General features: G+C 36.5%; 5 protein-coding genes and 1 non-coding gene across 9 annotated transcripts; 2 read left to right on the forward strand and 4 right to left on the reverse strand.

The window, feature by feature from the left end:
* Positions 1–5149: 5149 nt before the first annotated feature.
* Positions 5150–8259, forward strand: LOC107818484 (uncharacterized). The gene is made up of 8 exons (XM_016644513.2): positions 5150–5532; positions 5622–5711; positions 6679–6738; positions 6835–6874; positions 7027–7120; positions 7406–7465; positions 7547–7638; positions 7726–8259. The coding sequence occupies exons 1-8, from the start codon at positions 5417–5419 to the stop codon at positions 7810–7812; spliced, it is 639 nt and encodes a 212-aa protein (XP_016499999.1). The 5' UTR covers positions 5150–5416; the 3' UTR covers positions 7813–8259.
* A 319-nt stretch (positions 8260–8578) lies between these two features.
* Positions 8579–11416, reverse strand: LOC107818483 (uncharacterized). The gene is made up of 2 exons (XR_012701421.1): positions 11161–11416; positions 8579–9056 (listed from the first exon to the last, which is right to left on the reverse strand). It is a non-coding gene; the product is annotated as an uncharacterized LOC107818483 (transcript).
* A 2014-nt stretch (positions 11417–13430) lies between these two features.
* On the reverse strand, positions 13431–22643 carry LOC107818482 (uncharacterized). Of its 2 annotated transcripts, XM_016644508.2 has the most exons (11): positions 22363–22640; positions 20102–20234; positions 18993–19130; positions 18552–18680; positions 18094–18225; positions 17639–17770; positions 16338–16475; positions 15905–16045; positions 15564–15671; positions 14941–15050; positions 13431–13836 (listed from the first exon to the last, which is right to left on the reverse strand). In XM_016644508.2, exons 1-11 carry the CDS (start codon positions 22531–22533, stop codon positions 13765–13767), a joined length of 1404 nt encoding a protein of 467 aa, XP_016499994.2. In that variant the 5' UTR covers positions 22534–22640; the 3' UTR covers positions 13431–13764. The 2 variants fall into 2 exon arrangements, with proteins under 2 accessions (XP_016499994.2, XP_075090981.1); XM_075234880.1 differs by lacking the exon at positions 13431–13836 and having other exon boundaries at positions 15564–15687; positions 22363–22643.
* Positions 22644–24689: 2046 nt separating this feature from the next.
* On the reverse strand, positions 24690–32662 carry LOC107818481 (DNA-directed RNA polymerase II subunit RPB2). Of its 2 annotated transcripts, none has more exons than XM_075234881.1 (19): positions 32183–32662; positions 30506–30727; positions 30117–30407; positions 29816–30013; positions 29577–29641; positions 29404–29490; positions 29164–29284; positions 29030–29074; positions 28806–28943; positions 28648–28720; positions 28308–28384; positions 28038–28145; positions 27795–27911; positions 27244–27399; positions 27029–27133; positions 26820–26945; positions 26659–26736; positions 25370–26572; positions 24690–25218 (listed from the first exon to the last, which is right to left on the reverse strand). In XM_075234881.1, the coding sequence occupies exons 1-19, from the start codon at positions 32426–32428 to the stop codon at positions 25099–25101; spliced, it is 3576 nt and encodes a 1191-aa protein (XP_075090982.1). In that variant the 5' UTR covers positions 32429–32662; the 3' UTR covers positions 24690–25098. The 2 variants fall into 2 exon arrangements, with proteins under 2 accessions (XP_075090982.1, XP_075090983.1); XM_075234882.1 differs by having other exon boundaries at positions 30824–32629.
* Positions 32663–53838: 21176 nt separating this feature from the next.
* LOC107818480 (CASP-like protein 1C2) lies at positions 53839–55262 on the forward strand. Of its 2 annotated transcripts, XM_016644505.2 has the most exons (4): positions 53839–53973; positions 54211–54348; positions 54610–54712; positions 54811–55262. In XM_016644505.2, exons 1-4 carry the CDS (start codon positions 53942–53944, stop codon positions 55039–55041), a joined length of 504 nt encoding a protein of 167 aa, XP_016499991.1. In that variant the 5' UTR covers positions 53839–53941; the 3' UTR covers positions 55042–55262. The 2 variants fall into 2 exon arrangements, with proteins under 2 accessions (XP_016499991.1, XP_075090984.1); XM_075234883.1 differs by lacking the exon at positions 53839–53973 and having other exon boundaries at positions 54044–54348.
* A 645-nt stretch (positions 55263–55907) lies between these two features.
* Positions 55908–60093, reverse strand: LOC107818479 (putative 2-carboxy-D-arabinitol-1-phosphatase). Its single transcript, XM_016644504.2, has 7 exons — positions 59764–60093; positions 58792–58943; positions 57310–57429; positions 57130–57229; positions 56821–56960; positions 56661–56740; positions 55908–56264 (listed from the first exon to the last, which is right to left on the reverse strand). The coding sequence occupies exons 1-7, from the start codon at positions 59918–59920 to the stop codon at positions 56138–56140; spliced, it is 876 nt and encodes a 291-aa protein (XP_016499990.1). The 5' UTR covers positions 59921–60093; the 3' UTR covers positions 55908–56137.
* Positions 60094–71424: the final 11331 nt, after the last annotated feature.

The raw sequence follows: 71424 nt of genomic DNA on the forward strand, positions 1-71424 counted from the left end.
CTTAATGTATATCATGAATTGTACACGACCAGACATAGCTTGTGCTATAAGTAAACTGAGTCGATATACGAGCAATCCAGGCCAATCTCATTGGATGGCAATGAAACGAGTTTTGGGATATTTAGAACATACCCAGAACTTTGAATTGCACTACAGTAATTTCCCTGCGGTGATTGAGGGATACTGTGATGCAAATTGGATCACCGGTTCACCTGATTCTAAGTCCATGAGTGGATATGTATTCACTATTGGTGGAGGAGCGGTATCTTGGAAGTCGTCCAAACAAACATGTATTGCCCGCTCTACAATGGAGGCTGAATTCATAGCCTTAGATAAAGCCGGTGAAGAAGCTGAATGGCTCCGGAATTTCTTGGAAGACATTCCATTTTGGCCCAAACCGTTGGCACCAATATGCATACATTGTGATAGTCAAGCGGCAATTGGAAGGGCTGGGAGCGTCATGTATAACGGTAAATCTCGTCATATACGACGAAGACATAAAACCGTTAGGCAATTACTCTCTAGAGGAATTATCACAATTGACTATGTAAAGTCAAGTGATAATGTGTCGGATCCACTTACAAAAGGCCTAACTAGAGAGGTAGTTGAGAAATCATCAAGGGGAATGGGGCTATGGCCGAGAACAAGTCATTGTGGCGGTAACTCTACCTAGAAGACTGGAGATCCCAAGATCTAGGTTCAAAGAGATCAAACAAAGTCATTAATGACGGTTCAACATTGTCAAATAAAATTTTAGTCCATTCTCGTGATGAGACAATGTTCAGTACCAAGGATAAAGCATTAAGGCTTTTTAATGATTTCTAAATTTGATACGGGGTATATCAAATAGTGTATCTACAGGATGACACGTTTAGGAATCACCTATTTAAGTGTGAAGTGTGAGCCGCTTCAAGGAGAACTTTGTAAGGCCAGTTCTCTACGCACTTATGAAACCAGGCGGTGTTCATGGCTGAAACGAACACAACAATGAGAACCAAAGACGGTTAAGGGTTGATTGTGTGACTTATGGTTGTCTAGGTATACACCAAAGATCGACGGTTCAAAGATATCAAATCTACCGATTGACCGAGTATATCCGACATAAGTTTACTATGAAAAGTTCAAAGGGAAACCTACTTATCCAGATGCAATTAATCCTTGCTTGTAAATCACACAGTTTTTTCATGCATACTCCGTGATATAGCCATTCTCCATTCATGTGGGGGATTGTTGAGGTTTTATTTTTAAGATGTAATATTCTTAAAATGAGGGTGAATGGGAAATGGAGGAAAAATAAAATTTTGAGTAAAATTTTAAGTTTCCCCCTCTTAACAATGAGACATTGTCCCATATTGGAAGTGGAAGACATTTTTGGTGGGTATATATATAATTGCTCTTCTTGTAGCTCTTAAAGAGTTAAGAAGAAAGCAAGCCTCGCGCCGTCGTCGTCGTCGCTCGCTCGGCTCGGCTTCGGCTACGGCTACGGCTTCGGCTTCGGCTTCGGCTTCGGATTTGGATTTGGATTTGGATTTGGTCAAATGATCGATTGATTGATTAATTTTTTGGACCAAATTTATTTGTTAATAGTAAATATTAACGTAAGATTATCCGTATTTGTAAATGGATATTTTCCAATCCGTGTATTGATAATTTGGCAGCCGGATAATGGTCTTCCCACCATGAAGTGCTTGCTCCACAAATATGAAGTGCTTGCTCCACAAATATGTAATGCTTGCTCCACCATGAAGGGTGGACGTTTGGTCTTGCACTCCTTCTTGGCTGCTATATATATGAGCAGCAAATGTTGAAGAAAGATACTAAACTCAACATACAATTCGCTCAACAAATTGGCTATACATTGCACTCCTTCCTCTCAGAACTTCCATACGTTTTTCTGAGTATATACTCCTTCGTTCTGCATTGTTTTTTAACTTCAAACAAAGCAACTGTAAGTGTGATTTGCTACCGAACTTTGTGTTCGCCGAAACACTGGGGTTTGAAGTACCGCTACACCAGTGTGTTATTCGTTCTATCCTGGGAGGAAATAATCCATTACCTTGGGTACTAGGAGGGGATTAAATTCCTTAAGGAAACACTGTGAATTCAGTGGGCTCGAATTTATTATTATTGTTTCATTACGTTAACTTATATTTTGCAGAATTAATTTTTCAAGGCAAGGCTCGTAGTCAAAGGGTATAGACAACGAGAAGGTCTAGACTACTTTGATACATACTCTCCAGTTACAAGAATTACGTCCATACGGATGTTAGTAGCATTAGCTGCAGTGTATGGTCTTGAAATTCATCAAATGGATGTTAAGACGGCCTTCTTAAATGGAGAGTTGGAGGAAGAAATTTACATAGAACAACCTGAAGGGTTTGTGGTTCCAGGTAAAGAAAAGAAGGTATGTAGACTTGTTAAGTCTCTTTACGGACTAAAACAAGCACCCAAACAATGGCATGCGAAATTTGACCAAACAATGTTGTCAAATGGTTTTAAGATAAATGAATGTGATAAATGCGTGTACATTAAAAATGTTCCAAATCACATAGTCATTGTTTGCCTATATGTGGATGATATGTTGATAATGAGTAATGACATTGCCAACATAAATGCTACTAAGCGTATGCTCAATAGCAAGTTTGATATGAAAGACTTGGGAGTTGCTGATTTAATTCTGGGAATTAAGATCAATAAGACTCCTCAAGGTCTGGCATTGTCACAATCTCATTATATTAAGACAGTACTTGAAAAATTCAAGCACTTGGGCTTTAAAGTTGCAAAGACTCCAATTGACATGAATCTTGCATTAGCAAAGAACAAAGGCCAAAGCATATCACAATTGGACTATGCTCGTGTATTGGGATGCTTAATGTATATCATGAATTGTACACGACCAGACATAGCTTGTGCTATAAGTAAACTGAGTCGATATACGAGCAATCCAGGCCAATCTCATTGGATGGCAATGAAACGAGTTTTGGGATATTTAGAACATACCCAGAACTTTGAATTGCACTACAGTAATTTCCCTGCGGTGATTGAGGGATACTGTGATGCAAATTGGATCACCGGTTCACCTGATTCTAAGTCCATGAGTGGATATGTATTCACTATTGGTGGAGGAGCGGTATCTTGGAAGTCGTCCAAACAAACATGTATTGCCCGCTCTACAATGGAGGCTGAATTCATAGCCTTAGATAAAGCCGGTGAAGAAGCTGAATGGCTCCGGAATTTCTTGGAAGACATTCCATTTTGGCCCAAACCGTTGGCACCAATATGCATACATTGTGATAGTCAAGCGGCAATTGGAAGGGCTGGGAGCGTCATGTATAACGGTAAATCTCGTCATATACGACGAAGACATAAAACCGTTAGGCAATTACTCTCTAGAGGAATTATCACAATTGACTATGTAAAGTCAAGTGATAATGTGTCGGATCCACTTACAAAAGGCCTAACTAGAGAGGTAGTTGAGAAATCATCAAGGGGAATGGGGCTATGGCCGAGAACAAGTCATTGTGGCGGTAACTCTACCTAGAAGACTGGAGATCCCAAGATCTAGGTTCAAAGAGATCAAACAAAGTCATTAATGACGGTTCAACATTGTCAAATAAAATTTTAGTCCATTCTCGTGATGAGACAATGTTCAGTACCAAGGATAAAGCATTAAGGCTTTTTAATGATTTCTAAATTTGATACGGGGTATATCAAATAGTGTATCTACAGGATGACACGTTTAGGAATCACCTATTTAAGTGTGAAGTGTGAGCCGCTTCAAGGAGAACTTTGTAAGGCCAGTTCTCTACGCACTTATGAAACCAGGCGGTGTTCATGGCTGAAACGAACACAACAATGAGAACCAAAGACGGTTAAGGGTTGATTGTGTGACTTATGGTTGTCTAGGTATACACCAAAGATCGACGGTTCAAAGATATCAAATCTACCGATTGACCGAGTATATCCGACATAAGTTTACTACGGAAAGTTCAAAGGGAAACCTACTTATCCAGATGCAATTAATCCTTGCTTGTAAATCACACAGTTTTTTCATGCATACTTCCGTGATATAGCCATTCTCCATTCATGTGGGGGATTGTTGAGGTTTTATTTTTAAGATGTAATATTCTTAAAATGAGGGTGAATGGGAAATGGAGGAAAAATAAAATTTTGAGTAAAATTTTAAGTTTCCCCTCTTAACAATGAGACATTGTCCCATATTGGAAGTGGAAGACATTTTTGGTGGGTATATATATAATTGCTCTTCTTGTAGCTCTTAAAGAGTTAAGAAGAAAGCAAGCCTCGCGCCGTCGTCGTCGTCGCTCGCTCGGCTCGGCTTCGGCTACGGCTACGGCTTCGGCTTCGGCTTCGGCTTCGGATTTGGATTTGGATTTGGATTTGGATTTGGTCAAATGATCGATTGATTGATTAATTTTTTGGACCAAATTTATTTATTAATAGTAAATATTAACGTAAGATTATCCGTATTTGTAAACGGATATTTTCCAATCCGTGTATTGATAATTTGGCAGCCGGATAATGGTCTTCCCACCATGAAGTGCTTGCTCCACAAATATGAAGTGCTTGCTCCACAAATATGTAATGCTTGCTCCACCATGAAGGGTGGACGTTTGGTCTTGCACTCCTTCTTGGCTGCTATATATATGAGCAGCAAATGTTGAAGAAAGATACTAAACTCAACATACAATTCGCTCAACAAATTGGCTATACATTGCACTCCTTCCTCTCAGAACTTCCATACGTTTTTCTGAGTATATACTCCTTCGTTCTGCATTGTTTTTTAACTTCAAACAAAGCAACTGTAAGTGTGATTTGCTACCGAACTTTGTGTTCGCCGAAACACTGGGGTTTGAAGTACCGCTACACCAGTGTGTTATTCGTTCTATCCTGGGAGGAAATAATCCATTACCTTGGGTACTAGGAGGGGATTAAATTCCTTAAGGAAACACTGTGAATTCAGTGGGCTCGAATTTATTATTATTGTTTCATTACGTTAACTTATATTTTGCAGAATTAATATTTACAAATACAGGAATATTGACGGGAATAACAATCTTAAGGAATTTAATATTTATTTCTGTACTTGTGTTATTCTTATTCATCCCAATTTATATGGTGGGTCAGTAAATCTTGAAAATGAAAAACATATAAAGCATTTAGTACATCTTTCCTGCTTTCGCAAATGGTAATTTCAAATTGGTACAAACAAGCATATCTTACGTGAGGCATTATTTTAGCAAAAAGAGTAACTCGATGAGTTTTACCAAAATAGCGCCAACAGAACTATAAATATCTGTTAGAACCCATTTTGAATTCTCAAACCTCACTCTCTCTCACTCATACACAAAGCACACACACACATTCTCACAATTCAACTTTCCAGAGCGATAAGGAAATGTCAGCGTCAAAATCGAGCGCAAGGAAGAGAGTTTCGGAGACGGAAATTCCGAAATCGGAGAGCAAAAGGCGAGTCGGCGCCGTGGAAGACGAATTCGATGCTGAGATCTCAGAGTACGCATTCATTTTCATTCATCACTGTTAATTTTCTGAACTGTTTTCTGGAATTTGATGAAATAGTATACACGTGTGAAATTTGACAGTGATATTAAAGGAATTATGACGGCGTTAAAGCAGATAAGAGAGAAAGCACAACAGGACGGTCTGAAGAAGAAAGAAGAAACTATCTCTAGGTGCATTTTCTGCATTCCTGTTCTCGTCGATCATGATTTTGCCGTGTATACGTATATACGACGCTTTATAAATTTGTGTACGCGCGGTTTGATCATTACAGTGCTGAATCTCAAACCTCGAATCAAGCTCTGTTTTCTCCGTTCCCATGTATTTGTTGAAGTAAAAATATTCGCAGACGCAATATCACGTGTTCGTTTCATGTAGTATTTTATTAGACTTCGCCTGTGCATTGCTTATTTCTAATATATTTAAGTGTCATCAATTTCGTCAGCTAGGAGGAACTAGATATTTATTAGTACTAATTTCTTATGAGCCGAATTGGCATTTTTTTTTATTTTAGTACTGTCTGTTTTAATCAGGATATTGCTTTTGATATAATTAATGCAATCTGAGCTAAATGTTGCCTTTGTGCACACTACTTCTAGCAGAAATTTGGTTTTTGAAAATCATCTTCGGCAATGTATGTGGGGAGTTGATTTTTGTGGAGATTTCTGATTATGCCAATGATTTGCATATTTTTTACATGAGTGATGAGTTTTGTGCAATAACAAGTTTGTAGCATTGTTCAACTGTTGCTTAATTTCATAATCCAAAAGTGATTCTAGTTTGACTGCCAGCTTGGTAAGGCACTCAAGCAGCTAATACTTAAGTTCTGACACTTATATCAGTACTCAGTAGCTGTTTTGACCAATCTGATGTATTTTGTAACATTGACTAAGAAATGGATAAAAGAGTTTTACTGATTGTTCTTGAGTGAAATTGAAACTAATTGGGACACTATAAGCAATTGGGCATCAAGTAACTGCACGAAAATGTTTGCCAAATGTAAGCCTTATGAGTTTCCTTGTATTAAGGGCATTGTCCTCATTTGTTCCTGCGATATCAAGTCCAGCACTTAGTATTTGGTGTGTGTCACTTTAATTATAGAAATGACAACTAACATTACTGCTCTTGATCTGTGGTTAGCGTGACTTCAGAAGTCAAGTCAAAGATTGATGAGCTGAAACTAAAACTTGAGAAAGACAGGTTAGAAATATCTTTTGCAAAATACATGCTAAATGTAAGATTTAATTGTTGGAAGTGGTAGCTTGTTGTTGATCCTCCAAATTGTTTGATCATCAGGCAAAGTTTTGCCAAGGCACTGTCCAAGAGCTCCAAAGAGGTCAGCCTCAATTAGATGAGTTAGCCGTGATAGGACATTTGAATAGAACTTTGCTAGTACTACTGTTTTTTAACATATCTTGCTTCTTTGCTGTGTGAGAACTTAATGAAGATGAAATACTGCTTTTTTTAACATATCTTGCTTCTTTGCAGTGTGAGAACTTACTGAAGACTGAGACTGCTAAGTTTCAATCAATTTATGAGAAGTTCAACAAGGAGAAAGCTACACATCTGCAGTCTCTCAAAGGTACTTTTTCTAGTTTGAGTTTTCCCCAACAAAGAGGCCTTTTTGTAGTCTGTACAGCATCTGAACGTTGTGTTTCTAGTTTAACCACCTCTTATTCATTTTATGATATCATTAAAGCAAATTTTGCAATCTTTTACTGGGTAAAATTGAACACTGTTTCAGAATTTCAACTAGATTAGGACGTTTATACTTGGAATATGTTTGATATGTTTTGAAGAGTCACTCTTACAAACCCTGTTTGAAGAAGTATTGTAAAGGCTAACCATCTTGATGGTATCTCGACAGATACTATATCCAAATATGAGGAAGAAAAAGAAAGACTATTCATGCGATATGAGCAGCTAAGTGAGTTACAGAAACTATCTGTATTATATTCTCATTGATTAATAAGGATTCCTGTGACAGATTTTTATGACATTAATTCAGGAAAGAAAGAGAAGAGCATGATATCTGAACTTGAGCAAGACTCTAAGAAACGAATTACTGAACTAGAGGAGTCGCTGAAGAAAAAGAAGCAGGTTAACTTCTTTGATGCACCACTTCTCTGTCAGACTCACATGTATCCTCAAAACAGTCACTAATGTGTACATTTTGATGCTTTACAGGATGATAAAGCATTCAGCTTTCTGAGAAAAACTTTAGGTTCATTTCTGGATAATGCCTCAGATGAGGACTTCCCACCTGATGATTGAAAGTCGCGCAGATGCATCTGCAGCTGACATTGCTTCTATCTCCTGAGTCCTGATGATTGAGAGTCCCACATACGGTCCATGGAATACCACCACTAGCAATTAATTGGAACATCTTATAGTTGATATTAAAAAGACCAGAAGCTCTTCTATAGTCAAGCTTATATGGTTAAACTGTTCCATTGATCAATAGTTTTTCTTAGTAGTTGCATTGGATAACTATCATTTGCTGCACATTCAATATTGCTGTTTAATCCTAGCAGGACAGACTAATGTTGAGTCCAAAGCCCGGATTGAGATGTATTAAATGGTATAGGTGTTCTAATTCTTCCGCTGCTCAACCAAGTCATGTTTTTATTTCTTTTTTTCGTCACTTGATCTTGTAATAGGCAATGATTGTCGTTTTACGTTTTCCAAATGTTTGTGTTGCACATATCCACTAGTACCCTTAAGAGAAATCTTTCAGCTATGGTTAACACAATAATCCCACATGTAAGTAAATAATACTGTATAAAACCACCTGATTCACTTCTATAAGAAAAATCATTGTACAATGTTAGAACTTGTGGGTAGTTTTTTGCAACTGATGTATCAAGACCTCAATTGGAATTATATTGACATAGTTTGGGAACTTAAAGTCAGTCTCTCTTTTCTGATCAGTAACTTGTTGAGGTTTCAGACTTCTTCCAGTCCCATATACACTGGTCCACATTCACTGCGTTATGGGTATGAAATTACCACACAATAATACCAAGTGGACATGGTTCCATAACAGAAGATCAAGGGGGTCGATCCAATAGATTGAAAGTTCAATGGTTCTAACACAACATAAAGTGTGAGAATTTTGTTCTTATTTGTAAAATGATTACATTAGTATAACAGAGTTTGACTTCCCTATATTTGCAGTTCAGAAACTGAATTAGCCTCCACTAATAGGTGGTATAATGGCCAATTCATCTCCATCTTTGACCGTGGTGGACTCAGGTGTGTATTCCTCATTCCGGGCCAGAAGCATGCACCCACGAATCTCTTCCAAGCGGGGGAAGTGAGAAATGACCTTCTTCAAGCAATCACCGGCAGTACTACCATAAGAAACTTCCAATGGCATTTCAGTCATGCCGGTCAGATCTCTAGCACGGGCGAAAAACAGAAACTTTATCTGAAGAGATCTACTCTCATCTCCATTCTGCAAAGTTTCCACATCTTTACTGTCAATTTGTTTATCAATCATGTCCATTGCAAATAACCTGTCCAACATATTCAACAGCAGGGGTAACATCTATCAGTTATGCTCCACTTCCAAAGTCGTGATCTTTGAGAAATCAAAATTGACAACAGAAATAACATATAGCTTTTCTCAGGACAGGAGCAACGGAACTAGAAATTAAGCTTCTTTTATGAATAATAAAAACTACTAAGCCATCTAGAAGATGGGAATAGAAGAATTCTCAGTTATAAATAAATACATAAATAAATAAACAGAATAGCCATCTTCTTGTGATCGTTTACATGAAGCTACCCTTACCCCCAGAAGTCAATATTATTTACTCTTAGAATGCTACCCTAGTTTGACATGATCTCCTTGACACAATGGTGTTCCTATTATACACCTTGCGTTTTAGCAAAGAACTAAATATATAAGTTTAAATAAAATCTTTATGACATGATATCCCTGAGAATTTTAAAACATGAGACAAGAGAAACAAAGGGAACTCAAATATACAAGTGTGTTCGATAATATGCACCCAATGTTGTGGCGTAGCGGTCGATGAAGTAGGTGAAAACAATGAGATACCAGGGCTAAAATCCTTATAGAGACAAAAAACACTAAGTGATTTCTTTTTTATAAGGAAAGTTAAAGTGATTTCTTCGTATCTTCCTAAACCTTGATGGGTTGATACTTGTACTAGTGGTAGGTAGCAAGTACATGGTCGAATCGTCGAGGCGCGCACAAATTGGCCCAGACAACACCAAAAAAAAACTAGAGCGCACATATAAAATTCCTTTTGACAATATGCATCAGTGACATTCAAGTAAATGGCAATTTCAATTTCCAAGTTCAGCAAATATAGGATTAGATGGAAACCACCAACTCAAAATTTTCTAGAGCAGAAGATGAGAAAAATCATTTGCATTGAGATACTAAAAGCAATTTTTACAGCAGATCCAGCAATCTTCAGAGTTTAATCACACAACACCTTTTAGACAATTGCACGGTTGGTTGTCAAACTTTGTGTAGCTATTAATAATGATTCATGCGCAAGAAGAAGACAGTTATAGGTTCAGATTGGATACGGATGTCAAAGAACTGAAGGCACAGAAATATGTCTTGCAAGATGAACAAAACATGAAACCATGATTCACATCGAAATTTATAGAGAAGGTTTTTTCCTGAGGAAAATAGGGAAGTCTAGGCTGTTCTTTCCATGACATCCTACTATAAGCTCTATTCACCAATAGAGTTGATCAATACATTAAGAATAGTCAACATTAAAACAAAGCAACAAAAGACCGAAACAATGATATGCAGTGAGATGGAAAATAAAATAAGTAGAAGGATCAAAAGAGAAGTGCATTAGGTTATTGCTTCTCCAAACCTGAAGTTTTAGAGTAAATGAAATATAATTATATGACACCCTTCCCCCATCCCCTTCTCCTCATGCTCACTTCGTTTATATTGCTGTGGTAGATTTTGTTTCATAATGTAATAAAAGACTACCCAGGTCCTGGAAGAGTATGAATTGGTTCTTGTTGTGCAAAAGCAAAACACATGAAAAGCTCCCGCTATGCGCGGTGTCCGGTTAAGGGCTGGACTACATTGGGTCTCATGTAGGCGGCCACCAGAAGAAAAAAAGACAGCAAAGACAAATAAGTACAAGTTGCAGAGCATACTAAGCTTTTTCTATGGTTTCAACATGTAACAGCAAGGGTCAACACACAGGAATAAATACAGAAGGTGGTTATAATTTAGAAGAAACAAGAGAGAGTTTTGTTTGTAACAGATATAAGATGTATTGAGAAATGGAACCCAAGTAGAAAGTGATACTGATGCTGTATTCCAGAAAAAGATGAGCCCAAAACCATTTCTTGCAATTTGCTTTTGCACTTTATATTTGGAAACTAGATAAAGCCCTAAGCTAAAACATTTGAGAAACAAACAGATAATAATACAGAATTTAAAGTAAAAAAGAATCAAAGTTTAAAGTTCAGAAACATCTACACTGATATCAAAATAGCTTTCTCAACAACGTAGGACTAATTCATTATCAAATTGAAACTCAAATTTTGTTGAAAACTGAAGAATCAAATATGTGTGAGCTCAAATTGGATAAGCAAAGATCTTAACTTTACCTTCTCTAAAGATGGGTGACAACCCTCTCTGTGCCGCTGGCTGGAATTGGATAGAAGAGGATGCCAAAATGGTTTATAAATTCAAGCAATCTGTTCTTATCATTAAAAAAAGATGATTGATTTGTATATATAACAAACAAATGATTGCCCGACTTTGGGGTTTTCTGTTTTTAAAATAGTTTATTTGACTGGAGGGGAAAACCCGAAAACACTAATTTTATCCTTTAGTTTGATTTGGTTTGACATTAAATTTAAAAAAAATGATTTTAAACAAAAGAAATTAAATTATCCAATCAAGTCTATAAAATATTCATATATACTAGACTACTAGTCACTTGGTAAGCAATGTATCTCGTATTCATGAGAATTTTTTTTTTATATAAAAAATGATATAAATAAATATGTCCCAATTATAAAATAGCAATTTAAAAAAACTGCAAGTTTCTGAAAATAATAAATATTGATGTCCGTTTGCTCGAGTATTTATTTCAAGTTTTGCCAACTCAATATAATAAGGTGCAAGAGTTTACTGAGTTATTTTTTCCTATGTTCTACTTACAAGAGCTTCTTGCTTTAGTAAGCTTCTATGTTATAGTATTCATGCTTAGAAATTTTCAATAAAAAAGAACCCATTAGATAATCAGTTGGTTAGCATATTTCTATTTATTATCTATTCAAATAAAGCCTTCCCAGTTTTAAAAATGAAGCACCAAAGAAGAAGAACCCGCTAATATTAGGCCTATCACCTGCAACTCTATTACTATTGAGTTTACCTTTTTCTGAAAAAAGAAAGAAGCTATTACAACACCAGACTGAATTTAGGATCCGAAAGATTTTAATTTCACGGTTGGATTGCACCTGAAAATTGAATTTATGTTACGCATTTTGATTAATCGTCTTCTCTTTAAATATCCCGGGAATCTAGTTTTAGGTTGTTCCTCTAGTGGAAAATACAAGTTGTGGCCTTACTTAAAGGTTGAAATAGGAGCGGCAAACGGACGGGTCGGGTCGGATATAGTTCGGGTCGAAACGGGTAATGATTTTACCTCTTATAGCAAAAGTATACACTCTATTTATTATAAATCAAAATTATTTTAAAATATTATTTTCTATAGCTACCTTTTATATTTTATAGCAAAATAAGTATCTATGGTATATACTACTATTGAGGCATGAAATACGCTATTTATATTTTTTCTCTCTTAAATAGCTGGACATACCTATTTTTAAGGTGGTTGTCGTTAATGTATTCATGAATACATGGCGCGAATACATGTGAATACATACGCATACACCTGGACTGCCTGATTTTAGGCGCTTTTTACTGTTGTATTCATGAATACAGCAGCGCGAATACATGTGAATACATGCGCGTACAGCTGGACTGCCCTGATTTTAGGCGCTTTTTGCTGCTGTATTCATGAATACATGGCGTGAATACATGCGCGTACAGCTGGACTGTCCTGATTTTAGGCTTTTTTACTATTGTATTCATGAATACAGCAGCGCGAATATATGTGATACGTGTGAATACATGCGTGTACAGCTGGACTGCCCTGATTTTAGGCGCTTTTTGCTGCTGTATTCATGAATACATGGCGCGAATACATGTGAATACATGCGCGTACAGCTGGACTGCCCTGATATTAGGCGCTTTTTGTTGTTGTATTCATGAATACAGCAGCGCAAATACACTACCGTAACAACTGAATAGTAACTATAGGAAGTAATTATGTATATGGTAGCTATAGGAAGTTAATAGCCACTAAACAATAGTGGTTTCTGAAAATTCCTCATGAAAAAATGGATATATTATCCGACCCGACCCATATTTAATACGAATAAAAAACGGGTTAACCGACGAATAATATGGGTAACCATATTATCCATGACTTCTTGAATATGGATCACTTTTGGGAGAATTCCTAATCTCCCAAACTTGAGAAACCCCCAATTTGAGGTTTTACAAATGTAAAAGTTAAACCCATTGATAATATGGTTCTTATCCATATTTGACCCGTTTTTAAAAAGTTCATTATCCAACCCATTTTTTAGTGGATAATATGGGTGCTTAACTGTTTTTTTTTAACCATTTTGACACTAGGTTGAAATAACATTTGTTGACTCATTTCTATGGGACGCTTGCTCTGTTGCCACTCCCTCTAGCTTTTCTGTATGTAATTCTTGGTTTATAGAGCTAAAATAGTGTATAAAGGAAAGGTAGATAAGAATGGACTAAAGAAACACTTGAATAATAAATTGCACAATGGTTAACCAAGTCTCTGAATAGTTATCATTACTATGTTCATAAATTTCATCTGATAACACAAGAAACTCGATGAGGCTAAACTAAACTTCCAATCCTGTCTCACTAACGTTGAGAAATTTGACTCTATTCAAAGTTAGAGTATTTAAATAGAAAAGGTGTGACACAAATTTTTGATACGGAAAAAGGAGTGATACAGATTTTACAAAGCCAAGGAAAATGCCAATGAAGCAAGCAGTACCCCTGATGTCAGCTAAATAGCCCTCTAGCCAAGCAGTTCATATAAACAATTACACCTACATGGTGTACTCCCCAAAAACCAGATCGAGATGAGCAAGTTAATGAACTTGGTAAGCAGGATGTCTTCTTCGAGCCTGTTGCACTGAGAGAGGAGGTCGTCTGTTGTGTGCCTGGACATGCAGGAGAAAGAGTTCAGAGGTCTCAAAAGTTAAAAGTTCGGGATGATACAGGAGGGCAGTTCAGGACACATTCAATTACCAAAATTACACAAAAATATACATATAAATCAGTTAAGATTTCTGCTACATATGAATCTGAAACTGTATGGGGCGGAGTGTTGGCCAGTCAAGAACTCCCATGTACAGAAGATGAAGGTGGATGAAATGAGGATGTTGACATGGATAAGCAGGCATACCAGGTTGGATAGAATTAAAAACGAAGTTATCCGGGACAAGGTTGGTGTGGCCCCTGTGAAGGATAAGATGCGGGAGGCAAGACTTAGATGGTTCGGACATGTAAAGAGGAGAGGCTCTGATGCTCCGGTGAGGAGGTGTGAGAGGCTGGCATTGGAGGACCAACGGAAAGGTAGAAGTATTGGGATGAGGTGATTAGGCAAGATATGGCGTTACTCCAGCTGACTAAGGTTATGACGATAGGAAGGTGTGGAGGTTGAGAATAAAGGTAGAGGGTTAGGTAGCCGAGTGTTGTCCTTGTTTGTCACAGTAGCTTTGTTACATCTCTTAGTGTCCTTCGGGTACTTTTTTTATCCCTAGATTGCTGATATTACTTATTGCTGCCGTGTTTCGATTTTCTGTTTGCATTACTTAGTGTTAGTTTTCTATTTTCGCTTTGGTTGTCATATTGGTTTGCTTGTTATTGCCCCGTCCCTTTTTCCTCCCTGAGCCGAGGGTCTTCCGAAAACAGCCTCTCTGCCTTTTTAAAGGCAGGGGTAAGGTCTGCGTACACTCTACCCTCCCCAGACCCCACTTGTGGGACTACACTGGGTTTGTTGTTGTTGTTGTTGTTGTTATGAATCTGAAACTATTAGTGCTGTCTGGCAACAAGTTGAAGGCCCATAATTCGTCGGACATCTCGCATATATTCCTTGGCCTAAACATTTGGCATGCCACCAAGTAACATAGGATTAGATTGGCATATCCTAGACTCCAGGCTTGCAGGAACAAATTTTTGAAAGGGAAAAGAAAGATAGCAAAAAATGGTATATGCTAATTGACATGATTGCACAAGCATCTCTGAAGAAATGAAGTCCATACCCCAATTTTTGTCATGTGACGACAAGAGGAACATCTAACAGATGGCGCCCCATAAGGGTACATGAGCAGCACTGCACAACCCCCACATTTAACTTGTCCAACCTCATGAGCTGCAGCAGTAACAATCAGAACCATATGAGTAAGTTGACAAGTTCCATCAAAATGAGTCGAACAGTTCTAATTTCAACCATTGAATTATTCAACAGTTGTACAGATCAATGAGAACAAGAAACTGATGAACTTGTCTATGTCCTGTTTTCCCTTTATTCAATTATGAGAGGTTTGGTATGCCATTTGAAAGTAGATACAAAAGATTTACATTAACAAAGGGAAAAATCAGAAGTAAGTGCACCACAAGGTTGTATAAAGTGCTGATTTCTGATTAAAAAGCATGGAGAAAACTAACTGCTCATACTCTCAATTTTGAAACAGCTTTGTATGTGATCTTTTCAACAATGTTGGCACATGTCATGATTCAACAGAACTTATATAGGGGGCAACCTACCAATGATAACTTGAAACAACTATCAACAACTTCACTAGAATACATCTGATTTCATGACCAAAAGGGTAAAATGAAATCAAGGACTGTTGGATCAAAGTGTAAAGGAGGAAGCAAAAACCTTCCAGGACAAAATTGACGGTCTGGCAGCACGAACACTTCACTAATTTAGCCCCTTGTGGATAAGTAAGTAACTGTCGGCAAGAACCACAAACCATCTGACCCATTTCTGCACCAAACCGTACCTCCAAAATGTGAATATATTACTGATTATTTTACACTGGACACTTCTGAAACAAGAATCTAGTAATAGTAACAATGGACGTTGCTTCTCAATTAACAATAAGAAGAAAGATAATGTATGATCGCGAAGACAGCTACATTATAATCATCGAACTCATATACAAAACTGACTAAAGTTGAGGAACTGAAAGCCTGTTACTCTCCGTGAAAAGGACTCACCGGCAGAAAATGTTGTTGCATGTGATGAGGATTGAGGCGCTGTAGGTTTAATCCGTGGTAAATGTGATGTAGGTTGCTTTTCAATTGGGGGCCTTACCTCCTCATTCTTTGTGCCTTCTTGTTTGCTACCCATCTCCATTTCTGATAGTTGAACAGTTTAGTCATTATCTGCCCCAAAATGCCCACGGAAAAGGTAAAAGAAATACCAAGTGAACTAGTAGATCAAGACCCACATGCTGCAATATAATAAAGTCAATCTTATCTTTAAACACTTCGAAAATTATATACAAGCCATTCAAGAAATGTGAAAGGAGTTGAAATAACTGAAGGCAGATTGGACACAATTCTTTGGCATGACACAGAGGCTCACTGCTCTACTGTAACCCGTTATATATAGTTATATGCTATTTTAAGGAATTGCAGCAGAGTTTACCAGAAGAAGCAACTGATGATGATGACTGAGGTGGTGGTGTAGGTGGTGATGAATGTCCAGTCATAGGAATGGATTCTGATCCCAGTGGATGCCCTTCTTTTTCAACTGCAGAGTGCTGTTTACTCCCCATCTCAACGTCTGCAAAAGCTAATGTTAGCTAGTTTTTAAAACTTAAAAGGATATTGAATAAATAGAATTTATCCACTGCCAAATAAGCACCAAACCCAGGTATACGGCTCTTATATTGATTTGTCATATCAGCAGCTGCTAGCCACTTAGCTATCTACATGCCCAACTTTTATATATATTATACAGCATTAGGTGATTGAGTCAAAATGCTAACTCAAAGATTAAAGTTATCAAAAAGGCAGAAATGGTCGAAGATTAGCTCTCCAAGGAACCAAATGTGTAGTGCTAACCTGGAGTTTGAGTAGACAAGCTTTTTAAGGTATGAACCCTAGCACACTTATCTTAAAAAATTGTAATTAATGAGAACCTCTCATGTTTTATGCTTACAAATTTGGCTTTACCAAGAAATAATACCTTAAATGTCAAACCTCCAACGGCTAGGATTTTTGCCACATATTAACCCCTAATTTGTCTTAATAGACAATAATTGAGTATTGGAATGAAAACTAGGCCCAAATAGAACAGAATGAATATAGAGGACTCATATAGCTGACCCCACTAGTTGGGATTGAGGCGTAGTTTTGATTGTCCCTTGATTATTTTCCTATCTTGAATAAAATTCATCACTTTTACCATACTTTGGAACAATGCAGAGGATTACAAGAGGGGAAAGACACTCTCTAACGCAGAAACATAGTAGTGGAAGGTTTACAGTAGGATCAGCTTATAAAGATCTGAATTAGGTAGGATCTCAACTCAGCCTATGGCCCTGGAAGCATATCTGGAAAGTCAAAATACCATATAAAGTGGCATGCTTTACTTGGTTGGTGGCTAGAGAAGCATTACTCACTCAAGAAAACCTCATGTAAAGAGGGTTACCAATCTGTTCTAGATGTTATTTGTATGGACAAGATGCAGAGACAATTAGCCATATGTTTTCCACATTGTAGAGTGACAAGACAGCTGTGGGAGTTGTTCATCAACCTCAGGGGTATCGGATGGACAATGCCAGGAAGAACCTATGAACTTTTGTCTAGCTAGAACACGGGGGGGGGGGGGGGGATTGCATGTACACATATGGCATGCAATTGGACGTACGATATTTTAGCACATAATACTTGAACTTGTAACTATGGACACTTAAGAATCTGAGTAGGAAAAGGAGGACTCACCGGCAAGAAGAGTTTGTTGTGTCCCTGATGGTGGTGTAGATGTTTGTAGTGGCTGTGATTGAGAAATCAACTGCAATCCTGGTGGTGGACCATTATCTTCATCTTTAACAACTTCTTCTTTCTTCTCCATTTCTATATATGAAAGTCAGAAGGTTAATTCTTATGAACCAATTAAATCTACAAGACTCATTTATCCCAAATTCTTCATAATCTTAGTGGACAACTAAATGAAGCCAACATCTAAGCTCATTTACGTGAGAGCATCCATAATGCAGAAGATACCATGCTGATCATAAGCCTTGCATATTAATACTTTCAATTGATTAAACTAATTGTTTGACAAGAATAAGCTAGTGAAATTGCAAGCCTTTACGAGAAACTACCAAAAAGAGCACATAGCAATTGAAAATGTAAACATGGATACTTAGAATCTGAGTAGAAAAGGGAGGACTCACCGGCGAGAAGAGCTTGTTGTGTCCCTGATGGTGGTGTAGATGTTTGTAGTGGCTGTGATTGAGGGGTCAACTCCCATCCTGGTGGTGGACCATTATCTTCATCGACTTCTTCTTTCTGCTCCATTTCTGTATCTGAAAGTAAGAAGGCTAATTCTTACGAACCAAATAAATCAAGAAGACTCTTTATCCCCAAATTCCTCATAATCTTAGTGGACAACTAGATGAAGCCAACATCTAAGCTCATTTACGTAGAGCATCCATAATGCAGAAGATACTAATGCTGATCATAAGCCTTGCATATTAATACTTTCAATTGATTAAATTCATCGTTCGCCAAAGAATAAGCTAGTGACTTGCATACCTTTAAGAGACATTACCAAAAAGCAACCATAGCAAGTTCGCAACTGAAAAACGTAAACTTGGACACTTAGAATCTGAGTAGAAAAGAGAGGACTCACCGGCAAGTAGAGCTTGTTGCATCCCTGATGGCGGTGTAGATGTTTGTAGTGGCTGTAGTTGAGGGGCCAACTCCCATCCTGGTGGTGGACCATCATCTTCATTGACTTCTTTCTGCTCCATTTCTATGTCTGAAAGTCAGAAGGCTAATTCTTATGAACCAAATTAATCAAGAAGACTCATTCATCCCCAAATTCCTCATAAACTTAGTGGACAACTAGATGAAGCCAACATCTAAGCTCATTCACATGAGAGCATCCATGCAGAAGATACTAATGCTGATCATAAGCCTTATATTATTACTTTCAATTGATTAAATAAATTCTTTGGAAGAATAAGCTAGTGAATTGCAAACCTTTAAGAGATATTACCAAAAAGAGCACATAGCAATTGAACTTGTAAATATGGACACTTAGAATCTGAGTAGAAAAAGGAGGACTCACCGGCAAGAAGAGCTTGTTGTGTCCCTGATGGTGGTGTAGATGTTTGTAGTGGCTGTAGTGGAGGGATCAACTCCCATCCTGGTGGTGGACTATTATTTTCATCTTCAACGACTTCTTCTTTCTTCTCCATTTCCACATCTGAAAATCAGAAGGCTAATATCTTATGAACAACATAAATCTAGAAGAACTCATTCATCCCCAAATTCCTCATAATCTTAGTGGACAACTAGTTACCCACTTCTAAAAGAAATCACCAATGTAGTCCTATGTTAATACACACTGAGACATATAAGCGAGGAAAGCAGCACTGGTATATATTTTTTGAGATGGAGCAGCATTGATATATATTTAAGTAACATCCTAACAAACACGACAACCAACAAGCACACAAAGAAGCTACATGAAATGGCAGCAAGTACTTATGAAATTACTAGAAACAAGCACCACGGTGCAGCCTAGTGGTCAATGAAGTGAGTGGAGAACCATGGATCTCAGGTTCAAACCTCATCTGTCCAAGCCTTGGTGGACACAGTTACATGGTACCTGTTGCTGGTGGGAGGTGCTAGGTATCCCGTGGAATTAGTCGAGGTGCGTGCAAGCTGGCCCGGACACCACGGTTATCAAAAAAATTACTAGAGACGAATAATGGTCCCACATAAAAAGATGTAACAAAAAAGAAACATGAAAGTTAAGAGAAGGTGCCACCAACAATTTTTATGTTGAAACACGGTTCATGTTCTTTGCCTTCCAAAGATTACATCCAGTCCATATTATGAAGATATCTGAAGATTTTTTGTAATTATATACTTAATATCAGAAGAAGGCTGACTACTATGTTTTGCTGATTTGTTTACCAAGAATATAATAAAGACATTAATCCAGTGGAGCTGAAAATTTTATTTCAAAAGCATTTCTATTGTTTTTGCTACTCTATTTCAAAAACTTTTTCAGGCTCAGAAAACATCCCTTTCACTGTGTATCCGATACAATAGGAAAATGTTACCTGGAAAAGCAAGCAAAGAAGATGGGGCGTTTTGTTTGCGTGTGAGGGGAAAGAGAGGGAGAGACGGGGGGGGGAGATAAATCAGACAGTAAAGTTAACGACTTACCACAAGTAACTGCTGCTGGTGGCAGTGTAGATGGTAAATCTTTCTGTGGGATCACAGTGTTCCACCCAGGTGGTGGACCATCTTCATCGTCTTCTGATTCGTGTTCTTTGCTCCCCATCCCTACATCAGTAGTCTGTTCACAAGTTACCTTTGTTCTGAAGCATCAACTATTTTTTGCATTCACCAAGCAAACATAGTTCTGCATTAACTAATTCCTCCTTTTTTCTCCAGCTTTAATGTTTCAATGATAGTCATTATACTGATCTAGCTTTTAGATTTCTAAGAACTCCAACCCTCGAGAGCAGAAGTTCCAGGATAGTTGACGAGAGCTAGGTGCTAATGAAGAGTAGCATACAGTATCTCGATGTTCAAGAGGACGACAAGCAATCTATACGTGATTATGATCTTGTTGAAGTGTAATTTCTTGAAGATTAGTCATTTTGGCTACCTATTTGTGCAGATAATTTGCAAATGTGACTCTAGCGAATGATTCCCTTCAACTTTAATTTCCATGCACGCAACAAATGACAACAAGAGGTTCCATCGTAGAGTAAAGAAGTCATTGTACAATTGAAGAAGAAAAAGTTGACATGTATTCAAATTATGTACCTTCAGAGGCGCCTAACTTTAGAGCTTTATGTTGTTAACAGGGGCGGCTCAACAGATCTCGGGGCCTAAGGCGAAACCATATTCGGAGGCCCTTAATCCCAGTATAATCCCACTAGTGGGGTCTTGGGAGGGTAGTTTGTACACACACCTTACCCCTACCCTGGAGTAGAGAGGCTGTTTCCGATAGACCCTCGGCTCCCCTCCCTCCAAGAACTCCCCAACTTGCTCTTGGGGTGACTCGAACTCACAACCTCTTGGTTGGAAGTGGAGAATGCTCACCACCAGAGCAACCCACTCTTGTCAAATATACTAATTAATGAGGGAAGAAAATTATCATAATTTATAAATTTATTGTATAAAATAACCTCAATCAAGTAACAAAAAATATACTGTAATACTTTTTTTATTCTAATTATTTATATAAATTACATAATATATAATAGTAACAATAATAATAAGAATTTAAAATAAATTTGGGGGCCTTCAAAATTTGGGGGCCTAAGGCAATGGCCTCACTGCCCAAAGCCTTAGAGCCGCCCCTGGTTGTTAATGACATGTCCCTTTATTTTCAAAAGAGTTGACAAAGTAATTTTTCTTTTCAAAATTTTCAGGTATCATTTAATCCTTCTTGATTTGTTCTATAAACTGAGAATAGCTTGTGAACATAATATCCCCAGTATCAAGGTCCCGGTTACCTGGTTATTAAGCTAAGCTTATGAAAGATAACTCTCAAAGTATTAGAAACCAAGATCGTCTTAGAAGAACCCAACGACAGTCTTAGAACAGAGAGGGTGAATGGATGATAATCAAGTAGAAATTTATAAGGACTATAGGACGGTAAATAGGTCATGAGAAATATTAAGAAATACAGAAATAAAAAGGCAAAGACAGAAACAAATAATCAAAAGGAAAGAATTAATACAGAATAAAAAAGGAAGGACTTATACATATAATGCATGAACAAGCGAAATTGCAACCATGAAAGTGCACAGCAGGAGTAACAGTGATCTGCCTGATCAATCATATGGAGTCTCTTCAAACAAAACAAAAACCCCAATTTCCTCAAAATTATACGTATCATAAACTGATGAATCCTCTAAAATGACATAAACTGACTCCAATTAGTTTGGTATTCCAGCATAGTTGATCCACATTTAGAAAATGCATCATTTTCTTTACATTATTAATGGTATCAAGCCTCAACTTTTAGCTCTTATCTTTGACAGATGAATGTACTTGTCTACATGCCTCTCTCATACATAAGCATAATGGGGACATCCTTTAAACTGAATTCTTGAGCACAATACAAGTAATTCATGGAAAGCCAGTGAAGATCAAATTCAACTATATCAAGAATCTTTAAACAAATCAAAAGCAAAACTCCCCAAAATTTACCTATATCTCTTTTAGAAATTGCAATGTCATTTGCATGATTGACAAGTATATATGGTATCAAGATTCAATCTTTCACTAATGTCCCATCTCTGAGAGATAAGTGAACTTGTCTACATGCATCAACCATAGAAGAAAAAAATTAAAATCGACAGCCATGAAACTGATTTTCATCAACAAAATACAGGTAACTCAAGAAAACAAAGGAAAAATCAAAATTAAATAGATACCCATTTTTAGTAATTTATCATTAAACTCACCAGGAGAAGCTGCTGATTTTGTTGCTGAGGATTTGAGGGCCAACCAGGAGGTGGGCCCTCATCTTCATCAGTCTCATCATTGGTGGTATGTTGTGAGGGTAGAGCTAAAGAGTCAAAACCAGGTGGTGGGCCCTCATCTTCTTCTTCGATGTTGTTTAAGTTTTCTTCCATTCGTTTGCTCTTCAGTGAATCAGACACCAAAGTGGGGTTTAAGGAATTTTGCCGCTAATTTACCTCTGAATATATAGGTTTTCAATGGCGTCTGCACAACAGGTTTGGAATTTTTTTTTTTTTACAGCTTGTTTGTGGTTGTTAATCATTGTTTTATAATTTATTGTATTGTATGTAATACAAAGTTTGTATTTGCTATTGTTAAATAATATTTTGATAAGTTTACTAAAATATCTTTAATTATTTAAATATTAAATTTATCAAGACTTACGCATAAAAATAATTTTAAAAAACCCATTTTCTACTAATTTATCAACAAATATATCTTATAAATAGATTAACCAATTAAAATCATGAAAATTCTAACAAAATTAATAATTTTACGTTAGAGTTAGAAGCGACACAAGTTTAAAAAGGACGAAGACAAAGTAGATTATAGGTGGGAGATTTAAAGTTAAAATAAATAAATAAAAGGTAAATGGCAAAATAGAATTATGAAATAATACGTTAGGGCATAATTGAAAAGAAAAATAGCAAACAATCCCACCACACCAAATCGGTTGTTTCAAAAAATGAGGCTTTTCATTATTCCGGAACAATGGATTCAACAATACAATACAATACAATCATAATACGATAAAATGGGTAACAACCATTTACCATCCAAACAAGCTGTTAGGAAAACGTTTTGAAAAATAAATTATTTAAAATATTTGTGATTTTTTTGACATTTTGCGAGTGTTTTGAAATAAAGACTGTCACAAGGTATTTTTTTTCACCCAAAAAAAGTATTTAAATAATTGTGTTCTTCCTTCATGTACTTCTTCTACAACTAGGCGCACATTTATTTTTGTACAAGTCATGTACTATTTAAAAAAAAATAGTAACATCTTTTCTAGGAATAATAAATTTGGCATAAACAAAAAAAAAGTGGAGCTCTAGGAGGTTGATTTATATATCTGTTCTAAAAAGTGAGATTTTCCCCTTCACATAATCGGGCTACCAGATTTGAAATCATAACACTGTAATTTGCCATTACAAATCAGTTTTTTTTTTAAGTAATCGGAGAAATTAGAATATCAGTATGAATTTCTTTTATTGAATTAGATCCTAGTTAAATGCTACTTACTAGATATTTAGCCCCCGTTTTGGTCATAAATTTTGCCAAGTTTCTCCCAAAAAAATTTTGGCAAAACATGTTTGTTTATAGATTTTATCCATGTTTGGCAGATTTTGAAAACAAAATTTTCAAATCCCAAAACTAACTCTAGACTTGTTTTTGGCCCAGAATATTATTGTTAAATTTTTTAACAATTTCAAAAATTACCCAATTTTTTTATATTTTATAAAAAAAAGTCCACCATCTATTATGACCCAACTAATCCACTACCTAATTACTACCATTTTCTTTTGGACTGATAGATCTTGTAATATTATTGCAATTTGACGGATTATAGTAGCAACTGGCTAGTAATTGTGTTATTAACAGTTGATATTAAAATATCAAGTTATGATTTTAGGATAATGAATTATGTATTTCATTATAAAAATAATAATTTTGTGCCAAACTTATCTATGTTCAGGACTATAATTGTGAGAATGATAATGAATGACATCAATATTAGCAAATTCGTTTGTTTGGTATTATTATGTACTTTTGATAGTTTTTAGAACTTATGGGTATAAGTCACATTTCATGTTTTTCAAAAATAAAAAAAAAATGAAATAAGTTTTAAAAAATTATGTCCAAACAGATTTTTTAAAAATTTATGGCGAAACGCTAGCTTAGTATCCCAATATTTTTTAGGGTCAGGTCCTATAACTATATTGGTGTCACCGTGTCAGCACAAAAAAGGATAAATTGAATGAAGTCTCAACAGTAGCGAGTTCAAAATTCTTACGTCCTATCCTAAATGCTCTAATAGATAATTTTCATTTCTTCTAAATACAATTTAATAAAGGCAAACTATTGAGAGAGAGAGAATGGTGTTTTGAGCTTCTGTTTATGGGCTTGAGGCTTCAAACTATATTCCGCAGCACTGCAAGGAGGAATTTCAAGATACTCTACTATGTTGAGCAAGACCCTCAGATCTCATATCACATTTCTCCAGAAAGACCAAAAAAATGTTGTTCAACTAAAATAAGCTAAAAGGATCAAAAGCAAAAGAATTGTAGTCATTTCTTTGTAAGATGAAGTCACTGTTAAAAGCTTCAACTCATCAAATATGACACAGGTCTAATGAAGAACCTCTTACAGGAAAAATAAGAAAATAACAAAAAGAAAAGAATTTTCCGAATAGAAACCTCAGACATAAGTGTTCTACTTTACATGCGAGAATTACTCCCAAACCATAACTTTGTAATCTCTGTACTGAGGTCCATAAGTGTCTCTTGTTCTCATTAGATATACGATGACATGTTAATCTACAAACATTCTAAAACACATAAGAAGTTGATCCTCATATTGTGGATGCAAAACTGACTGCTCATAAAGTAGGATTTTAAATCTATAAAACAGGGGGGACTTTTCTAGCAGGCAATTTTTTCTCCGTATGGCCAAATTAATCAAGCTCCTTTTTTCTTTTGATCTTTGGCTTGTTTGACATCCTTTGTAAGCATTCTTGGAGCTATAGCCATAGCCATTAGCTCCTGGAAAAGCAACTTGCATGCATATGGAATGTGGACCTGCACCAACAGAGCCAATCTTGAGTTTTAAGACCAAAGAAAAGACTTACTACTATTTTACATGTGACGTGTAAACTATAATGAACATCCACCAGAAACATGTATGTGATTGTATAGGGTGCAAAAGCAGGCACGGAAAGAAAATATTTACCTGGACAATATCAGTCTTGTTCTTGCAGCCTCTGCATTCGAAAGAATTCTTCTTGAGGTTTGCAATAGCAATCAGCCCACACCGCTCACAAACATGAACTCTATATGCATCACTTTGGTCAAATAACCGCTCTTTGAGAAAATGAGCAGCACCGTGAGCAATCATACAATCTCGCTCCATTTCCCCGAAACGAAGACCACCATCACGTGACCGACCTTCCGCAGGCTGCCTTGTGAGGATTTGCACAGGGCCTCTGCCTCTAGAATGAATCTTGTCATCAACCATGTGCTTCAGTCTCTGGTAGTACGTGGGACCAAGGAATATCATTGCACTAAGCCGCCGCCCAGTGTGACCATTGTACATGGTCTCAAAACCACGCATCTGGTATCCACATTTATGCAAAGCTTTGCTGATGTTATCCACAGTAACATCTGTAAAGGGAGTGGCATCACCCTCTTTTCCCATGTGTGCGGCAACCTTTCCCATAATACACTCAATCAGCTGACCGATAGTCATTCGAGAAGGAATAGCATGAGGATTCACAATGATATCAGGAGTAATGCCTTCCACAGTCCATGGCATATCTTCTTGTGTATACGTCATGCCAACTGTTCCCTTCTGACCATGCCTACTGCTAAACTTGTCCCCAATTTGAGGAATGCGGACTGATCTAACCCTTACTTTAACAAATCTGAGCCCGTCAGCATTTGTTGTTAATAGAACCTGATCTACCATTCCAGTTTCACTATGGCGGAGACTGGTACTGTGATCTTTCCTTGTATAGCGAGAGGCTTGCCCTTGTGCATCATCTTGAGAAATGGGAGTTGTCTTCCCAATGATTACATCCTCACCAGAAACTCTAGTTCCCGGAGGGGCAAGACCATCATCATCCAACTTATCATAAGAACCATGCCGCATACCCATAGTAGAAGCTCTATCAGGACGTCCAAAGTCCTCCTTGACCAATGTCCCCATCTTCTTTTCCTCATCCCTGTATGAGCGGAAAAATAGCGATCGGAAAAATCCACGATCAATCGATGACTGATTCATAATGACAGAATCCTCCTGATTGTATCCAGAGTAGCAGGAAATGGCAACAATTGCATTGATGCCCGCAGGCAGTTGCCTGAAATGCAAGTGTTCCATGGCCCGTGTTGTGACAAGAGGCTTCTGAGGATAATAAAGCACATAGGCCAATGTGTCCTGCCAGAAGAAAAAAATTGTCACCTTGACGGATTGAAAACAAAAGCCTCTCAAATGTTATGGAGAGAAATAAGTAGGCTCCCTACCATCCGAAATTGGTAGTTGGTAACATAAATCCCCATGGCTTGCTTACCCATAGCTGACTGATAAGTATTACGGGGAGACTGATAAGAAAACAAATAAACACAGAAGATTAGTAGATCAGAAACAACTTGACAAGAGAAATCACAACCAAAACATAACTCACCTGATTATGATCAGGAAACGGAATAATTGATGCACAAACACCCAATATTAGTGACGGGTGAATCTCACAATGGGTATAGGTATCAGAATAAGCTTCCTCAGGATTAAGGCGTGCTTGCACAAGATCCTAGAAACATTAACATCAGCATTTCAGCATCTCAGTATAAATCAGAAAGGGTTAAAATAGCAAGACCTCTGCTGACCACTCACATTTATAGTCATGCTAATCATCGTTGTTTCTTCTTCTTCAGTGTCAATGTACTCGATGTATCCCTTAGCCACCAGATCATGCCAGCCACCCTCTTCAGGTGATTCCTGAAAAAAGAATACTGAATATGTAAGTAACTGAAGCAAAGGGAAGTTCAAACTTCCAAGCAACCATGAGTTTGACCATAAGCGATTGGGGGGGGGGGGGGTTAGCATACCCGTTGTTGCAATGTTTGAATATCCTTCTTCTTGATCAGCAGCCTTTGCTTTTCCACAATAAATAATGGACGACTGCACCTCCCATAGTCGGTATAAATTCGAAGTTCTTTCAAACGGATATCACGAACTACCCCGACCTCAGTATTGACATCAACCTGCATAAAACAGAAATAAAGGCACTTATGCAAAATAACCAAAGTAAATGCAGAAGCTCCCGTTTCAAGTGATAATATATAGGAGGCCAAGAGTGTTTAAGAGGGTGCCTAAAGGTTGAGACCAGAGAACTTAGTAGAAACCACTAGACAATATCAGTTTGTAAGCCAGAATAAAGGTGCAGTACTGTACTTCCAACTCAACATCCATATGTTTACAATGGTTGGATAAGAGCATGGCTGTAATATATAACAAATCAAAGATATATAGAACTGACATCACATAGCTGTTTTTCCAGATTACTATGTAATTATATGGCTTTTACCATCCTCCAATATATGCTTCAGACGGTACAAGTAATATCATCCACTCAAAGTTAGTGTAGTTTGTTTCTTACCCTTCTCCTAAGTCGTCTGAGTGTTCTCACCAACATGTCAGGATCGCGATGAATTCCCACCCAGGTACCATTGACAAAGATCTTTGTAGCCTGTGGAATAACGGCAGGAGAAATTTCCTAGATTTACAGAAAAGCAATGGTGAGCCAAGGAAGACCATATCATCATCACACTTAATAGAGTAAAGAAAATACAGAATAATTAAGCAGACCCACAAACATCCCGACACACTGAGATTTACTCACCTCAAAGTTCTCAGTACCCCACTCTTCCAAAAACTCCAGAATTGGATATGCCGCTGAACCAACTGTTATATAAACCATTAAGGCTAGATTCTTCACCAGCCCACATGCCTAATCAGATGACAAGTAGAACATGAAGTGATGAATCAGTCTCCAAAGAATCTCATTCCTGTTTGCATTCTATGGGTTTTATTAGAGGGATGGGAGAAAGGGAGGGGCTGATCCAGCCACATCCTGGTATAGCAGAAGCTCCACAGGAGAGCAGTCACTTACTTGACCTTCTGGTGTTTCTGCAGGACACATCATTCCCCATTGTGAATTATGCAATTGCCTTGGTTTGGCCAGTTTCCCTGGTAAACAAAAACAGCAAAACCTAAATAACAAAGGAAAAAAAAAGGAAACAGAACTAGTAATAACCAACTACCAACTAGTTTGACATTTGCTTTGGTGTTCTCTGAAAGATTAACAGGGACGTGATTTAGCCAACCCCAACTAGTTTGAGATTAGGGCAGATGATTGATTATGTGGGAAACGAACTACATCAAAATACTATCAAAAAGTAGAATCACATATATCATAAACAAAATGGCGATATAGAAGAAAAATCAATCACCTTCTCGTCCTATAGGGGAGTTCAACCTTCGCAAGTGAGACAAAGTAGAAGCATAAGTCAGACGATTCAACACCTGGAACATATCGACAAACAGTATTATTAATCCGAGGAAGAAGATTAATCAATCCTGTCGTCAACTGATTAAATAGCTAGCTGACCTGTGAAACACCAGCTCTTGTACCCGCTGCATTAGCTTGCCCCCAGTTTCCAGTAGCAAGAGAGTATTTCAGCCCACTGGTAATGGTTTTAGCTTTGATTGCAAATTGTAGGTTTACATCTTTTCCATTGTCAACACACTGAAGGACACATAAACAATAAGAAGAGTTGGCACAAACAAAATATTCAGCCAATGACGCCACAAAGAGAAGGTCTGTGCATTTACCTTCTGAACATAGGCTCTAACATCCCTTGTCAACTTTCTAAAAAGCTGCATTGACAGCCGGAACCCAAGAAACAAAGATCAGAAATGATGTGTACAACAGTGTAAAACAAATGCTAATATAAGAACAAACCTACCATTCGAAACAGGCCACCAAGCAAAGGACCAGCAAGATCCAGTCTCTTATTTCCATAGTGATCCCTATCATCCTCAGCCCTTCGGCCAAGTGCACACAACAGAAGCCGGTGGATGATATACCTGAGATGAGTAGTTTCAAAATCCTGAGACACATCCACCACTAACTAAAATTGGGGGGGGGGGGGGGGTTAAAAGGAACTAACGCATCATTTCTTCAAAACAAAAAGAGGATGCCCTACCCAAAATAATAAGCTTTCTTTGTTTCACAATACTCTCCAATCCCAACATGAGGAAGCATTTCTTTCTGAAGAATCTCTTTGGCATACCTGCAAAACATTGATTTGAGAGCATTTATTCACATGCTTCAAAAGGTCACAGGAACAATATGTTTAGGCAACTTCAATACACTTACTTTATCCTCTTTTCCCTTGTAACACCAACTGTAGCCCCTCTCTTCCCGATGTAGTCAAGAGCAACCTAACAGAATCACATAATTAAAGAATGAACTCAAAGACGATAGCAGCAGCGAACAACAATACACTGAATCGAGATAGCACTTTGTCAAATAAGCTTCCTATTTTAGCAACATCATCAAAGAAAAGAAAGAGCTTGGGAGGTTAATTAAAAAAAACCACAAGAACCAAAAAGTACCTGTTGGTTTTGTATAACAAAAGCTTCTTCCAAAGACGGACGCAACAACTCCATCATTTGAGTATCATTGAAATCATAACAAATATGTTCCAATATATCCTTATCAGCCACAAAACCTAGAGCTCGAAACACGATAATGATAGGAATCTCTGTCCGGATATATGGAAGTGTCGCCCGAATGTATTGGCCCGAGGAACCCTGCAGTATAAAAAGCAATGGAGAACAATTATAAGTTTCATGAATTGAAACAAACAACAATTAAAGAAGAATGAAATTGCTCGTCTCAGGCAGTGGACATTACCCCTTTCGCGCTAGTTCTTGAGAGCATCCGCACAAACATAGTACTCGGCGGGCGGTTTTGAGATTCTGCCATTGACCTGACTTCCGCAACGAACGCATACTTGTTGGGTTGCCTCTTCTTAAATACATACACATGATTGGTGCTCATCTTCTCCTGAGCAATTAGGACCTTTTCACTTCCATTGATAATGAAGTACCCACCTTGATCTAATGGACATTCTCCAAGCTCTGTTAGATCTTTCTCTGAATTTTGATATAATGTGCAGTAACTTGACCGAAGCATTATAGGAACCTGTAAGTGAAGATGAAACAAGTTTGATCATCAATAACAATTATAACAAACCTCTTATCATACTTACCAAATATGCTCCAAGGCTACAGTATATTCACCTTTCCAATGAAGACTTTTGTGAAGTCCTGAGTTTCAGTAACTTCTTCACCATCATGCCCTTTCTTGATGACTCTCTTTGTAACATCCACATACAGTGGTGCAGAGTATGTCAGATTCCTCAACCTTGCAGCCTTTGGAAACAAGGTAGCAGTTTCGCCATCTGACTCTGTCATCATTGGCTTACTCAAATAAATCTGACCAAAGTTGATTTTGTATATTGTCTGCACAAAACAATGATGAATAAGGTCAAACTTTAGACTTTGTATAAAACCTTTGGCATAGAAGATTAGAAAAATTTTATGCATGATTGGACATACTTATTTGCTTACTAACAGAGGATACATCGCATTTCGGAACATCCCTACGAAGTGCTTGTAGAATAGAATTAACATGGGTAAAATGGATTATTTATCCCCCTAAAACATACATAACAGATATTCCATCTCGGGCAATTTGCGCGTCAACTTTTCGCTACTTATGCAACGTTCCAATGGATTTCAGCAAAAAGCACAAACATAAACAATGTTTAACATGACTTCTCCTGCCAAATGCCAACACTAACTACACTTTCTTTTTTTATTTTGATGAAGTACACTAACTACACATTTTATGTTAAAAACCCAAAGCCCAACAACAACCGAATAACTTCAAGAAGTTATAGCTACTCTCAGATTCTCTAAAACCAAGCAAGTGTCATACAGAAAAACAGCTAACTCTCATTAATCAATTAAAATTTGAATGCGTAAAGTTCCTGAACATGATTCTTCATTCAGGGACAGTGATAACCATAAAGCTCCTGAATATGGTCCTTTCTCCTGGGACACTGATAACCATAAAACTTAACAGTATTTAGCTGTCCTTCAATTTTTGACCACACAGAAAATTGAACAAGATGCTATAAACATTTTCCTTTAAACCTCAAGTTTTCAGTATAACCTTACTTCTTGCCACCCCGCCCCACATCCCGAATGGAGGAAAGAAAACGACCACCCAATTTCAATATGATGCAACAGCACTGAGCTGCATTGCCCTCAAACCAGCACATAACTCAACTTGAAACTCGAACAGTTGTCATTAAATTCACCTCCACTGTGCCAACTTAGTGCAAATCTAAATTACCTCATATAAATGAGACCAAGTAAAGATTTCTAGCATATCCAAAGGAACTGTGCCCTACATTAACTCAATAATTAAGATATTCCCACCTACCAATACCATCAATGTGTGACCATGCCTCCCTCCCAGTCTCAAATAAAACTACCCAATGCAAGTAACAACAGCATAAACGCTCCAAATTCAATATTAAGTTAAACTGCACTTTGCTACAACTAGCCCTCACTAACACAAAATCACAAGTAGTTCAAATTTAATATCCACGGTCAACCCTGATAAAGACTGACTTTAAACTTCCTGCAAAAGTAAGTGCTGTTCTAGTTGCAACTTGTTACATCAATCCCCTACGAACCCCAATGCCTGATTGAGCTGAACCAACACTCTCATAATAATCCATTAAAATAGCAGTAGTTGCAATACTCTCATAATTCATGTTTTTTTTTCAATTTAGGGCTCAGTTAGTTCACAAGGTACTTATTCCTCCAAGCAAACCCTAAATAAAACCCTAATGCCAAATTGAAGTCCAAATTTCAAAGGAGAATTAATTCGAAGTTCCAACGGACCTCAGCAAAGTCAGATTGGTGACCGGGGTTATGCTGGGATTCGGGTCGGATCTCAATATCAGCAGATTCATCCACAATTTCTTGCATAGTGTTCTGAATAAACTCATCAAATGAATCCAGTTGCTGTCGGACAAGCCCCTTTTCTTCAAAGTAAGCACTGATGACAGCCCAAGCATCCTCTTGGGTTATTTCCTCTTCATCATCATCATTATTGTATTGTTGCTCATATTCTTCTTCCGTATCCATATTGATTCAACAAAATTAAATTTGAGTTTCTTTTTTTTTTTAACAGTTCAAATAGATTGATTCAAACGCCCAAGATAATTGGCGCCCTGATTTTTGTTTTTTCAGTGTTGTTAGTAGTTATATTTGGTTCAGATAGTGGTTTACTTGGATGAGTCCAAAGGGGGAAGAGAGGAGAAGAGGGAAACGGGGCAAAGGCAAGAGAATGAAGAAGGAGCGGAATAATTGGGTTTTATACTATTTACTTTTGGTCCTTTGGAGGAGAAATAGGTCAAAACCGTCATAAGGGAGGCGCTCTTTTCATTTATTTACTACTACTTTTTTTTTCTTTTCTTTTTTTAAGGTGCGTGCGCTACATGTGTATACAATCACGTAGTACCGAATTTTATAAAATAATATTAATATTACTTAAATAAAAATTTAAGTAAATAAGTATATACATGAATAAATAAAGTATAAATTATGAATGATCAATATTAAATTATTGTAGGATGACTTTTTTGTCGAGATAAAGATTATTCGATATTATCTGAACCTAGGAATATCACAATCAACATTTAGTTAGATACTTGAGTTTTTTTTTTATTATTTTATTTTATTTTATTAGGTACAAACATGTAATGAAACACCTAATACTTCCTTAAGATGAGAAAAAATTATCCAAACCAATTAATTAAATGCTTTCGTACGCTTTTCTATCATAATTTCATTGTAATAATGTCAATTGCTCCCTTTGCAATGCTTCTTGTTTTAGAAATTCTCCTGTATTTTTTGCTTAGCTTGTTTCGGTAGCTATCTCCTAGATTTAATCATGGAACCATTTCGGTTTAATGCCAGGGCATTCGACTATGGAAGCCATTCACAAATTTCACATTGTGAGGGGATTGGTGGAACGGTATAGGGAGATGAAAAAGGACTTCCACATGGTGTTCATTGACCTAGAGAAAGCACATGACAAAGTCCCGAGAGAGGTGCTATAGCGATGCTTGGAGGCTAAAGGGGTCCCAGTAGCCTACATTATGGTGATTAAGGACATGTATGATGAAGCTAAGACTCGGGTAAGGGCAGCGGGAGGAGACTCGGAACATTTTTCAGTTATGATGGGGTTGCACCAGGGATCAACTCTTAGTCCATTCCTATTTTTCTTAGCGATTGACGCATTGACGAGACACATTCAAGGTGAGGTGCCATGGTGTATGTTATTTGATGATGACATAGTTTTAATTAACAAGACGCGGGGTAGTGTTAATGAGAGGCTGGAGGTTTGGAGGCAGACCCTAGAGTCTAAGGGTTTCAAGTTGAGGAGGACCAGGACGGAATACTTGGAGTGCAAATTCAGCAACAGTACCCAAGAAAGGGATATAGAGGTGAGGCTTGATACACAAGTCATCCCAAGAGAGGTAGTTTCAAGTATCTTGGATCTATAATACAAGGTAACAGGGAGATTGATGAAGATGCCACGCTTCGTATCGGAGTAGGATGGATGAAGTGGAGGCTTGCTTACGGTGTCTTGTATGATAAGAATGTGCCGTTGAGACTTAAAGGTAAGTTCTGCAAGGCTGTAGTTAGACTGGCTATGTTGTATGGAGTAAAATATTGGTCGGTCAAGAACTCTCATACCCAAAAACTTAAATTAGTTGAGATGGGTATGTTGAGGAGGATGTGTGGGCATACCGGTTGGATAATATTAGGAATGAAGTTATTCGGGAAAAAGTGTGAGTTGTAATGATCTAACCGATCGTTTTGAGCTCTAGCGCGTCGTTCAGCGGTTTGAGGCTTTTAGTAGCTTCATTTCAGGTATTATGACTTGTACGTGTGGTCGGAATTGAATTTCAGGAAGTTCGGAGTTGCTTTGGAAATAAAATTTTAATTTCGGAAGCTTTAAGTTGAGAAAATTGGCTAAGGTTTGACTTTTGAGTAAACAACTTCGGAATCGGGATTTGAAGGTTCTAATAGGTTCGTATGATGATTTCGGACTTGGGCGTATGTTCGGGTTGAATATCGGATCACCCGAGAGCATTTCAACGTCAATTAGCGAAAGTTGAAAATTTGGACGATTGTTGAGAAGTTTGACCGGGAGTGGACCTTTTGATATCGGGGTCGGATTATGATTTCGAAAGTTAGAATAGGTCCGTAATGTCAATTATGACTTGTGTACAAAATATGGGGTCAATCGGGCTTGATTTTATAGGTTTCGGTGTCGAATGTAGAAGTTTGAAGTTCTAAAGTTCATTAAGCTTGAATTGGGGTGCGATTCATAATTTTAGCGTTGTTTGGTGTGATTTGAAAGCTCGACTAAGTTTGTAATGTATTTTAGGACGTATTGGTATATTTGGTTAAGGTCCCGAGGGCCTAGTGTGGATTCCAGATGGTTAACGGATTTATTTTAGACTTAGTAGATGCTGAAGCTGGGCAGCATATGGCATGACTGCTTCTACGGACGTTTGGTCGCAGATATGAGGTGAGGTCCGCAGAAGCGTTTTGGGCAGCCTGGGCATGAAGTCACAGAAGCGGAGGCGGGTAGCGCACCTGCGTGTGCGCAGAAGCGAGGTCAGGGCCGCAGGTGCGGGAATTTGCGCAGATGCATTAGGGTGTGTCGCACCTGTGATTGCGCAGAAGCGGAAGAATTTCCACAGGTGCGATGGTCTGCTGACAGTGGTCTTCCGCAGAAGCGAGGAAGTTTCCGCAGGAACGACTATTTTTCCGCAGATACGAGAGGTCGTCTAGGCAGAAGGTTCTTTTAAAAAGCGGGATTTGGCCCATTTTCTCTCGTTTTCACTTAGTTGGGGCGATTTTGGAGGGCTTCAAGGGAAGATTTTTATCACATATGTCAAGGTAAGTAATTCACGCATATTGTGAATTAAATACAAGGTGTATATATGGATTTAAATATAGAAATTAATAAAAATTTGGGATTTTGGTAGAAAACCTATAAATTTGGTATTTCTAAAATTTGACCACGAAATTGGACATGGAATTAGGAATAAATTATATAGTTGAGTTCGTGGTGTGTGGGTGAGGTTTATCTTCAAAAAAAATCGGAATCCGGGCGCGTGGACCCGAGGGTTTTATTCTATTGACTTTTCGAGCGGAGTTGGAAATTTGTATAAAATGATTAATCATGGGTATTAGAGTATATTTTGATGAGTTTGCACTTTTGTTGAATAGTTTTGGATCGACTTAGGATCTTATCATTTATGAGTCTGTACCTAGCTACAACATGTTATGTCCGGGTAGACTTAGGATCTTATCATTTTATATTTGAATTATTTGAACTCATTCTACTCGCTTAATTAATTGAAGTTATAATTGAAATTGATTTTGAAGTAAATATATGTACACGAGGCTTAGCCTTAACACTTTGAGTTGTGAGGGAATTATTTAAGAAATGGTAAAGATTAAATTCATTTTGTGCTCATGTGCTGTATTGTAAATACGTGCTTCGTAATTCGATAACTTCCTTCATTTTCTTGTGGAGCGGGCCGAATGCCTCAGCAGTATATAGATGCATTTATGGATCGTGCTGCACGTCCCTCGGCAGTGTACATATTATTCTGGATCGGGCCGAACGACCTCAACAGTATCGTGCGTTATATCGCTAGTAGCACGAATATTTACGAGCTAATCTTTTCACTAATGCCTGGCATTTTATTGTATTTCTTATTTTATGATAATGACACTTGACATTTTTCTCAGTTGTTAAGGTAGAATATGAGGTTTAGAAATTCATGCTTTAAAAGAGTAATCGGAAGGTTATGTATTTTACAGATTTACCCCATCATTATCGTATGCTTCATATCTGCTCATGTTTTACTATATTATTTTATCGGACCTTTAGTAAGTGTCGATGTCGACCCCTCGTCACTACTTCTCCGGGGTTAGGGTAGATACTTACTGGGTACACGTTTGATTTACGTACTCATGCTGCACTTCTGCACTAAATATGCAAGATCTGACAGGTTCATGGATGATCACTTTGGCGCGTAGGCACACCTGTTGAGGAGACTTTAGGTGAGCTGCATTTCAGGCTACGCATCGCAGTCCATCGAGTCCCCATTGTACTATTTATTTTATTTTGTCTTACTAAATTCGGGACAAATGTTGTATTATTACTATATTCCTTAGAAAATGTTCATGCATATATGATACCGGATTTTTGGGTCTTTCTACGGGTTGTTCGTTGTTGTAATTGTGTAAATATTTTTATTTACTCTGTAAATCCTATTTTATCTCGTCAACTAAGGAAAATCATGATTTCAAATTACTAAAATGAGTAATTAAATTGATAAATCACTGTTGGCTTGCCTGACGGCGGTGTTAGGCGTCATCACGACCTTTAGCGGATTCTGGGTCGTGATAGGAGTGGCCCCTTTGGAGGATAAGACGAGGAAGGCGAGGTTGAGATGGTTCGGACATGTTAAGAGAAGTATAGAAGCCCCAGTTAGAAGGTGCGAGCGGTTAGCCTCGGTGGGTAGCAAGAGGGGTAGAGGTAGGCCTAAGAAATCTTGGGAAGAGGTTATTAGGTGGGACATGGCGCAGCTGGAGCTGGCCGAGGACATGGCCCTAGACAGAAGGGTGTGGAGGTCAAAGTTTAGGGTAGAAGGTTCGTGGGTAGTCGGGCGTTTCTCTTTGTCTTACTCAATTCGCTAGCATTAGTGTTAAGTATGATATCTTTTATCCATAGATGGCTATAACTACCTAGAGTTTGACTGCATTCTTGGATTCAATCTTATTTCATCTTACTGTTATTCCTATTTGTTGAAATTATATTTTCTTTTTCAGTCGTTCTCTAGCCGAGGGTCTATCGGAAACAGTCTCTCTGCCCTTCTAGGGGTAGGGATAAGACTGCGTATATCTTACCCTCCCCAGATCCCACTTATGGAATACTACCGAGTTTGTTGTTGTTGTTGTTGTTATATTTACTTTACTTTCTTGGCCATAATCTGTGAGCATAGTTCGCATAATATTGTTCAATGTCATAACAATTTGTTCATTTTGCTTCTTCAAGCAATACAATGTGTTGATATACGCAGAATATAAATATTAATTGTATAAACAAATCCTATAAATTTAATTATTTAACATAGATAATTATAGTACATGATTGTTTGCCCGACAATAGTTAAAGGTTAATGACTCAAATTTATATTTCACTTTGATTGAACTCATAATTTTCCTAGTGCTTCTGGCTAAGAAACACGTCGTGCATTTTGAAAATTTAGGATCATCAGTGATTCTTTTTTAACCCTTCCAACAATTGAATAAATTTGAAGGAACACAACCTTTCAAACCAACTTCTTTTATTTTACTTTCTCATTAAAAGTTATCTAATATTACTAGATAATACTTATATATTATTTTACATATAATATAGTAATAATAATAATAATAATAATAATAATAATAATAATAATAATAATAATAATAATAACAATAATAATAATAATAATAATAATAATAATAATAATAATAATAATAATATATTGACTCAAAAATCAGACATTATTGACTCAAAAATCAACAATGAACATTATTGGATGTACAATATGTAACTAAACTAAAGGTAGCTAATTATGCTTGAACCTTTAGAACAGTGCCGGTCCAAGGATAAGGCTGCTAAAGCACCTGCTTTGGGCCTCATAATTTTTGGGGCCCCAAATTTTTCTAACAGTTTATATATTAATTTATTTTTAGAATAATATTTAGTGTTTTAAATGAGAAATTACTAATTTTCATAGTAAAAAAGTAGGATTACTCTCTAGACCATAAATTGAGAAAGGATTCGATTATTAATTCGTAACTCAATAAAGGTTAAAACCTTAATACAGTCTCACACCGTGTATATCTCAAGAGAAATTAAATGGATTAGATAAAATTATTAATAACTTTGCATATGAAAAACTAGAAATACAGAATTTAAATGAAATTATATATAAATTTTTTCTTTTATATAAAAAAGGCCTCTCATTGAAATTTTGCTTTAGGCCTCCATATTTATTGAGCCGCCCTACTTTAGAATTAATATGAATATAAAATTTATGAAATGAAGTAGCCTTAAATATGGGGTTTGTGCTTTATCTTGTTTCAACAAGTACTCTCGGTCTAGGATTCACCAATAAATTTATTGAAAATGACATCACTTTTACACTTACGTGCTAAGTACTGATTAAAGAACAATCAAGACACTTTTGATATATTGATATATTTTCATATAAATACTAAGGAGCAGAAAAAACTACCATTGACACAATTTTCTAATTAAGAGTTTGAATATGTATTTTCTGAATTTGAGTTTAAGTATCTCTGTCTTCTACAAATAATTAAACAAGACTCAGATAGTGCTTATTAACCATTTCATTCATTTCTTGTCACTCACTTATTCTACGTAATCCAAAATAAAAAAACATAGACGTTTAAATATTCATTATCCCTATATTATAATTTTTTCTTAATATTCAGTATTATTGGTGATAAATAAATGATCCCTTCATAAATCAATACAAATTTATTAGTTCATAACATCAATCATAAAAATTATATAATAGTATTATTCAATAAGCAAAGAGTTGTGTCTTTTACTCTTTTTTTTTCGCCTAACTTTTTTTTACCTGAACAACTGCAAAATGGAGTTAAAAGCATTTTATCCCAAATAAATTATTATACATTATCGTTCACGATAGAGACTTATTTAATGAATATCTGATATTTTTTCTCAACAAAAAAAATTCCTCATTAATATGTTCTATCGAAATATTCGGGAGATCATCAATTGTGATGTATATAAACTTAAAACTTAATATAATATTATTCATCAAGAAAACTTAAATTAATAGAGGAGAAGATGAACTGAGAAAAAACTAACTGTTGAGTAAATGGAAGGTCTATGGATATGAGTACGTACTTGATTTATCTGTGGAAAGCATGCTTGACTCGATCATTTTAGAATTATATTTGCATAATACAGTATGCTGGATCAATGTGTCTTGATATAGTTATAGCATCTCATTTTAGAATTAGATGACATTTCCGGGAACAGAGTTTTCGGGCACAACAATGATAAGATCAAAAAATAAAAAAGTGAGATTGTATTAAACTTTGTATAGAAAGTAGTATAAGTTTAGCCAGAAAATTCGTGTGCACGGCATCACCCTTCATGCTTTTATTCTCTTTCCTCGAAGGAGGACCTAGGATCGTGCCATCCTTTAATGCCAATTACGAGGGTCATTGATGAAGATGTAACGGTGAACATAAATGCCAAATTCTCCGTAACGGACTGTAGCTCTTAATGCTGCAGAATATTCCCTATTAAATGCTACCGGGCGCAGAGCATTTAATACACCCTTATGAACATTATCCCTTCCGGTGACAAGTGGAATGGCTGCGTTCGGTTTTCGGCCATCCCGTCTTGGGCTCCACGTATCTTTTCTTTAGACGACCACGTGTCATATCATATTTCACCATATAGGGATAGCTCCCCTGCTTTCCGGTGACATAATTTTGTATTACCGAAAAGTTGGTAGAAACACTCTTTTGGCGGGAATTACTATAATTTCCTCTGAAGGCTTCTGGCAGTTGATTAGACGCACGTCTTTTCGTATTTAATGCCCTGAACACGCGTCATCACATGATTCAGCACAACTTTTGCCGATAATCAAGGTAATCATGGCCATGAGTCTAGCCGCCAAAATTTTAATTATATGCATCATTCTTTTCCTTTGCGCTTCATAATTTCTCGAGCTTCCGATTTGCATCTTTGTTTTCCATCATTTCTCTAATTCTCTTCAAACACAAAACCTTTTACTTCTTCTTATTCAATGGCTTCTTCCTCCAAGCGTGCTGGTTCTTCAAAGAACAAGAACAAAGCCGAGGACTCTGCTCCTCCAACGATAAGTTCCATCATCCCAAGAAAACTCAGTACCAGAAAAGGACTTTGAAGAGAATTTTCCTACTACTAACCCTCGTACATGGGCTGTTAGTAAGTACCATTCTTCCATTTGTCCTTCCAGTATTCCTGTTGTGAAGTAAGACTGTCGCTGCCATGAGTTGGATATCATTGCTCCTGATCTATCGGAGCGAGTGACCCTTCCCAAGGAAGGTTTTACATACTTTTACACGTATCCCTTTACTTTGGGTGCGTTTTCTTTGAATGGAGAGCTTGATTCTATGATTGCGGAGTTTTGCCTTCTCTACCAGGTGTGTTTGGCATAGATAAGTCCTTTAGTGTAGAGGACGGTCGCCTGCCTTCGACGCTTGTGCCAGGAGACTGGAGATGAGCTAACCTTAGCTCATTTGTGAATCTCTATTCTCCCAAAATATTTCGCGGGGGAATGATAAACCTCTGCAAGCGTGACCACCATGCTTTGCTGTCTAGCATGGATGATAACATCGACCGTGGGTGGATGGAACGGTTCATTGCAGTCGCCACCAGCGACATCATTCGGACAACTGCTTCATCCTTTCCGGTTGCTTGGAACTGCACTCGTAAGCTCTTTGTTTAGTATTTCTTTTTACTAGATTCTTTTATGGCTATATCAACTCTTCACCCTTCGCATGTTTCAGCAACTCGATGGATCCTACCGGTGGTTGAAGGTTTGAACCGGTGGGTTCAGAAGATCTTGGACGTCACGACGCCCAAAACTCGTTTGTGTAAAGAACTGGCCCTTAAATACGGGTGGAAGGCCAAAAATTATGGTAATTTTAATTTACCTTGCTTACCATTTTTTTTATATATGGAGAACTTGGTTGAACCCATCTGACTTGTTCACGAAACTAGATCTACCTGCGGGCTCTGTTGTTGTCCCCGAGGAGAACGTTTTGGCTGATACCGCTGATGCAGCGAGGCTGCTTCAGGAGGCACTTACTCGAACATGTATCTCCGGGCCTGTTTCGGGCGCAAACACTTCTTTACAGAGTCCTCGGCCGGAGGATAAGCAAACAAAGAGAAGACGTTCCTCCGCGGCCGGGGAAAAGAATAAGAGGGAAAAGACTGACACCTCCGAGTCATCTCCGGTGGCGATGACGACCGGTCCTCCTTCCGGGCAGGTCATAAACACCGTGATGATTGATGATGATGAAGAAGCTAGTGATAAGGGAGCTTATGTACATAGAAGGCGACAATCCTCATCATCTCAACATGATGCTCGACCTGTTGAGATAGTTACACCAACTGAAGACGAAGTCTCGACACTTTGGGGAGACTCTGATTTGGTAGAAAATGCCAACTCCCATTTTTGGGCCCCAATTGATGTAACGGGTGGTGCGGGGTTGAGTACCGGGTCCTTGCCGTCTTTGGTTGGCGAGCATCCAACAACCAGCACTACATTTGATGCAGATGCTTCTCACTCTTCAACTCCATCAGCTTCATCTCCACCTTCACCAATACCAGCAACTGCTACATCACTTCCATCTTCATCCACTCTTCCACCAACAATTGCTACATCACCTCCATCAGCCGCATTTGACCATAAAGAAGGTGTTCCTCTTCCACAATCCCCAGTTCATGGGAATTTGTGGCAAAATTATGCTGCCCCAGCCGGTGGAGCTTGCTAATTATCCGAAGCCTTTGGCTTCAGAAAAAGGCTGGGAAAAAGATTCAGGCACTCTCGTGAGAGTGCTTATTAAACAATGCCATGCATAACGACGCAACGGTATGTTCTTTTCTTCCTTCATTACCTCTTCTACTTCTGTATGAATGTATTCTAAGTGACAATTCTTCTTACTTTGTAGGCCAACTTTCTTGCTTCTGAGGTCCCTTAGAGGTTGGTTCGTGAGAAGGAAGAACTTACTTATGGACGAAATCAGCTTTTGGTGGAACGAGACCAAACTGTTCTCCGCCTATCAGGACTGGAAACCAAAGCTACTGGGTCCGTTATTTTGGAGGCTCATTTGCAACAAAGCGATCAAGAAGTGGTAACCCTTAGCCAAGAAATTGGCCCGCTGAGGGTTAGATTCGATGAAGCTAAGGCCAAATGGGCTGAAGTCTAGGACGTCGTTCTTGCTGCAACCGAGCGCGAGGCTGCTACTACCGAAAAAGTAACTAACTTAGAAGCAGCCTTGAACTCCAAAATCGAAGAGCTTGCTGTTTTGGGGGAAAACACGCACATTTAGAAGAGAAGTACAAGAAACTATCGAGCATAATATGCTCTTTAGTTCAACTGTCCACGACATTGACATCAACCTCAAATCTGCTAGGTCCGCCCGGGAAAACCTTTCTGTCGAGGTTACCCAACTCAAAGAAGAACTTAAGCGTCGAGCGACTTTCCTCGTTGTTGAAAAAACTTATGCCACGTACAACATGAGGAGAAAAACCTTGGAGGAGTCCAAAGCTGGTATCATCGACTTTGATGCCAAAATTGCTAAGGTCCGAGAGCTTGAGTTAGCTGCTAAAAATTGACTCCCGGCGGAGTCTGATGCTCCTGGTTCTTCCGGTTCTAGTTTTGTGTTTTCGGGAATTGAAGAGGGATCGGAAGGTGACGATACTGAAGACCAAACTAGGAAAAACGTCGAGCCATCAGTGGACCCACCTACTTCTTCCATAAATGCAAACACTTCTCTTCCTCCTGGTTCTGGAGGCACTGCAATTTAGCTTTTCTTTTCTTTTTCCCATTTTGAACTTTTACTGTTTTGGCACGTTCTTGTAAATAAAGACATATATTTGCTCAAGTATCGTTTGAGTTTTACTTTTATTTGAATATCCATGCAAGTCTTTAATCTTTGCATTTGCTCAAGAATTTTGCATATGTTTTCTTATTTGTGCTTTACTATGTGTAGTCTCGAATGTGTTTTCCTCGAAGCACTTTGGTTCCGAGCATTATCCCTTATACGTGAGTGTTTTTATAAGTATTTGCGCAAGTTTACGTTTTGCGTCCTTTTCATATGTGGCTTCGGGTGTATTTTTCCCCGAAGGCATTTTTAATTCCGGGCATAGATTCTCCCGGAACTAACCCTTTAGCATGAGGGTTTTTATAAGCGAGAGCCCTCTTATGTTTACGGTGCTCATAAAGAGGACGTCCCATGTTCATTACGACACTAACATTTGAAGTATTTGTTTAACTTTCAAATGACAAAGTTTATTCATCGTTCAGACAAGAAACAAGATAAAAACAAAAGTATTTCATTTTATTTCTTCTATTTTCAAAAAATACATAAGCATTTGCAATACTGAAAAGAAAATGCCATTACTTGTGGCTATCTTGTACAACTTATTTCTACGGGGCTGGCTGCGCAGTCCCTGGTCCTGATGATGCATTTTGTTTCCAGATTTTCATTTCTTGGTTGACGTGGCAGTCATTGTTGTCGTATCCTTATATCATTCCCCCCCAGTATTCGAATGCGAAAAGTGCGAATTGGAACACTGGAAGTTTTGTATCTTCGAAGATTCCACTAATGAATTGTTAGATAATCCTCAACTTGGTAACACAACTTTACTTCCCCTCATGAATTTATGCTATCGAGCGAAGGAATATCTAACAACCCTCTAGTGGTTTGTGCTCGTGAATGGTTGGGTAACCTTTGTTCGGTAGAAAACTTAACTTTCCAGTGAGAATTTGCTATCGAACCAAAGATTATCTAACCGTCCCCGAGTGTAAGCTTGCTTGTTTGCCTTGCTATCAAAGGTCTTATTGCTGATGTCTTCGTAGTATGCTTTCTGTTGCTGGCTCATTAAAAACCTTGCCAGAAAAAACCCAATTGGGACAAAAATTGAATGAAGGGAAAAAGAGTGCAGCACATACTTTCCGTTTGAATAATGTTCATCAGCAATAATATCTTTTGAGGTGTGCCACGTTCCAGTTGCTATGCAACTTATCTCCATTCTGGTTTTCCAACTCGTATGAACCTTTCCCAGTGATAGATGAAATCCAATAGGGACCTTTCCATGTTGGACCTAGCTTGTCCGCGTTGAGCTCACGGGTATTTTGTGTTACTTTTCTAAGAACTAAGTCTCATACTTTGAAATAACGGAAGTTGTCTCTTCGATTATAATATCGCTCAATTATCTTCTTTTGAGCTACCATTCTTACATGCGCCAAGTCCCTGCGTTCCTCGAGCAATTCTAAGTTGATTAACATCGCTTCGTTGTTCGATTCTTTATCTGCCAGAAAATATTTCAAAGTGGGTTCACCTACTTCCACCGGGATTAGGGCTTCAACATCGTACACAAAGGGAAAAAGGAGTCTCTCATGTACTTTATTTAGCGGTTGTTCGGTAGGCCCATAGAACTCCGAGCAATTCTTCGGGCCATTTGCCTTTTGCAGCTTCCAACCTTTTCTTGAGGTTTTGAATAATCACTTTGTTTGTTGACTCCGCCTGACCATTTGTGCTTGGATGATAAGAAGAAGATGTGATCCTCTTTATCTTCAAATATTCGAGGAATTTTGTAACCTTTGCACCGACAAACTGCGGCCTATTGTTGCATGCTATCTCTTTTGGTATTCCGAACTTGCAAATTATATTTTCCCACAGGATATCGACTACTTCGCGTTCTCTGATCTTCTAATAAGGACCTGCATCCACCCATTTAGAAAAATAGTCAGTCAAAATTAAAAGAAATCTTACCTTTCCGGGAGCCGATGGCAGTGATCTAACGGTGTCCATCCCCCATTTCATGAATGGCCATGGGGACAGAACCGAATGTAAGGGTTATGTCGGTTGGTGTACTAGTGGTGCGTAGCCTTGACACTTATCACATTTTCGTACGAAGTATTTGGCATCTTGTTCCATGCGAGGCCAATAATATCCTGCCCATATCAACTTCAACACCAAAGAATCTGCGCCCGAGTGATTGGCGCATATCCCTTCGTGGACTTCTCTCATGACATAGTTAGCTTTCGACGCTCCTAAGCACCGGGACATCGGGGCTTGGAAGGATTTTCTATACAATTGGGCAATTTCCCATGCTCGAAATAGTTGATTATTTCATTTCTCCGGTCCCAAACTAGATTAATCGAATTTACCTCATAATAACCATCCGTATCCAGGACTGAGTTCATCAGTTGCACTAACATCCCAGATTTTGATTCCTTTATTTTCGTCGATGATCCTAAGTTTGCTAATGCACCCGCTTCTGCGTTATCCTCCCTCGGGATATGAGTAATTGACCACTCCCGGAATCATGGCAAAAGAGCCTGGACTTTTACAATGTATTGTTGCATACGTTCTTCTTTGGTATCAAAGATCCCGTAGACCTGATTTACCACCAGCTATAAGTCACATTTGATTTCAATAACCTCGGAATCAAGTCACCAGGCCAATTTGAGCCTTGCAATCAAAGCTTCATACTCTGCTTCATTGTTAGTTAAATGGATCGTTCTAATGGCTTGCCTTAAGGTTTTCCTCGAAGGCGTGATTAAGACTATTCCGAGTCCAGACCCCTTTATATTGGAAGATCCGTCCATAAATAAGGTCCAAACCCCCGATATCAATTCTGACACCATTACTTCCTCCTTGGTTGCCAAAGGCAGTAGTCCCGGATTGAAATCGACCACGAAGTCAGCCAAGACTTGTGACTTAATTGCAGTCCTTGATTTATATTCTATGTCGAACTCACTTATTTCGACGGCTCTTTTGGCCAATCTTCTCAAGGGCTCGAGTATACAGAGGATATTCCGCAAAGAGAAAGTAGTCACCACAGCTATCGGGTGGCATTGGAAGTAGGGCCTCAGCTTCCAAGCGGTGACTACGAGATCTAAGGCCAGTTTTTTCAAATGTGGGTAGTGAGTTTGTGCTCCCGTTAAAATTTTGCTAACATAATAAATGAAAAATTGCGTACCTTCGTCCTCCTAGACTAAAACCGCACTTACCACAACTTATGAAACCGTGAGGTAGACTAACAATATTTTACCTTCTTTTGGTTTTGAGAGCAATGGATGGCTCGATAAGTACTTCTTCAGATCCCTCAGAGCCTGCTGGTACTCCGGTGTCCATTCGAAATTATTTTTCTTTTTGAGCAGTGTGAAGAAGCGATGACATTTTTCGATGACCTAGAAATGAACCTGCTCATATATGCTAATCTTCCTGTAAGACTTTGGACTTCCTTTATGTTCGACAATTGATCCGGTATATCCTATATGGCCTTGATTTTGTCGGGGTTTACCTCAATTCCCCTTTGTGAGACCAGAAATCCCAGAAACTTACCAGAATTGACCCCAAACACGCACTTCTCAGGATTAAGTTTCATGTTATGCTTCCTCACGATATCGAATGTTTCTTGCAAATGCTTAAGATGATCACCTTCATTCAAAGATTTAACGAGCATATCATATATATAAACTTCCATAATCTTTCCTATTTGCTTTTCAAACATCTTATTTACGAGCCGTTGATAAGTGATTCCGGCATTTTTCAACCCGAAATGCATTACATTGTAACAATATGTACCAAAATTCGTTATAAACGAAGTTTTTTCCTGATCTTCCGGGTTCATCTTGATTTGGTTGTACCCGGAATAAGCATCGAGGAAATTCATCAACTCGTGCCTCGACGTGGCATCAATCATTTGATCGATATTTGGTAGTGGGAACGAGTCTTTCGGGCACGCCTTATTAAGGTCTTTATAGTCTCCACACATGCAAAATTTATTGTTCTCCTTAGGAACTACTACATTGGCTGGTCAGTCCGGATATCTTACCTCTCGGACCGAACCGATTTTAAGCAAGCGAGTTACCTATTCTTTGACGAATTTATTCATGGCCTCGGCAATAAGGCATTTCTTCTGCCTTACCGGAGGTACGTTGGGATCCAAACTCAGACTTGGGATCCGGGTGCAGTCATGTCCCCAAGTGGAATTTCTTTCCAGGAATTCCTCGAACAATGAAACTTGCTCCAGTTCCTTCGTTGTGGACTTCGTTGCGTCCGTCTCTTCTAGAACTTGGAAATATCTTGGCACCTAATATTGTTCTGACGACTTTGCTTCCGGGCTAACTCCTTCTAGATCGGGAGTAGGTGCCGGTTCCTGTAATTGCTATGATGTGCGTTCCTTCCCTTTGCTACTGGAAACTGAGATTGCATTCATCTTCCTTGTTGCCGGTTGATCACCTCTGCTTGATTCCTTCAGGCATTGGAAACTTCAGCAATTGGTGGTATGTTTAGGGTACAACTTTCATCTTGTGTAACCATGGCATTCCCAGGATGATGTTGTATCCCATGTCACCATCTACTACTTCGAGGACAGTTGTTTTCATTACTCCTTCAGCATTCGTGAGCAGCAAAATCTCTCCCCGGGTCGTCACGCTCGTAAGGTTGAATCCAACGAGGAGCGTTTTTCCGGAATAATGCTTCCGGTGAGTTTAGCTTGATCAAATACTCTCTATTGTATGATATTAGCCGGACTTCCTGGATCCACTAGAACACGTTTAATCTTAAAATATAACACATTTAAAGAAATTACCATAACGTCATTGTGTGGTAACAACAATCCGTCTATGTCCTCCTCCATGAAAGTAATATCGTCTTCCCGGAGTCTTTTACTATGAGTTAGTGATACTTTCATCTTCTTCGCTGCCGAAAAGGTGACCCCGTTAATATCACCCCCTCCCCCCGGAGATCATATTGATCGTTTGGCGTGGGGGTTCTTCTCCGGTTTTTGAAGGTTTCGCGTTGTCTCTGTTACGACCATAATTGTTCTTAGCTCGGTCACTCAAGAATTTTCTAAGGTGACCATTCTTTAATAGTGTTGCCACCTCCTCCCGGAGGTGTCGGCAGTCTTTTGTTCGGTGGTCGTTCGTCCCATGGTATTCACACCATAAGTTGGGATCCCTCTAGTTGGAATCAGATCTCATAGGTCTCGGGAATCGTGCCTTTTTAAATATGTCTCATGGTTGACACCAACTCTACTATACTAACGTTGAAGTTATATTCCGATAACTTGGGGTAAGAAGGATCCCGAAACTCCGACATCTTTTTATCATGGAGTGATCTATTGTTTCGACCACGATCGGTCCCTTTGTTAACAATGAACTTGTTTGCTGCCCGAAAGTTTCTGCCACGGCCTTCAGTCCACTCGTAGGGCCAAAATCGCCCCCTTGAAGTCCTTCTGTCCGCGTCGTAGTAATCCTTTGATTTTTCTCTGCTCTTCTCCCGTACTTTGGCCGATGATGCCGAACAGACCTCGTTGTATTCGATCCTTATCTTTGACTCGTACCGGTTTTGGACATCTGCCCAAGTTGTTACTTAGAACTCAAGTAAGCTCTTCTTCAGCTTTCGGGAAGCGTTTGAGCTTCTCGAATTCAATCCTTTGGTGAATGCTTCAGCTGCCCACTCACCCGGGAAAGCCGAGAGCAACATTCTTTCTTTCTGGAATCGGGTAACGAACTCCCGTAGTAATTCAGATTCTCCATGTACGATCCTAAATATGCCGGCCTTCCGGGATTGTACTTTTCTGGCATCGGCATGAGCCTTGATGATTGAATCGGCGAGCATCTTAAAGGAATCTATGGAATACTCGGGTAACAATGAATACCACGTTAGGGCTCCCCTCGTGAGAGTTTCTCCAAATTTCTTTAGCATCACAGATTTAATTTCGTGGGGAGCTAGATCATTTCCTTTTACCGTCGCTGTGTAGGTGGTAATATGCTCTTGTGGGTCTGAAGTCCCATCATACTTTGGCATTTCAGGCATTTTGAACCACTTCGGGATTAGTTCTGGTGCCGCGCTCGGCTTGTACAACAATTGAGTATACTTCTTCGAGTCTGTGCCTTTCAAAATTGGCGGCGCGTCCGGGATTTGGTCCATGCAGGCGTTTACTTCCCTCATAAACTATAAAAGTTCATTTTTAACAGGTCGTTCTCGTTGTTGAGACCGGATCTACTCTCCCCGGTCCCGTTAGAGCCAACTTCACCCCTGGGAGTGTTGTTGTCGACTTTGTGCGTTGTTAGGTTTGTGGGAACACCGGGAGGAATTGGATCTCGTCTGTTTGTATTATTTGAAGCCCCCCGATAGTGCCTGCTTCAGTTATATCATAACCTGATCATGCCGCGTGAGATGGCCTATTGCTCTCGCAGGACCCTCGTCGCATCCACGACATTCTCCTCACCAGCATCATCGAGAGTTGCATCCCGAACCTATTGAGGGTACTGCCTCTTATGCACCGGCCCGGCGTCGTTATCTTCATTGTGGGTGTCACTGATTGAATCCTCGAAATGAGGCTGATCCTTTCGAATTTCAGGTTTGTGCGTGTTGTTAACAGTGTTATATGCCATTTTTATGATTTTTTCTATGACAAAATAATCAAATCGCGTTAGTAAAAAAGGCAAGGATCAATTTAATTGCATTGCTGTCTAGGCCCCACGGTGGGCGCCAAACTATTTACCCGTAAAACGGTACAGTTGAATTTATACATGGTTTCTAGACAAGTAAACTAATTTGATCATGAAATAATGCAATAATTGAAGAAATGTACAATACTTAGCCTTGAAATGTAGATGAAACGGCATAGATGACAATTTCGGAAACAAGGTTTCCGAGCACAACAATGATAAGATCAAAAAACAAGAAAGTAAGATTGTATTAAACTTTGTATAGAATACATTATAAGTTTAGCCAGAAAATTCATTTCCCTTACAATGATAACTGAGCTCACTATTTATAGCTATGTCTAGGGAAGGAGGACCTAAGATCGTGCCCTCCTTTAATGCCAATTATGAGGGTCATTGATGAAGATGTAACGATGAACATAAATGTCAAATTCTCTGTAACGAACCGTCGCTCTTAATGCTGCAGAATATTCCCTATTAAATGCTACCGGACGCAGAGCATTTAATACACTTTTATGAACGTTATCTCTTCCGGTGACAAGTTGAATGGTTGCGTTCGGTGTTCAGTCATCCCCGTCTTGGACTCCACGTGTCTTTTCTTTAGACGACCACGTGTCATATCATATTTCACTGTATACATTGCTCTAGTTAGAAATGATACAATACCTCTTGGAGGGGGAAGAAGTTCCCTAACTTCGATTATTGAAATGAAAATTATGAGACAAAGTTAGCCTCTCGTGGCACTTGACAAACATCTTTTTCATCTTAATTCAGGTTTTTCTGAATTAATTCTTAGCCTTTCCAAATAATTTTTTAAATAGTAGTTACTAATGAAAGGACACACCTATTTAGAGGAGACACAATATAAATAATAGTATTTTAATTTTTTAATTTAATTATTATTGTTACTAAAGTATATTATTAGAAGGATAATTTGGTAATTTAACTTTCTAGTTTAGGGCTTCCCACTTTTAATATAGTGTATATATAGATTTATAGATTTGCAGTAAACCAAAATCTGATAGAATTATAATTAGGAAAGGCAACAAGATTCAAGAAAAGAAAAACAATTGTGCACTCTTTTATTTATTTCAAATAAAAGAAAGGAATCAGACTAAACAAGTTTATGAATTAAGCAATTGAATTGAAGTTTCTATATGACTTGATACTCCTTTGATATCAAGGATTAGGATAATAAATTTAGGATAAAATACTACATAAATTATTTACCAATTTTTTTGTTCTACTTTTTTGTTATTGCATTTGTATAAGAGATATTGTTATTATATATAATTGCATTAACTTCGTTACATTTGATCGGAATAATTATTGATAGATCAAAATGTAGAGAGGTAAAATTCGAAACATATAGCAACGTCGTTGCCAAAGTTCTATTTAGAAGTTATGTTCATACCTTTCTAATTTCCAATGGTAATAAAATCATAATGAGAAGTTAAGACTCATAATTAATAGTTTCTTAATAATAGATTTGTAAATTAGACAGAAAAAAAATATGATTTTTTCATTACATAGAAAGTAAATTAAAGTACCTCATTCTTTTTCATTGCTAGCTAGATGCTCTTTTAAGTCAGATGCATAAAATTATAACAAAGTTGGCTAAAATGCCCTAAGTGGCATCTCCATGATATGTAATATTATCGGTTCTTAGTAGTACTAATATTAGTATTCCAGTTTCTCAAAAAGAAGAGGGGCTTGACGGGCCTTGCCAGTTTCCCAAGTTTCATATTCACATTTGTTTCCAATTGGGCTTTTATGTGAATCAGATTGGTCTAAAGGCCCACATGAGGATGATTTTCATAGATATCCACTTTTAGGATTGTTGTTTGGAATATAACCAGTTTTTGCAGAGTAATTGAAAAATAACCACTAACTTAAAAAGGTGATATAAACAGCACCTTCTTCATACAAAAATGGTGTATAAAAACCGCTTCTTCATCTATGCACATACAAAAATGGTGGGAGAGTAAAAAAATTCGAAGTATAATAAAAAATTTACAAAGACTGAAAAATCATAACCTTCTTTGAAGAGAAAAGTTTTTATTAAAATGTACTACATAATGTAAAAATAAAATAACACAAATATATACAGTTAATCAATATAAACAACTCTTTACACAACAATTCTACGTCAAACTTGTCGAAAAAAAAAACATATAATAGTAAAAATAGCACGGACTAGCCAGTTTTCGGACTGGTCATTCAAAAATAGCTGACGTTTGCCAAGTCATTGAAAAATAGCCACTATTTTGCTGCAACAGAGACCGGTCCAGCATAATATACTGGAGTTCGATGCACCTGTGTATGAACTTCCAGCATATTATGCTGGACCGGCATACTTTGCTGGCTACAGTAATATACTGGAGTTCCAGTATATTATAATGGAATTCCAGTATATTATGCTGGAGTATTTTCCGGATTTTGAATAGTGTTTTCGTTGAGATTTATCTTTACATGAAAAGTGGCTAAATTTCGATGACTTTAAAATTATGACTATTTTTGAATGACCATTTGTAAATCTAGCTATTTTTGAATTTCTCCCCGTATAATATCACTCTTTTAGAGCTATTCGATTGTAAATACTTACTAAGTGCCAGCAAGACAATAATTAGACACATTTGGAGAAAAGTAAACAAATATGCAGACTTGGAGCTAGCAAATGTAGGTTACAAACACAAAGGAGGTTTGCTAGTATGGAGAAACATGATCAAGGAAATAAATTTTTTGCTCCAACCGCTAAGCAATGTAAGTATTACTAATATTTTATTTAGTATTTCAATATAAAAAGAAAATCTAAAACTTATTGTCGGCCGATATCGAGATATTGCGGCATCACGTCATGAAGCGGCGATGCATTAAATATTCTTTCCTAAGAATATAACAGTTCCTAATATGATTTCAATTGTCTAAGGTACTAGTACGCGCGAAATCTAGATAAATAAATCTAAAATCTAAAAAATACTTTTATTATGATTCTTCAAAGAATTATCAAATAATACATATTAAAAATTTATTAAAAAATTTCAAATAAAGAGGTTGGGATATTTTCTATTTTAATAATTTGCTTATTTAAAAATCTTTTGGTAAAGATATTAATTTAACTCATTGGATCTTGATAAGTAATTTTTTAGCTAAAATAATAAATGTTGCCATAATAATTTATAAGTTATAAGGAGAGATCTGTTTTAACATTCTTTACCTAAAATTGAAGGTCCTAAAGTTCCATCACATTTATAAGTATTAATTTTGATTTTAATTTGATTTTGGAAAAATCAGTTTTGAGTTTAATTTTTGAAATAAACTATTTTTTTGAATTATTTTATGTCTGAAATGGAGATGGCTTATTCATCTATTTATTTTTTGAGTAACTGCCGAAGGTTTATTATACAAACACTATATTAACATTAGTTTGATGAATTAGGTTACAGAGCCACAAATCGATGTAGATTCTTTATTTTGCAATTTTCTAGTTTTTGTTTAACAAAGAATTATTTTGTAGTTTTGTAGTTTTTGTTTAACAAATAATTATGGGTTTCTCTAATGATTGTTGAATTATATATAGGTAAAATGTTATTTGAGTTTAAATTAAATACCTAAATATTAGGAGTTTATACATAGTTCAAATAAGGAAAAGTTTAATATCAAAGTCCTAAATATTAGGAGAATAATTAAATGACCATTATATCTCATATGAACTTTATTTTTAAAGGGTAAAAAAGGCGAATGACATTTCGCTAATGATATTCACGCTTTTAATATAGTATATAAATTTTTACCCAAATAGTCGGCAAACATTGATTATATATAGTTACAAATATATTACATATAAATTATACATATACTATATATTTGTTAGCTATTTTTAATTTAAACAATTGGGTTACCAACTATTTAAGTTAATTCTTCATTTTCTACTTTCTACATAAAAAGTTTTCTCATAGGAAGAAGCCAAAAACATGTTATTTCAATTGTCGACGGTAGTAACAAATTAAATGTGGGAGGCGCCGTACATATACTATATAATTAACCACTTGGTAGTTCAACTGACATAATACAATTGATATTAAATAATAAACTTTGCATATTAATTAAGATTTAAATAGTTTTCTTCCTGCCTATAAGGAACACTTATTGGTAGATAGTCAATGATTTTTTGGCCAAGTGCCACTAGTTCCAAATTGCAATAGCATGAAAGGGTCCTCTCAAAAGGGTTTCGTTGGATCTTATTGATTACTAGCACTATATATTAATGGCACGAGTTTATTTGTATACACTCATTAGGTAACCAAGAACGTGACCCTTTGCCCCTAAAGAAGACAAGTTTACCACCCACTTATCTGCCTTTTCCTAACTCAGAAATTTCCCTCTTTATTATTTCTACCTCTCCTGATCACTTATGCCCTTTAACTTGCCTCCCTTTTTACATTAAAATCTAGAGTTCCATTTTGTCTTTCTCCTGTTTTTTCTTAATACAAGATCTTATTTTCTTATTCCTATAATTATGACTTTGGCAAACAGGATCATCATATTTCTGCTTAGGCTTTTAGCCTTGGGGGCTAGTGTTGCAGCCATTGTTATCATGGTCACCAGCCATGACTCTGCTCAAGTCTTGGGCATGACCTTTGAAGCCAAATTTGCTAACACGCCAACGTTCAAGTAAGTTGATCATAATTTTCATGAATGTCTTTAACATGAGTAAATATTTCTATTGTCAATCACATGCACGAACGTAGTACATGTCGACTTACTCATAGATTTCACAAAATTTTCGAACTCTCTCTCTCTCTATATATGTGCAAAAAATAAGTATAAATAGAGTTAGATATACATTTCAGAACTCATTCTCTTTAACTCGAAAAACACTCACAACGTTTAAATTCTGAATCCATCACTTAAAATAAGTTGTTGATGTTTCAGGTACTTTGTTGGAGTGAATATACTAGCAAGTGCCTATTCCCTCATAGTTCTTTTTTCCCCTACCAAGAACTTGCTGGGACGCATTATACTCATTTCAGATATCGTATGTATCTTTTCTTGATAGTAATAACTTTTACATAGATTTTCGTGGCTTAGACTGATTCAATCTTTTTCTTTATTGTTGTGAAAAAAATGGAGTAGATTATGACATTGCTGTTGGACTCAAGCATATCAGCATGTTTGGCAATAGCACAAGTGGGGAAAAAGGGGAACAGTCATGCAGGTTGGCTACCAATTTGTGGACAAGTTCCAAAGTTCTGTGACCATGTTGCTGGATCTCTTATTGCTGGATTTGCAGCTTCTATTCTCTATTTTCTTCTTCTTCTTTGTTCTTTTCACAATGTTCTAAATCTTTACACTCTCAAAGCTTAGACTTATAATCCTCCTTCTTCGTGGAAATTTTACAGCTTTTTGTTGATCTTTTCTTAAAGAATATCATTCCCCCGGCCCTATTTTGTACTATTTTTTGTGTTTCTAGATACATGCTATATGTAGTTGAAATATTGTAATGCGAAAAGAAAGATTTAAAGACATCTTTGTCATGTTTGGTATGCTTATCTTCACATAATATAAATATAATTAATGTTTCAATCTTTTGATGGTCAAAGATTAGTTTAACGTTGTAATCTTTTCTGGTTGATAATACCAAGGATCTTTGTAGCAGTTGTGATTTAGTATTTGTTAAAGGATTCCGGTGTTTATATATGAAACAACAAAATTGTAAAATATAGTAGTTTTTTTTTTTTGGTCGTTGTTGTCATTGTTGGTAGTTTGTCATTCTCATTAGCAACTAAGATTTGTTAAAACTAGTACTAATTAATATAATCTAAACTTGATTTGGTCTCCACTCCCTGTTGACACATAAGAGTTGATATGGGAGAAGATTTTTTTTTTTTGTTTTTTTTGCGTGTGTTTTAAGAGCCATAGATGAAGTATGAGTTTTTCCAAATATGTTTCTTTTGCTGGTAAATTTTCCATAAGTTTTGTACTGAACAAAGAAAAATATTTAAACTTTTATACAATGATAACATAAAGTTTTTTTTTTTGCTAAAAAAAACTAAAAGTGGGGTTGATATGAACAACAAGGCAAGTAAACTTCCATAGAAGATGAAATTGCACTTATCGCGATTAAATGATCATTACATTACCCGTCTCCCAACATTATAGTATTTAAAGATTGAATGAAATTTAACTGCAACCTGAAAACATAAATCTGTTACCCGACCGAGATTTCATTCTGGAAGAAATAATGAACTCTGCATTTCCAATTCGAACATGTTACAAATTGTTGCTGTTCTTAACCTATAATGCTATTCTAACAAAAATTTTATTTTAAGAGTTCAATGATTCATAACTCACATACTACACAGAGTCACAGACAACTGTTCTGGTTTGATGCGGTTCTCTGTTGTTGCACTGGTGATTGTAATCTTAATTGTCCTTCTTTTGAGTCCTTATGGCCGTTGATTTAGTAGTGGTAGATGTGGTCTGTGTACATATGTGCTGTCATGTTCAGGGAATGAAGCATGGCTTCTCCTTGTTTGTTGAATTTGAATACACATAATCCTCCATTATTTATATCCACGGAACGAAACCTGAATCAATATAAAATTAGACCTGTCAACAATAGTGGCTGAAGAAACCAACTTTTATATGTACTAGTTGAATTGTTAGAATAGATAAAAAAATACATGTAATTTTCATAGTGACGAAAGAAAGTTTTGGTATACGCCAGGATTGATTTTAATATCTGTAGGAGCATTTGGCTTGGCAGCTGTCATAACTAAAGGGTTAGTTTAATTTTGTGCGCGGAATATCATTAGAGTTAATCGTACAGGGGATTTGAGAATAAGCTCAGAGTATTTTAACATGTTGTAGCAGACTTATTTTCCAAGTTACTGATCCCACGTTTTTGGACCATTACATATAATTATCTTTTAAGTGACTTGATACTATACAAGTTCATTTACACTATCCGTGTATAGAAGTACCTTTCTGGCCCTAGTCCAAGAGCTGTGCAGATCAATGCTCGTAAAATAGATTTGTGCGTCACAACCAAAAAGTTCTCTCCCTGATGAAGAACCAGCTATATCAGTATATTGTGTTGCAATGCAATCAACATAGATCAGTTAAGCAGTACTTAGAACTTACCGGTGTCAATAAAATTTCTTCCCATGCTTCATATGCTCTTCCCCACAGTTTCTGAAGAGGGTATACACCGTCTACGCAAAAATTAGACGGATCTTCTCTCCAAGTTGTATACTCCTTTGGATATATGCGCTTGGCATCCTCTGCCTCCAAACACTAAACATCATTTAGAAAACTGCTAATGCTGTTGAACTGATCTAAATGCATGCAAAAGCTTAAATGATTAAGCCTTCCTGTTACAATATTGAGGTTATAGTGACTCAAAAGAGGTAATAGTAAAATCACATTATTTCAGCAGTGAATGAGGCAGACCATTTTTCATGCCTTCAAGAAAATACAGATGGGCCTCCTTCAGGGAATCAAGAAAAACCAGAGGCTCTTCTTTTTCTTGCCATATGATTTCAGCGGTCGTCTGCAGAAGACATTGTTGTTATCACTTAATAACTGCATGTTTAGTAAGCAAAAGATAATTGCACAACGCCATACTCTAACCTTGGCGCGTGATATTGGACTAGAGAAACATTGGTCAAAGTGCATATCAGACAAGGCCATCTTGCACCTTTCTGCTTGCATTGCTCCTTTTTCAGAAAGTATAGATAAGTTTGAGCTTCCCTACATGTACAACCCATTTGGTTAGCAGCTATAGAACAGACAAGTCACAAATTAAAAAAGAGGAAGTTAAAAGACATGAGTTCCTTACAGCATTAAATAGGATTTTACCTCTTTGAGTCATGCTAGAGCCCGACCACATTGGGTGAGAAAGAATGAAAATAAATTGTCGGGCAAGTAGATCGACTCAAGTGCTACATTATGTGAAGTAGGAGTTACCTCTAGAATCTTGGACCAGGCCTGAGAGGATGTCAAGCCCTCAAGGGGGGGGAGCATGTTATACCCTGTCCCCCATCTGATAAGTGGATTTACTTGAAATATAAGCCTTAAAATGATTCACTATTGACAACTTTGGTTTTCTAGATTAAGGGAGGACAAGAGACACTTGAGTGTGTGAAGACAAAATGCAATATTTTTTTTGTGCCAGTGATTGGATTTAGGTTCTGATAATGAAAGTAGAGAGGGTCTTAAAAGCATTAATTGAGTGAACCAGGAAGGCACTGAACGAGAAACGAAATCTCATGCTATAGATTATATCTTTTTTGATGTACTGAAAAGAGAAGGTAATTTTTGACATGAATAAAATGTTGAACTGACAACAGGATCAGAGATGAACTAGTGATAAGATACCAGTCTCAAATGCAGTTTTAAGTTTGTCTGCCTGGACTAGGAAAACCCACTTCAACTAACACATCTTATCATTTATCAAGGAAGTTATGTTTTAGTTAGGGGCACAGAATTCAGATAACCTGTCTTTGCAAAAAGAAAAATGTAATGCTCCATAAGTCTCGCATCAGTATCGAAAGATGACTTTGATGTTCTTAACTAGGCACATGTCCTCAAAACCATGACTAACAAAATTTTAACTTCAAGTATTAGCTCAGACTAGCAACACCACTCTTGTTCCAGGGCCTCCAGACTAAACATAATGGCCTTGCACCAGAAAAGATTTGCACTTCTTGGTTATCTCCTATTGAGTTTCTTATCCTGAGTTAGCATGATTACTTAGACGAAAATTGAAATCATGTAATGTTTGGTTTTAAGTGCGAAACATGAAGATTGAGTGCCTCATATTGTTCAGCCACACTGGCTGGCGCACAAACTCAAATGCCCTTGTCAGTGGTTCATTGACCTTTAATATCAAGTTCTCAATGGACCCCGGAATGGCTAAATTTTCTGGCAACGACTCAGCAACTTAAAATTAGGATAATCTGGTTATCTAAGTTGGAAAGTGGCATTCTTTTCTGTACTTCCATTATACATGTCAAAACTTAGCAATACAGGGAAGAGCATTGTCAAGGAATTAAAAACACTCTTGTAAGAAAGAAGGTGGAGGAACATGAAATGAGAAGATGAAAGACAAACCTGAACTCTACCTTCTTCATTCCAAGAGCTGAGACCATGCCTTACAAGAGTAACTTTCTTTGGACAAGCCAATGCTTTTCTAGTTAGAGAAGTTGTGGCTTTTTCAAAATCAAATGCTCCACCAGTCAAAGGAGTATCATACCTAAATCTCTCTGTTCAAGAATTAATGTTAAAAAGTTAATTTCAGCTAGCAAAAGTAGGACTCTAACATAAACAAGTACTAGACACATAATGAAGAGTTAAAAAAAAAAAAGGTAGCCCGATGCAAGAAGCATCCCGTGTTCACGCAGGGGCCGGGGAAGGGCTGCAATCAAGTCCTTGTTTATGATAGAGTATAGCAGGAAATTGGAGTTTTAACAGGAAATGGCTAGCAATCAAGGATCCAGCTCCTCTCCATTGAACATGTCCAATTTAAATTTTAAACACCAACGAAGTCCACTGAATAGAACTTCAAATTTTCCACTCAAGTATCATAACATGGATCAACCCATTCTTTGTTAGATAATTAATCAGTAAGATATCAAAAAATACAAACTAATCCAAAATAATTACATACTATCAAAGGCAGATGGAGTAATTGTCTATAGGTTCAACTTAAACCCATTATCTTCAACACGGAACATAGAGTATACGTGAAAACTGCACTAAAATTTCAACAAATATTAAATTTCGAAACCATATATTTAAAAGCACAACTAGTAGTTGAGTGCTAAGAAACTTAAAGTTGAACATGTCAAGTTTAAATCCTGGATCGGTCTGTGCATACTAAGAACAACAACAACAGACCCAGTCTTATTCCACACTGTCTGTGCATACGATATATTTAATTTGTCTTTACTGGTACTAATCACGAACAAGATGCAGTCCCACACAACACATTATATTGTTATCAAGAACAACTTTTTTATTAAAGAAAAAAAAAAGAATACTAGATGATTCTTGTTTTTAGTCCACTAGAATTTGAAAGATTACCTGTTGTAGTAACTGGTAACTCGGGACTTGAAGTTGAGCAGCGAATACTATAGTTTATGTTCGAGCTAGAATGAAGTTTAGGGCGTGGAAATTTATTAGAATTGGAAATGGAAGGGAAAGAGAAATAAGGGGTAATAAGAATAGTTCCAGAACTCATCTTCTTAAAGTGTTAATTCAGTGTAGTACTTAGGAGTTCTGTTTTTGCTATTTCAAGATTGTTTCCAGCTTTGTTTGCCCATGAATTTCGAGGGGCTTCTACGAACGAGAAGAGCTAAAAATGACAGTTGAAACTTGTGGTGGGAGTTTAATTGGCTTTGGCTTTGCTACGATATGGAATTGTGGATATGCCTCTTACAGTGTGAATGGAAGATTCTTGCATTGTCCCGCCCAAAAAGACTATTTTTTTATTATTTTTTTTCTACTATTGACATTGTTTTATCTCAGCTTACCGTTAATTAGAAGGTGTGGAGATCACAGGATTACACTAATAGGCTAGGTGGTCTAAATTGTTCAACTCTTAGTTGTGGTATTAAGTTTTTATGGCTATCTTTAGTTTCTTTCATTTTAGTCATATTACTTTCTTGTTATTTATATTCTTCTTTTACCCGAATTCTTGGTATTGTTTCTTCTTATCTTTCTTTTCATTAATATAGTGTTTATACTTTCCTGAGCCGAGTGTCTACTGGAAACAACCTCTCTACTTTTACAAAGTGGGGATAAGGTCTACAACTCTGCATACACACTACCCTCCTCATACCCTACTATGTGGGATTATACTGAGTATGTTGTTGTTGGCATTGGTTCATTTTTGGTACTACTAATCAAAATTTCAATTAATTAAAGGAGATTAACCTAAATAACCGTCTACCCAACCGCTTAAACTAAAAAATAATCTACTAATATATAATATATATATATATATATATAATCCATATATAATAGGGGTTGCTCATCATCCACTTCCAACCAAAATGTTGTGAGTTCAAGTCACCCCAAGAGCAAGGTGGGGAGTCCTTGGAGGGAAGGATGCCGAGGGTCTATTGAAAACAGTCTCTCTACCCCAGGGTAGGGGTAAGGTACTGCGTACACACTACCCTCCCCAGACCCCACTAAGTGGATTATACTGGGTTATTGTATATATAATATGTGTATAATCTATGTATATCGGCTAGAAAAAATAAATAGTGAATTTGACCGGCTATTTGTGTAAAAATCCAATTATTAAATTCATAAATGAAACTCACAAGATCCAAAATAGAATTTGGTTACAAGTTTAGTAAAGGGAGGAGGCTTTGGGTCAGTATTTAAAGAGGGAATTCGTTGCACCAAAGCTATTGATTACTATCATTTGCGATCTCATTTTTGTACAGGAACCAACGCGGGCTAAACCACATTAGTTGGGCCTAAACCCTAAAACCTTATCTTGTGGACCAGTTAGAGGTGTCAAAATGGGCTGAGTCAGCCCAGATTTAACGGGACAAAAGCTTAAGTGGTTAGGATGAGCTGGCCCTTCAAGAAGTGCCTATAGAATGACAGCCCAACTCAGCAGAGGGCAGCGGGGTAGGACGGGCTGACCAAATTAGGAAAAACTAGCTTATATAGCTGCTCCAAAAAATAATAGGGATTTTTTCCTTTCTATACAATGTTTGAAATTTATTTACTAAAATTGTCCTAATTTTATATATTACCCGCCCTAAACAAGGATTATTTACAAATTATATACATTCCACTTTAAAAGGCTCCCAATTCATTATTAGTGTCTTAAATTAGGGGATTCTTTTCTTAAAAAAAGGCATAACTTAAGGGAACAATGGTGTTAACCACGTTTGAGTATCTGATGGTGGCAATAGCAGCTCCCGTCATCGAAAAAGTGTAGGCCCGAAGTATACAATCCTAGATCGTGTTGAGTTGTTGGAATAGCTTGAGTGATTGGAAAGATTGGCTTGAACATCAAGTGGACTATGAGCCTCGAAACAATAAATTACTTTGGCTACAAAATGTCTGAACCAGTCACAAATTAAATTTGGTATTGAACTCTTTGAAGGTGATTGATTTTTTCATTGAATGGCTCTGTTGAAGCATTGTACTACTGTCCAAAGTTTGATGAAAATCCTCCTCGACGATGTATTCAGGTGTTTGACTCTCCATCATTGGCAACCATTAAAAATCTTTGAAGCTTTGAATTCGAATTTAGGTTTTCAAAAACTATTATTTGTTTGAATTTGGTGTTGTTGCAAATAATTGGGAATATTGTTTGGAGTTTATATCTCAATTTTGAGGGTGTTTGGTGAAGATTAGACTTGATTTTGGCTGAATTTCAGATTGAAACTCGAAGAAAAAGAAGAACACATGACATACAATATACTTACGAAATTGTATGTAGATTGTATTTTGTTGCAGTTATATATATATTTTTTATTTGAATGTTATATGAAAGTTGAAAAATAGTTATATAATGTATGAATCGTTGTATAAAATTTGTATTTAAGTTATCAATACTATCTTTTTATATAAAATTGCTGATATGTATCAAAATTTATCCAGAGATTTTACGAGGTTAATAACTATCGCGCGGGGCTAGTAAAGTATTCTGCTTCTAAATCATTATTGGTTAACCTACCCAATACACTAATTTATGACAAATTAATAAAACATATTTAAATTAACACTAAAATGGATACATCGTACTTATAATTAATATTATACAATTTGATGGTACAACAACATACAAATATTTTAAAAAAATTCGTACAAATTTAATACAAATTGATATATCTACAACAACATGCATACTAAAAATAAATTTCATACAACTAATTATATAGTATACATTTATTTACAACTTATCTACAACTTTCATATATTTTTTTTACCCATTTAAAATACATATACAACATCATACAACTTAAATACAACTTTTATACAATATGTCTTTTTGTATATTTTGTATCTGATTTGTATATATTTTGTATGTGGTGTGTGATTCTTCCTCTCTAAAATTCCAATCAAAACTTTCTCTCTTAATATAATTTTGATACATATCAATAATTTTATGTAAAAAGATTGTATTGATAACTTAAATATAAATTTTATATAATGATTCATACATTATACAAAAAAATTCAACTTTCATAAATAAATAAATAAATAAATAAATAAATATATATATATATATATATATATATATATATATATATATATATATATATATATATACAACATAATACAATTTACATACAATTATACTACAATTTTACTACAAATTCGTAAGTATATTGTATGTCATCTGTTCTTCTTCTTCGAGTTTCATTCTGAAATTCAGCCAGAATCAAGTCTAATCTTCACCAAACACCCTCAAAATTGAGATATAAATTTCAAACAATATTCTCAATTATTTGCAACAATACCCAATCCAAACAAATAATAGTTTTTGAAAATTCAAATTCGAATTCAAAGTTTCAAAGCTTTTTAATGACTGTCAATGGTGAAGAGTCAAACACCTTCAAAATTTATTGATTGACAATTTCAATTTGAACACCAATTGTGCAACATGAAAGGAAATTGCTAAGTTAAAACTCTATAGTAAAATGATTGAAATCCATTGATGAATTTCATTAAAAATATATACAACATGAAAGGATAAAAAATAGAATACATCAGAGGAAGAAAAATTGGAAAAAGAACAGAGAATGAGAGATTGAGAGATAGAGGGAGACGAGGAGAGAGAGAGAGAGAGAGAGAGAGAGAGAGAGAGAGAGAGAGAGCAGGAGGGAGAGAGAATAAGGATGAGAAATAATTGATTCCTTATTCAATTCCTAATATAAAGGGATACTCATTTAATTCCCAAAGTGTATATACTTGGTAAATTATATATGCCTATGAATTAAATTGAAACTTGAGTAGGGAGGGTACTGAAGTTTCAAATAGTGTATAGGAAGGTAAAAATCCAAAATAATATCCAATAAAATGTATATTTCTTATTTTTTAATGTATAATATACATATTTTTACATAATCAATGTATTTTTTTTTAATATATTTAGCTAGCGGATGTAATAATTTTTTGCCGTCCGGCCAAATATGTAACTTGTCCAAATTATCATTAAACTAGAGCATAATACAACAACAACATCATACTAGTATAGTCTCACAAGTGGGATTTGAGAAGAATAGTGTGGACGCAGACCTTACCCTTACCTTGTGAAGATAGAGATGTTTCCGACAGACTTTTGGCTCAAGAAAAAATATAATTACAGCTGTTTAGAAAAGGAATTACAGTAAAAAAAGATCCATGTAAAGAGAAGCGATAACCATATCCAGAAAATAAGATAACTGAAATAAAAGAAATAACGGGTACTGCTAGAAAACTAAAAATAGAAAATTCGAAAATACACTAAAACTACAAGTATAGAAAAGCGATACAAAAGGGTGATCTCGATACGATCTTTCTAAACCGGTAGAGTTGGCATAATAAATGAGGGCCTTGCAAGTCAGATATGGTAGGAAGAATCTTAATATTGCTAATGAGTTGGCTTGCTACTACCATGCCAAGCAACCAAAGCAACATAAACTAAAAGAAATAAGATAATTAAGAGTAAATGAGCCTGTCACAATATTATTGTTTTAGATGAAAATACATATATCATTTAATGACAATTAAGTGGAAAATTTATAGGTAACTTTCTTAAGACGTGTGATGTCCAAAAGGGTGCCAAAGTCGTTTTGAACGTGAATAAAGCAAAGAAATTCGTCTTTTTCCCTTCGTTTAAGCGCATTAACTTAAAATAAAATAATAGCTGTTGCCGTTACATCGGAAAGAAACAAAAACAGATTAAATTTGTCAGCCAACGGACTTTCCTGTTCCCATCTGTTGCTCCTACTATCTCTCTTTATGTTTATTTATTTAATTATTATTATCCCAAATAAATTATCCGTGTTATAAATAAAATTATATTTAAGGTGAATATCTATATTTTAAAGAGATTTTAGGGTATATTACTTTGTGGCTAAAGTCACTTTTTCCTTCTAAATAAATGTGTTCTATTCCATGCAATTCATCCTAAATCAATAAGAATTCCCTCTCTACTTTTCTCATCAATACTCTTCTCCTTCTTTTATTGTTTTATAACACGTTATCTGCACGAGACTCTAACTAATTGAGTAGAAGCTTTGGGATTGAGCATAATGATTGTAAATTGTTCCATGATCTTCCTTCATGATTAAATTCTGGATTTAAGGTAAGTATTTTACTTTATTTTTCTCTTTTAAATTCTTAAAATTCTATAATTTGATTTTAAATACCAGCAAAGACAATAAACTTTGATTATAACTCTAATAGAGTTGTAAGAAATTATAACAACCCGAAGTGGTAAAATTGCTATGTCTTGCCATGATCAAATTCATGTATGATTATGAGCACAAGAAGTGGAAACATGTCCCATTTAATTTGCTTCATTCTCATTCCCTTAAGAGAATGTGGTAGCAATACATAATAAGTCTAAAAGAAGGCAAAATTATTACCGTGAAGGTATCAATAGATGTGGACGTGGCAATAGACGAAATTATAATCGTCATCATTATGGTAATGAGAATAATAAGGATTCTCAAAATAATCCTTCACTATGTGAAAGTAATGTTTGTCATCGATTTAACATGAGATTTTGTAAAGCACATATAGATGATTATGGTTCATTCATGATGTAAATGTGATAACATGTGATTTACAAATACATATTTATTCCTTGAAGATTATGAACGTGCTAGTAGTAGTGAATATACCACACTCACCTCTAGAAGAAGGTTTGAGATGAAATAAGAAAATAATGTCATTATTATGACATGAATGGTCATTGGTCATGTACCTATTATACGCCAAAATATGTTGGCAATGTGATTATTAAAGGACAACAATAATGTAAGAAACAAATCTTGTATATAATTTTGACCATTACCATATTGGTATAACTTTCTCTTTAAAAGATATATTCACCATATAGATGTTGATGAATATATGGTAGTATAAAATTAATTAAAAACTCTGAAAGAGCCAATTATTACTATTTTTGAGGAATAAAATTGATTATCAATAAGGCATTGTGTTGTAGTAAGTCTCAAAGAAACTTATTGAGTTTCTAAAGTATTAGCGAAAGCGGTTGGTTATATTGAGACTATAAATAATGAGAAGATTTAATATCTTTATATTACTACAACTTTAGCAGGGTAATATATATATAAAAATTACCCGCTTTATTGCCTGAATTGTACTACATAAATAAAGTATGGTGAAATTACATGACACAGTAAACTGGATGTTCATTAATATATAATACCCATGTCATAGTAAACTGGGAATTTAATTAATAATTGCACATGTTATAATGTAAACTTGAAATTTACTGATACAGACAATTTTATCAAGCATGGCCTATTGAGCAATCTTGATTTAAGCATGATATGTAAAATACATGAGAATTCACATGAGTAAATGCTGAATAAGATTATTCATGAATTCTTATGTGTTGCTTGTTCTCGCGATTATTATACCAACTAAAATTGAGATTGAATCCCTTGAATTCTGAAATTTATCAAAGGTGAATATGGGCTCATTTACCTGCCATGTAAACCTTATAAAGATGCATCTATGAGATGGTTACATGTGCGTTTTTTATCAACCCGCAACTTGAATGCCAGGTTTCTTGCTCAACAATTTAATTTAGAGCATAATTTTCAGATTTTCTATTCAAGAAAGTTCATTTTGATAAGTTGGTTTACATCACAATTGGTTTAGCAAAACGATTTATTGACTGCCTCAACTTAATAACTAAATTATTGCTTATGAGAACAAAGTTATCTATATCAGTTTGATAGACGTTGTACTCAAAAGTATGTTACAGTCTCCCCTCACAAGTGGTTCAGGGTTAGGAACCAAATAATTTCATCTTATTATTATTGATGTGCGGTGTATATTTTGATTAAAACCATAACGCACAAAGGTAGGTTTCCAAATGTAACGACCCGGTCGGTCTTTTCAAGTATTACAATCCCGTCTCCCCATTTACTGCTCAAATTATGATTTTCAGTTGTTTTATGATTTATCGGGTTAATTGGTTCGGGTCCGATAAGGTTTTGTAATGATTTGGAACACTTAATTCCAAGGTTTAGAATTTAAGTTGAAAAGGTTGACCGGATGTGAATTTATGTGTAACGACCCCAGAGACTCTTTACTAAGGAAATTAAGATTTTATGGTGCCAAATGGCGAGCTTGCGAGTCGCGGTTCAGACTTTTTGGGTTGAACAATGCACTGAGCAGTAAAGAAAAATTTTCAGCAGAAGATGGCATTTCTACGGCCCACTATGAGGTCGCAGAATCACTCTGCGGACCGCATAATGGCCGCAGAGTAAAGCAGATGCGAGGCAAGATTTTGAGGAAATTTGCAGTGCATTATGCGACCGCAGACCTATTTTGCTGTGCATTAAGCACCGCATAACAGGTATGTGGGACGCATAATCACCGCAGATCTGTCCAGGCGACCCTCGTTTTAGAGCTTCAATTATGCGGTCAGTTTGCGGACCGCATACGTGTTATGCGATCGCAAATCTGCGTCGGGGCTTCAATTCTTTCTAATTTTTGACCCGACCCAACTTCGATTTATAGCCCTTGAAGCTCATTTTGGAGTAAAAATCTTACATTTTTAGAGAGAAGGGAGAGTGTTCTAGAGAGAGTAAGAAGCTTAAGTACTTTGTTCATCAAGATTTTATTCAAGCTTTGAAATCTAACAAGAAAATATCACAAGATCTTCACCCAAGAGGTAAGGTTTTAACCCCTAGTCTTCAATTTCGGGTTTGGAGTAAAAGATGGGAGATTAAGAGTATGATTCTTGGGTGTAAGAGTATCATGTATACATACATACACATACCAATAAGGTTGTGAAAAGATTGTTGAGTTCAAATGGGTAAAGATTGGGTTGAAAATGGTAGAATGTTTCATAAACTTTAATTGAAGATTTGAGGGTCGAGTTGATGTCAGAATTTGGTAAAATTTATATGATTGGACTCGTGGTTGGATGAGCATTCATATTTTGTAACTTTTATCGGGTTCCGAGACATGGACCCCACGAGTGATTTTTGAGAGCAAATTTCGGATTTTGTTGGAAATTTTTTATTTTCATATGGAATTAATTTTCTATAATTCGTATTGACTGAATCGAATTAATTATGGATAGATACGAGGATTTCGGAGACCAAAATTTGCGAGGTAATGGCATAGCAGAGTAAGGAATTATACGGTTTGAGGTAAGTAACACTTCTAAACTTGGTTCTGAAGGTATGAATTCCTGAATTACATGTTGTATGAATTGTTTGGAGATGACGTACACGCTAGGTGACGGGCGTGTGAACGTGCATCATAGGAATTATGACTTAATTGATTACGTGGAGTTGTATAATTAAATAAATATCATTATCCGCATATCCTCCACGCGTTAGAGAAATTGAGCTGAGACTCATATTAAAGATCATGATTTGGCATGCACCTATATATTTTGGGACCCACATGGGTCGTATTGTTGTTGAACTATTTGTTTAAATTTATAATTTTGTACTCAGTCACATCTATCACTTGCATATCATATCTCAGTCTCTGTTGTCATTCATTGATACTTCATATCATCATGTCGGATTGATTTTTCATGTTATTGAGAGCCCGAGAGACTGGAGATTTTGAGTGGTAGTTATGTTTATTTATTTATGCTTGGATTTGGCTATTATAGCGCTTGGGCTGAAGGAGTTCCTCCGGAGTCTGCACCCCCACAGTGAGCATAATTGATATATATATCTGAGATAGACCTTCCCTGGGCATGGATCTTGCCATAGATATATATATTGAAGGATGGATCTTCCCCGGGCATGGATCTTGCCCGAAGCATTTATATTGAAGGATGGATTTTTCGTGGACATGGATCTTTCCCGAAGTATTTATATTGAAGGATGGATTTTCTCTAGATATGGATCTTGTCCGAATCATTGATATTTTGGGATGGATCTTCCCTGGGCTGGATTGGCCTTATACAGTACTGAGTGACTGATTGTCAGTTGATGGATATACATATATATTTTAGGATGGATCTTCTCTGGGCTGGATTGGCCATATACAGTACTGAGTGATTGAGTATTTTAGATTATGTATACATGGAGTTTTCATTAAGGTGCATCACATACAGTATGTACATTGTCATGTAGATATAGAGATGTCATATTCCTCCTATTGATCAGAATTGATCTGTTTTATTTGTACTGAAAGCAACTGTTGAACTTGAAAGCATGCCTACATTCCTGTACCATTATTTATGTATTGGACTGTACCTGCGGAGCTCGTCACTACTTTCAGCCCAGAGGTTAGTTTTGTTACTTATTGAGTTGGTTATACTCCCACTATACTCTGCACCTCGTGTGCAGATCCAGGTGCTTCCGGATACGACAGCTGCTAGATTTTGGAGTTATTTATGTTGGAGATTATCAAGGTAGCTGCTTGACGTCCGCAGACTTGATTCCTTTCCTATTTAGTTATTGTATTGTTCTATATTTTAGATATCGATTTTTTTTATCAGTCGGACTTTGTATTTATTTAGAAGCTCATGTACTCAGTGACACCGAATTTTGGGAGTGTTTTATATTTATGTTTGTGAGATTTTCTTCTGCTGAATTTAATAATTATGTTTTCAAATTTAAAAGATATGGTGGTTTATTGAGATTATCGGCTTTCCTAGTATTGAGATAGGCGTCATCACGATATGTGAGATTTTGGGTCGTGACACCAAAGTTGAGAAAGCAAGTTAGTTTTTCTAACACGAGGGGGAGAGATGATAAACATGTGAGAAAAAGTTACGTGGAATGAATTATCATTTATACATCTAGATCCTCGAATAAGATAATATGAACTTCAAGTTCATAAAAAGATAATTCATCTGCAATATATTGCAAAGCATGCCAGACGCATTTGCTGACCTAAAGAAAGTACCTATATTCTCACTGCAAATGCTCCTATTAGAATAAGTCCTATACGAACAAAATTTATGGTACACTTAAAACGTATAGATAAATCGGTTTCAAATAAAATTATTAATAAAGAAGATGAGCAAATGATCAAAACATAATAAGGAGGCAAGTGATCTATAACATCACATGACATAACACTTCATAAAATCTCAGGAGAGTTTCATGTACCTGAAAATATAAATGAAGAGATTTCTATATTGTCTTTATGAAAAAAGAGAGGTTGGAACCGATATAAAATATTCGTCGACGACATTTATGATAGCGTTAAGTATAGATGATTATCTTAAGTCTCTCGCCTACAAACACAAATATTGACCAAATGGATGAGACACAATTCAAATATAATTGGTTTCATACAAAAGACATGTGATTTTGGCATTTAGCTACCAACAAAGAACCAAGATGAATCACAAGCAGAGGGGTGCACTTCGTTTGTCTTTTGTTAATCAACTGTATTTTTTATAGTAGTAATAATAATTTAAAACAAGTGTAATTAGAAAATAGATTTATTGACTGAAAAAATAGAATATTTTAAGATGGTGTTTAGTTAAGTTAAAAATTACCAATGTATCATTGGAAATTTAGCAAAATACGATGCAGTAGTAAGAATTTTCTATGTTTTGACACCCCATTCACCCTTTTCTAAAATCAACTTTCTAAGAAGAGTCTCGATTTATCACACTGTGAAGACAACTGTTGTTAGGTCAGAAAAATGAGACGTAGCTTTTCTCTTATTTGCACCATAAATAGGTTTGCTTTGTTTTTATTTTTGTTAACTCGGTTTTGTGTTTGTTTTTGGTTTTTGAGAAGAATTATGAGTTTGGATTTAGTTCTAGCTTCCTTTTGAACATTGATTTTGTTTATGTTTCGAAAAAAGAATATATCATATTAAAACAGTACAAAAGACTTCCACCAGAGCATGCATTTAAAATATCAGTTGAAAAAAAAGAGAGGAAAATTCAAGACTATAATAATTTTTTTTCTTAATTGAAGAAGCCAAAAAACTTTCCCTGTTAAAAAAGAAGATATGGACCATATTATTGAATATCTTTGAAGTTGAAAAGGGAGAAAAAAGTTGCCTAAAAGCCTTTAATTTTATCACTCGATTTATACCAACAGGTATTCCCTTCTTGTCATTTATTGATCATCATGATGCATAAAATTTTTAAGATATAGCATTCTTTTTTTCCAGTAGAAAGCACTTTATCTTTTGTCCTTCCCTTTTCTGTTTTCAACGTTTCAATCATGATAAGATGAGCTATAATTAATTACTTGACGGAAAATAATGTCAGTATATATTAGCTTCTTACGACAATATTTCGCATTATATAATTTTCCCGCATTAACCCCAAATTTTAGTACACTGATAAATTTAAAATTTTATCATACATAGTATTTCAAATTTAATCTTTTATTTGGAAAAATAGTATTTAAAAAATATTATTTTTTAGTTAATTATTCATCTAAGCTTTGCTGAAGATAATATTGCGAGTGTTCATGATTCGTTTTGGATCGGTTTTTCCCTAAAAAGAAATTAAACCAACTAAGTCGGTTATTCAAATATTAGAACCAAACCAATTAAGTCGATTTTTTATCGATTTGGTTTATA

This window comes from Nicotiana tabacum, chromosome 17 (genome assembly GCF_000715075.1).
Source record: "Nicotiana tabacum cultivar K326 chromosome 17, ASM71507v2, whole genome shotgun sequence".
In the NCBI taxonomy this organism is placed as follows: Eukaryota; Viridiplantae; Streptophyta; class Magnoliopsida; order Solanales; family Solanaceae; genus Nicotiana; species Nicotiana tabacum.

Excerpts from the sequence above, each read along its gene's own strand:
- LOC107818482 (XM_016644508.2), bottom strand. The coding sequence starts at position 22,533 with ATGGAAGAAAACTTAAACAACATCGAAGAAGAAGATGAGGGCCCACCA. Across the intron at positions 18,681-18,992 it reads ACAACAAGCTCTTCTTGCCG|ACATAGAAATGGAGCAGAAA; the intron begins GTGAGTCCTCCT and ends TCTGACTTTCAG. Across the intron at positions 17,771-18,093 it reads ACAACAAGCTCTTCTCGCCG|AAATGGAGAAGAAAGAAGAA; the intron begins GTGAGTCCTCCC and ends TTTCATATATAG.
- LOC107818484 (XM_016644513.2), top strand. The coding sequence starts at position 5,417 with ATGTCAGCGTCAAAATCGAGCGCAAGGAAGAGAGTTTCGGAGACGGAA. Across the intron at positions 6,739-6,834 it reads CTAAAACTTGAGAAAGACAG|GCAAAGTTTTGCCAAGGCAC; the intron begins GTTAGAAATATC and ends TTTGATCATCAG. Across the intron at positions 7,121-7,405 it reads ACATCTGCAGTCTCTCAAAG|ATACTATATCCAAATATGAG; the intron begins GTACTTTTTCTA and ends GTATCTCGACAG.
- LOC107818480 (XM_016644505.2), top strand. The coding sequence starts at position 53,942 with ATGGCACGAGTTTATTTGTATACACTCATTAG. Across the intron at positions 53,974-54,210 it reads TATTTGTATACACTCATTAG|GATCATCATATTTCTGCTTA; the intron begins GTAACCAAGAAC and ends TTTGGCAAACAG. Across the intron at positions 54,713-54,810 it reads TTATACTCATTTCAGATATC|ATTATGACATTGCTGTTGGA; the intron begins GTATGTATCTTT and ends AAAATGGAGTAG.
- LOC107818479 (XM_016644504.2), bottom strand. The coding sequence starts at position 59,920 with ATGAGTTCTGGAACTATTCTTATTACCCCTTATTTCTCTTTCCCTTCC. Across the intron at positions 57,430-58,791 it reads ATGAAGAAGGTAGAGTTCAG|GGAAGCTCAAACTTATCTAT; the intron begins GTTTGTCTTTCA and ends TTGTACATGTAG. Across the intron at positions 56,741-56,820 it reads AAGAAATTTTATTGACACCG|GGAGAGAACTTTTTGGTTGT; the intron begins GTAAGTTCTAAG and ends GTTCTTCATCAG.
- LOC107818481 (XM_075234881.1), bottom strand. The coding sequence starts at position 32,428 with ATGGATACGGAAGAAGAATATGAGCAACAATACAATAATGATGATGAT. Across the intron at positions 30,408-30,505 it reads CAAAAGTCTTCATTGGAAAG|GTTCCTATAATGCTTCGGTC; the intron begins GTGAATATACTG and ends CTTCACTTACAG. Across the intron at positions 28,721-28,805 it reads CAAGAGCTGGTGTTTCACAG|GTGTTGAATCGTCTGACTTA; the intron begins GTCAGCTAGCTA and ends GATATGTTCCAG.